At 31.5% G+C, this 64,416-nt stretch overlaps 4 protein-coding genes across 6 annotated transcripts; 2 read left to right on the plus strand and 2 right to left on the minus strand.

Moving 5' to 3' along the window:
* Positions 1-3,059: 3,059 nt before the first annotated feature.
* On the minus strand, positions 3,060-4,568 carry LOC11428090 (gibberellin-regulated protein 1). The gene is made up of 3 exons (XM_003589441.3): positions 4,391-4,568; positions 4,240-4,279; positions 3,060-3,533 (listed from the first exon to the last, which is right to left on the minus strand). The coding sequence occupies exons 1-3, from the start codon at positions 4,469-4,471 to the stop codon at positions 3,352-3,354; spliced, it is 303 nt and encodes a 100-aa protein (XP_003589489.1). The 5' UTR covers positions 4,472-4,568; the 3' UTR covers positions 3,060-3,351.
* Positions 4,569-23,692: 19,124 nt separating this feature from the next.
* Positions 23,693-25,668, plus strand: LOC11414292 (uncharacterized). Its single transcript, XM_003589443.4, has 4 exons — positions 23,693-24,250; positions 24,540-24,602; positions 24,699-24,773; positions 24,941-25,668. Exons 1-4 carry the CDS (start codon positions 23,936-23,938, stop codon positions 25,415-25,417), a joined length of 930 nt encoding a protein of 309 aa, XP_003589491.1. The 5' UTR covers positions 23,693-23,935; the 3' UTR covers positions 25,418-25,668.
* A 12,275-nt stretch (positions 25,669-37,943) lies between these two features.
* Positions 37,944-43,471, minus strand: LOC11415311 (uncharacterized). 2 transcript variants are annotated; one of them, XM_003589446.4, is made up of 4 exons: positions 43,224-43,471; positions 42,252-42,469; positions 42,022-42,095; positions 37,944-38,291 (listed from the first exon to the last, which is right to left on the minus strand). In XM_003589446.4, exons 2-4 carry the CDS (start codon positions 42,465-42,467, stop codon positions 38,201-38,203), a joined length of 381 nt encoding a protein of 126 aa, XP_003589494.2. In that variant the 5' UTR covers positions 42,468-42,469; positions 43,224-43,471; the 3' UTR covers positions 37,944-38,200. The 2 variants fall into 2 exon arrangements, with proteins under 2 accessions (XP_003589494.2, XP_024639054.1); XM_024783286.2 differs by having other exon boundaries at positions 43,097-43,224.
* A 4,545-nt stretch (positions 43,472-48,016) lies between these two features.
* Positions 48,017-53,881, plus strand: LOC11414589 (protein PSK SIMULATOR 2). 2 transcript variants are annotated; one of them, XM_024775441.2, is made up of 13 exons: positions 48,017-48,174; positions 48,374-48,636; positions 49,735-50,048; positions 50,129-50,221; positions 50,346-50,436; positions 50,750-50,843; positions 51,575-51,672; positions 51,838-51,907; positions 51,997-52,097; positions 52,380-52,496; positions 52,679-52,755; positions 53,064-53,108; positions 53,316-53,881. In XM_024775441.2, exons 2-13 carry the CDS (start codon positions 48,394-48,396, stop codon positions 53,758-53,760), a joined length of 1,788 nt encoding a protein of 595 aa, XP_024631209.1. In that variant the 5' UTR covers positions 48,017-48,174; positions 48,374-48,393; the 3' UTR covers positions 53,761-53,881. The 2 variants fall into 2 exon arrangements, with proteins under 2 accessions (XP_024631209.1, XP_039689301.1); XM_039833367.1 differs by having other exon boundaries at positions 52,000-52,097.
* The last annotated feature ends 10,535 nt before the right edge of the window (positions 53,882-64,416 follow it).

The raw sequence follows: 64,416 nt of genomic DNA on the forward strand, positions 1-64,416 counted from the left end.
GCTTGTATTTGAGTTTTGAGGAAAGGGCATAATAGTTAGTTTTTTTTTTTAAGAAGCTAAAATGAAATTTATTTAAAACACAAAAAATCCTAGCAAGCACAAGGAATGCTAAGCTAGAAGACTTAAAGAACACCATATAAAGGAAAAGTGTATGTATATATGCGGAACACCCAAACAAACACTCATGCATCAAATATAAACTTTTACGAGCAGACCAAAAACACCCTTCAAACCGTTAAAAACCTCTCCAAATAAATAACCATCAAACCTACCAAAAACCCATGTAACCACACCTTAAACAGACCACACCAGCTAACATGCGTGTGTATGAAAACTAAGAAAACACACAAAAAGCATAATCACCACAAGCACCACCACCAAAACTACCATTAACCACCAAAAAACCACCAGTAATCCTCACCAAAAACCAGCATCAGCCACCACGAAAACCAATAAACCCCACTGACCCTCTCATCAGCCACCACCGCACACCTCTAGCCAAACGAAAACAACAACGAAAACAACTACGACGTTTTCGATGCTCTCTATCACCACTTCATCACCACCAACACAACATATCCACCACCACACCACAGATCCACCACTACAAGTCATACTCTTCTCTCCATCGATCCACCAAAACATCATCTTCGACACCATTGCAAAACCACCGCGTCATCACCACCTTCACCTTCTATCATCGCCAAAACCTTGCCCCACTCCACAACACACCACCAGAAAATAAAACATGGAACAATTCAAAATGAAAAAAGTCTCCTCCGTTTCGAAGAGGAACTAAAACAACCAAACACACACAAGACCATCGAAGAACAGTAACCTTAACGTCGGCGCCGACATATCTAGCGTTTAGAGGTGGTGCGGAGGACTGGTGTCACTTGTCACACCACCACCCTGACCGGCTACAATTGAGGGTTTGGATTGGGGTGGAAGAAGGTGTAAGCGGCAGCTGGTATAATAGTTAGTTGTTTGGTGAGAATGAAATTCATTTATCGCAAATTTTAGATAAGTGAAGACTTTTGCTTGGTGGTGGTTTAAATCGAAGAAGAAAATTTTCCAATGTGATTTGAATCTTTGGCTAATCATCTTTGTTGTCTTGAAATTTTAGCCACTTGATGCTTGGTAGCATTTTATGTATGTTTTTGAGTTTCCTTTGGATGTAATTTGACTCTTGGTGTGAGAGCTATTTTGTGCACACGTTGTGCTAGAATAGTTTGTTTTTATCTTCTTTTTTTTTTATAAAATAATCATAGCCTTACAAAAAAAACAATTTGATAATATGGAAAATAAAGAATAAATGTAAAGAAATTTTTGAAAAATTTGATAATGAAATGAAACTTCAATCTTGAAGTTTTGAACCCCCAAAGCTTGAGGCTTTCGATACTAATTAGTGTTGTAATTTTAATTGTTATTATTATATTTCAAAATTTAATTAAAATTTAGCCCACCAAAAATATGTTTTACATGCTTAATTACTTGTTTATTTGGTCAAAGATCTATATTTAGGAGGTGTCATTCCTTTATTACTTAAAATTAGAAACTACCACCACTCAATAATTTTTGATATATAATGTTCCTTATTTTTCTCTTAAAGAAAAAAGAGTATTGGCTATATATGCTTTGCTGTCAGATACACGTACAATCCTCTTGAAAAATCCTTTTGTACAAACTTACTTACTAGGTCAAGGCTTAGGCTTATTTGTAGGAACAATTGTTCTACACGTTTATTCAATTCCCTTCCTTCATTCTGATCAAAATAAATAGTGCCCACAATAAGCCAAAAGAATGATCTTCTTCTCAATCAATATTTTAATCCTGTGTTGAATCTCATGTGTTTATTAGATTCAAGTTGTTCTGTCACTTCATATAGATCTTTAAGAACAATGACTTTGTCACGTTTATTATTTTGCAAGTTACATATAAGTTGTTGGTGAAGATATTGACAGAGTTATGTCAGTACTCTAGCTATATAAAATTATTAAGGACATATAAGTTTATCGATCCTTCTCTTTTATTTATATTCAATTGATGTTTATATGTATATGTTAATTTTTATTTGAGAATAATTTTACGTTTAATTTTACTACAGTTAGAACTTTATCAAAGGATGATCTCACACACATATTTATAAAATGATCAACTAACTTCTACGAAAGTATCAACTATTTAAAGTGGCATGTGCTATATACATCAATTAACTATTTGTGCACAAAAATTGTTCTTGTCCCTTTCGTTTTTGCTCATTTTCTTAATTCAGCGTGAGTTAACTCACGCTCGACATTTTTCAGCGTGAATTAACCTACACTAGCATTTTTAAGATCGGTTCAATCAATTTTTAAGTTGGTTCAACCGAATCTTAAAAGTTTTAGCGTGAGTTAATTCACACTGAAAAAATGCCGATCTTAAATGCTGAGTTAAGTTGGTTCAATTTTTTAAAAGGAAGAATAATTTTCTCTATGCGTACCTAGTGGACTCGGCTCAAATACATTTACACAGTCCAATACACATCATAATCTCAATAAATAACTCTAACAAAAACAACATTTAATTTGGAAAATTTAACAATGCACAATTGAAACAAGTTTTGCATCATACATAAGCTAGTTTTCAACATTAAATCAATAAATCTGACCTTTAAATGTTTAAATGAGATATAATTTATTGATACAATAATAAAAAAATAAAGTCATTTGTTTGCACGGCTATTTTACTTGTACATATTAGACAAAGCCACTTTGATTTACAATTCAACGGAAAAAAAGGTAAGAATTTTTTATTATTGGATCTTTGATTTGAGTCGTATCTCTTCTATGACGTCTTATTCTCTATTTAGTTGAACTCCTTTTTGAAGTAGTTAGATTATTCGATCAAAACAAAATTTGTTATTGTTCATAAATTTAAGAGTTTGATTAAAACTATTGACCGATGAGAAGTAATGATACTTTACGGATTCGATTTGTTATTAATTTGTACAATTTTTCATTGTGTTTCATCATCAACAAATTAAAAGCAAAATAACATTGAATACTCCTATTTAAAAATAACAACGTCAAACAATAATTTCTCGTTAATACAAATGATAGGTGGTACAAAAATAAAGTAAATACAACAGACAACAATTGAAAGAGATCACACAAATAAGATTATTAACTTTTTAAATTCACATTCGATAATTCAACGGGTATTGAAAGGGCACTTGGGAACCAAAGGATTTTTTGTTTTGTTTTGACAATGACCAAGGAATATTTATTTATTGTCATGCATGCATGGTAACGGTTTGGATATTTATGGTCGATGTGGAAGTCCAAATTCCAATTAAGGTAGTTTTTGTTTCTAAGGGCACTTGGGTTTGCCACCACGGGTAGTCTGGCTGGCATAACAAGGACACTTTTCTTGGTTGCCAGCAGTGCCAGGTGGCACACAGTTACATCTTCTGCAACAAGTCCCGCAAGCTCTATGGCACAATTTTGGTCGCGATGATAAACGACACCTTGCAACGCATGCTCCATTGCAATCTGGAAAAACATGTTGAAATTAATCAATTCATCATGCTACATGTAAATGTACATTTTTTATGTATATAATAGGAAAAGTATACTATTTCATTCAACAAAACATAAGAAATACTAGAGCCAATCGACTTAAAAGTGTGGTGACTATAATTGAAATCAAACTAATTGGATATTTATAATTGATGTGGGAATATAATTTTGACACCCTAACTAGCTTATGGACGACAATAATTGATTGCCTCTTACAAAATTATCCTAAAGTTTAAAAATATGACCAAATTTAGTTTGATTTATGCTAGTGCATTACTCACTCAACCATTTTACACCTATTAAAAAAATGATAAAAATAATATTGATTTTAGTAAATTACTTTATTAACTTCTATCTATTTTTATTATTATAAAGGCAAAGTAAGAAAATATTGTAATAACTTAGCACTTAATAGTGATGCAATCAGTATAAATTAGATAGATGGAACAATAAGGAAAAAAAAAATCAATTAAACTACATTGAAAACTGAAAATAACGCTCTTTGTAGAACATTTTTTTTTTTTTTACATTTGTGACTGCTGTTAATTGTTATGGAACAGAAAGAGTGTATATTTTACTATGTACTTAATTTTATCATAGCTCAAAATTTCAAGTTTCAAATAAAATTAAAAGAATGATATATGAATTTGTGTGTGTATATTGTATAATTTAGTAGTACCTATTTTCCGAAGAAGAGAACCCTGTGAATATGCCTGCGCCTGTATAATTAATTGATTAAAAGAAAACAAAGAAAATAACACTAATTAACTCTGTTACGTTCATGTATGCAAACCATGAATTAATAATTAAAGTTTAAATTAAATACATACTGATTGATCTGTTGCATCAACAAGATGAAGAAGGAGGAGTGATGCAAGAAGGGAAGCAGCTAGAAACTTAGAGAAAGCCATGATTAGCTATATATATGCAAGGAAGGAATATATATGAACTAAGTTTTTATATTTTTGAGAAGAGCTGTGAAATGAGAAATAAGATGAGCTGGTATTTATAGCTGATATGATATGATATGATGAGATTAGCTTTATGAAATGCTAGCTAGCTAGCCAATGACTAAGTTTTGTTTAGACTCAATCCAAGTATTCATTAAATTTCTGTTTGGTAAGACCAAATTTTTTAGATTATATTTTTTTTAGGAAGCTGTCTATTATGGCTTTGGTTAAAGGTGAATCATTCTATTTTTAGTAAATTTAAATAAAATATTAGTTTCGTTCTTTATTTTTTATTATTATAAAATTTATTTATTTTTAAATGGTAAAAATCCACCATTAGACCATTTATTAGAGGTTTATATTAGATGTTTTTATTACCAGCTAGTTTATTTAGAGGTTCATATTAGATTTTTTTTTAATGGCTAGTTTATATTGCTTTTTATAAGCTACATCAACTAGCTTATAGTTTATTATTTTCTTCTTTATTTTAACCCTTAATTAAAAAATTAAACATATTAATTTTATGGGTTTTGTTAACGAGTGCTCCCGGACACTGTTTAAGCATCCTAAATTTAATAATTATTCTTTTAAAAAGTCGACTGTTACAGTTTCTAAATACACAATTTTTCATATAAAATTTACCATTTAAAGTATTTAAAAAGTACCTCGAAAGCACTCTTTAACATTTTCTTATTTTATTTCATCTCACTTATAAGTTACTTCAACCGATAATTTTACCACACACTACAAGTTAAATAAACTTTATTTTACCTGCGCTGAACTATCAATTAACTGTTATAAGTTTATCCAATATAAACTTGATTATCATACAACTATTTTTTTTCTACCAAACTGAGGCTAATTATGGGTCCATTATCATATATAAGTGGGACATATGTGAGTAAGTAATTTGTAATGGCGCTGGCATTGATTGAAGAATATTAATTCAGCAGCTAGCTAGCGCACAGTTTTCTCTCTATTTTTGTCATAATATGATTGTCACACTCTCATAACCCCACGACTCTTGTCTAATCTAGCTACTCTCATACTGAAAACTCATACGTTATTGGTCATATCATGAGTCAAATTTTTAACAAAAAACCATGTTCAGTTTGATTAGCATAATATGCTTCATATTACCGACGTCCTACAATTAAATTAAATTAAAGGCATATGTTTGGTGGTCCATCGAATCAAGACATATCTCAAATGTGTTTGTGTTATTGTTGTATCTGGTGTCCGTCTCTTTTATATCGGTGTACCACCGTATCAAACCTAGTTCACCAAAGTTGAAGAACAAATATAGGGAAGGGTCGGTGAATACACGTACGTAGGGGTTAATATTTTACATGCAGACAGAAAACTACGTGAAGTTTGGCTTTGATAGATTGTGATATATGGGAATTGGATGCAAGAAGGATGTAGAAAAGGAAGGAACCATTAGTGGAAAGCAAGAAAGGGATTGTTGAAGCCAACGTTACAGCTGTTTGTGGCGGCACCCCAGCTGTATTATGCTAATAAAGGATATACTCTACCACTATAAATCAAAAACTTGTAAGCATAAAAGGGAAAGGAAAAAAAAATTGTGGTTTAAAATATAAAGGTTTAGGTGCACTTTTTATTTCATATTTTTGTTCTTTCTCGATTTTAAATCTGAAAATATAGTCTCCTTATTTTTAAATTTATTTTAAAAATTCCACTATTTTTGTTGATATGTCATGTTAGATAATAAACTGACAAGTCACTAAGTGATGTGAGAATGTATAAATTTTGGGAAATTGGATTATTTAGGATTTTACATTTTTTTTATTGTTAAATTTTTTTAATTAAAGAAGAATTTGATGATATGGAAAATAAAATAATAAAATTTAATCTATATATCTATTGTCACACCACCTTCTAACTTGTAATTAACTTATAATTCAACATGACACATCACCAAATACAAGCCTAAAACTTTTGGCAGGAAAAATTTCTAAACTTTAGAAAAAATATTGAGTATTATGTTTTCAAATTTTAAAATGGGTGGCTAAAATTGTGAAAATATAAAATTATGAGGACTAAAAATGTATTAAAGCCAAATTTAAATAAGTCTCAGCTAATTCTATATTAAATCTAATGACATTAATCATAAATTCATTTCAATTAATTTATATTTATATTTTATAAATTAGGGTCTTGCTAACAAGTATCCGCATCTACAATGGTAGGGAACTAATAAAGACTCCTTCAATGGACCTCGTGTATATTTATTTATAGTTTTTTAATAAAAGTATCCATTAAGGATCTAATGACTCCAATGATAATACACTAGTCGAGACTCCAATGAAAAGTACTTGAATAATTTTCATTAACTTTACATTATTATATAAAAGTAGTGTTAATAACAATATTACTTCTTTTGAAGGTTGAGACCCAACTTATACATATTTTATTACTTCTTTTGATCGTGAGACTCGTTGATTGTTGAGGAGAAAGTGTCTTTATATAGTTATCTGTTAACTAATATGTACCCATTTTTTCTTCCTCCAATGGGAGTCATTAACATGGTGATGTCCTTGTTAAGTAATGGATTCATCCCCCTTTGGAGATGTTCTCGGGACATTTGTTAAGGAACTAAAAGTAGTAGTTTTGCATTGGAAATTATAACTTTTAAAAAATTAAATTCAACATTTTTTAACACATTATTTTTATTTTTGTTCTTTTGATCAATGTCCTAATAGCACTATTTAGCATTTTCATATAAAATAAGTTCTCTTGAACGAGGTGTTACACGATAGAGAGGGTACTTATTTTTGTTATGAGCATTTTGAAACCTCCACTAATCTTTTCTTTACATGTGTTCTTTCTCACATAAAGTATGGAGCAAAGTATTTGAGTGGTTAGGGTGGAGGGGACTTATCACTACTATTGAGGGGTTTCAATCTCTTTTTAATTACATTTTGTGTAACACCCATACTAAACGTATCTAGAAAGTTTAGTATGTGCATTATCTTTAGTACTGGATACATTAAAATTTACAACATGAATATTTCGAATGAATATTTTATACAACAATACGCATTCTACAATCAACAATACAATGTTATTCGTCCAAAGCATAGAAAATACATTTTTAAAGACCATAACATCCTACAGCGAGTACGAACGAACACTTGCTGAAATATCCATCCGGCCACAAGCTTACGAAATCCTGCTACATCAATCTGCTAAACTGAAACAAAATAGGATTGGGATGAGACATAATGTCTCAGTGAGTTCTACCTAATCCTAGACTATAGGTAACCTCGGGGAAAACCTATGGTCACCACGTGTCTACAATACAACCTGACGGTTGATTATACGTGTGTGGATCATGCTTGTCTAGACGGTCGTGCATACTAGATTTTTTTTGAATGGTTTTTTAGAGTTTCATGTATAGTTATCAAATTGACTATATTATTAGAAACATTTAATAAAATACAATAGTATTTTAAAAAAACTAAATCGATTCATTAATTGAATGTATGATGAATATATTCCATAAAAAAAAATAAAGAATAGAAATGAAATGAGACATATATATTGCTTAAAGAAATGTTATAAGTGGCCATCTTAAAATAATGATTAATATCAATTAATGGAAATAAAATTAAATCAAAAAAATTGTTAGTGGTATAGTGGTCAAAATGTTGAGGAGAAGCGCTATTGGTCTCGGGTTTAATTCTCGGAAGAGATTTTTTTCATAAAGATTTTTTAAGTTAATAAAAAAAGGTGGGATTAGGATTAATCAGAGCTACTTGCTGTCTAACATTTATATATATAAAGATAAAATGTTCATAATCAATCATTGAAGGAATTCCTTTTTCAAAAAAAATCATTGATTGAATTCTTCGAACAACTGGAGAAGTCTGATTTATGGTAAGGTACTACTAAAATATCTATTATAAAATTAGCATAAGCTTATAGATTAATTACTTTGAGATATAATAACGTACTTTTTCGCTTCAAATTATAACTTTACAGATTGTTCAATAAAATTAATAATAACAAAACTGCTACTTGCATTCAAAAACATTATCTATGTGGATTAGAGCAGGGGAATCAAACTCCAACTACTTTCATGTTTGTGTAAATTATAAAAGGAATTGATGACATCAATGCTTTGTTAGTAGGTGAAAATTGGACCGAATATTATGTGTAAAAAAACAAAAAAATGAGTTGTATTTTTGTGCACAGTACAAGAAATTCTACTTGAAGAGAATTAGACACCAATTGGAAGGTCAAACATGCTAGCTTGGCTAACATTGACGCACCAACATTGACCTTACGCATGACGAGAAAGCAAGCCTAAAGGACATTCCAAAATTACTTTTAAGTCATCATAGTATTAAAGTGATAAATTAATTTATACTTTTTAATAACTATAAAATGCAAGGAATAATCAAGTTTGCAAGTGATACAAGAGAGGGTTTTTTGGACTTAGAAACATATACAAGTCCTAAATCAAAATCTTTTGAATAACGTACTAAGGTCTATCCAAATCATCCAGAGACGATTGATGAATTGATTCTTGCGGTATAAAAAATAAGTATTTAGAGTTACCGTATCCACAAAGAATCGTGTGATATCAAATTCTTTCAACGACAAATATTATTTTTAAGTGTAGAAGGATGAATTGTTTGTACATGATTTGGTCTATGCAATGAAATAAGGAAACAAAAACAAAGAGATAATATTACCGGAATAAAGTTTCGTTAACTAAATCATCTAATGTTTTTCCTTGATCGATTATATACTCCTCTTATTTTAATTATATATTCATTTGTCGCTCCTCGTATGTTTCTATGTCTAACAAAGGCTGTGAGATCTATTATTTCTATTAACTTCCTATGTCCAGCTCAGTTATATATAAATACATTGACATTAAGATCCAATAATGTATGTGATTATAAATCTAGTCGGATATCTCACAACTAGCATTCAAAAATATAATGCTCCCACCAATGTCGTAATTTACGGAGAAAGTCTATGCATGTCTAGTACTTTCTAAGTCAAAATATCATTTTTGAATTGCATGTCGGAAAAATCATTAAGTGCATCATTATTCTAAACATGGATCATTTAAAATTTAACTATACATCATCATCATTCTAAACAAGCAGACGTCGTTATTAATTGAAGAGTCCAATTCGTACTGAATTCACATATGAAATAAGTAGTTATCAAGTTCGAGGGGGATTCTGAGATGTTACTCCCTCCGTCCCTTAATACATGACACAGTTGACTCCATTACGCATTCCAATGCATATTTTTGAGCTTAAATATCTTGAATAATATGTTAGAAAAAATCATGAAAATTTGATATTTTGAAAATACTCATCGAGACGAATCTAACGATATCTTATATGATATTATTTATCTATGTATATTAGTAGAAAAATATGGTCAAAATAAGCTAGGTCAAAATTGCAAATTTTCAAATAGGTCATCTATTGCAGGACGGAGGGAGTAATATGGATTGGAAGTAATTTGGAACGGTCAATATCATGATTAATCATTAAGACACTTTATAATCAAAAACAATCGAAATTTAGTAATACAAGCCCTAAAAATAGGTTATGCTCTCCATGAATCGAGTCAACTACTAACAATTAACTGTGGTAGATCTTGCTTAAAATATTTGAAAAACAGTAAATATTAATTAAAATATTATAATTAAAATTCATAAAAGTCATAAACAATTTTATAAAAAAAATATAACCCTAACAACTCCAACATAAAACTAAAGCTTCAAGTATTCTCTATACCATTACTCAAAAAAAGTATATTGTTGGTTATAGCTTATTCAACTAAACTAGCCTACGAAAATACTTGCATGTGTGAATGGAGGGGTACGACTATATATGTAAAATAATATTGTATCAAGAGTATTTTAATAATTTCTTATATAAAAAAAAATTTGGAGTACCGTGGCACCCATTAACATAACTCGAGTCATGCAATGCAGAAGGTCTCTTAGAACTCTGGTTTTTTATGCATTTTTTTGTCTATAGGGGGTTCATGAGTTGGGTCAGCCCAAAAAAACCCGTCAAATCCACCCAAAAAAATGGGTTAGGTTGGGTGATTGGGTGGATATCGTTTTAAAAAATGATAAACCCATAAAAAATAACGGGTTTTGAGTAAAGCCAGACCCAGACCCAATAAACCCACTTATCCAATAATGTTCATTTTCATTTTCCTTTTCTTCCTTCTTTTTATCTCATTATATCGTCAAGATTACCAACAAGTTCCTCCTCTTCTTTCTCTAGCATTCAAACCACCTTTTTCCTCTCCTCTACCCTCTCACGATCTCTCTCTAACCTTCCCTCTTTCTCTATAAATTTTATTCTTCTTGTACTAAGCCTCTCATTCCATTTATAGTGAGGTGCGTGAATTCTTTCTTTTGTTGGTTCCGTAGACGAAATGGTAAAGACCACTAAAACTCAAAACAGCGCAAGGTCTTGAGTTCGACTTCAGGTGAAGGCATTCGACCTAAGAATTTCAACATTGTCAATTGAGCTATGTTTTACGGACGGTGGACGTGAATTCTATTCTATCCTCAAAGATATTTCTAATGACCAATTATTTTTACCACTAAATGGATTACCGTTGTTGTTGTTGTTGAGAAGTGTTACGAATACTCTCATTTTAGTACTCTCTAATACTCATTTTTCTATATGATGAAATTCATTTGGGTCTCACCACTTTATATCGGATCCATGTCTCATGTGTGGTATCCATATTGATTTCACCTAATAAGAGAGTGAATGTTCGAAAAAATGTGTGCATAGCACTCCTCTAATATTATTATTACTACTAGCGAAAAATAGACACTCAAGCATGTAAATTATGAACGGCATATTATATGAAATTTTGATTTTAATTAAAATTATAAGTACAAATATTTGTAACTTTTAAATTGTAACAAACCCAAAAAATCATGTTTATCTTTTTCAATAGCAACAAAAATTGTAAAAATATAATATAAATCCTTTTTTTTTTTTAATACCACCAACAATATAACATTAATAAAGGAATTATAAAAAATTCAACCTAAAATCTCTATCCCCTTCATATATAATATTGACTAATAAGCATTCATTCACTTCAATCCATCAACTCTTAAAAAAATACCATCCATAAGTCTTAGCTCAACCGACAAAAATGTCGAAATTGTTAGGCCGAATGTTATGACCGGGGTTCAAATTCCGGTACCTCTACTTATGTATATGAGTTTATAATAACTTTGTCATTTCATCTATAAAAAAAAAATCCTAAGCGGATCATACTAATAACTTTACATCGGTACATTTCAAAAACAACTAATATGTTTGCGCAACATTTTCTTTTAAGTAGGAGGAAAGTATTGAATAGAGTATGCATTATGCTATGGGGCCATAATTAAGAGAGTGTGTGTTTGAGAGAGAGAGAGTGTTTGTATAAGTCTTGTATCTAAACAACATTACTTCTTATTTCTTCTCCAGCAGGGGTATTTAATAAGCTCTACAAGCTATTAGGCAAAACACCTTCTACTGGAAATGCTCTAATACTCCTAAATTTCCTATTCAAAATTATCCACTAAGTTGATTTGTAAGACTTATTTTCAGTCAAAAAAAAAATTGTGATAATTTGAGTGACTCTAAGACAAAAATAAGCAAAGCCACTCACTCAAGGACATGTGAAGACAAGAGTTGTGCTTGTGGCAACAAAGTTGGTAATTTGTGTGATGCATTTTTTAATGGCTTAAACTCATTTTTTACTTCCTAAATTTGCAAAAGTTGTAATTTTGGTCCCCTTTAAAAAAATGGCAAAAGCTACCCCCCATGTCTACCTTCTTTTACAAAACGTCGATTTTGACCGAGTCAACCATATGCGGCATGCCACATGTGTAAATTTTTAATTAAAAAATATTAAAATTGTCACGTGTGTATCTTTTGAATTAAAAAAAAAATCAAAAAAGAAAGAAAAAATGGAGAGGCACGTGAGTGAGAGAGTCTCTATGCTCTCTTTTCTTTCTTTTCCTCCCAATTCTTTCTTCCTCTTCCTTCTTTCCTAATTGCCGCCTCCCTCTTCCCTTTTTCCGGCCACCCAACGTGGTGCTTCCAACCATCATTTGTCAAACAAAATACATAATATTCATTCACCCTTCCTTCTCTATCTCATCATAAATTTATTTTTGGATAGGAGATATTTTTTGAGTTTTCAAACCACCACCTTCATTGTTAGATCAAGACCACCACAAAACATTTTTCAACAAATTGCCACAATAAAAGTGCTCTCCTTCGTATTCCTACAAAACCCACAAAAAAAATAATGTTTGGATGACATTTCTCCGACGACCACTGCACCGGAAAACTTCACCACCGCGCCGGAATTTAAATCTATTGTTTTCAGTTTGTTTTCCAGAAGCTACACTTCTTATGACAGTTGCCGATGATGAACTACTACCTTTTTTCATGGATTGCTTCTCAGTGTTGATGATTTTAATAATTTGCAAGTCTTGGTTAGGAAAGAAGGAAGAGGAAGAAAGAATTGGGAGAATTTTTTTTGCAAAATGCCTTTTTTCCAACATTATGGACAAAAGAAACAACAATGGTGTTATGTTCATTCACTCACGTGCCCTCTCTTCTTAATTTTAATTTTTGATTTTTTTTTATTTCTTTAATTATACATGTGGAATTTACAGATTAAAAAAAATAAAAAATAAAAAAAAATACTCAGGTGGTATGACACCTATGGTTAACTTAGTCAAAATTAACGTTTTACAAAAGGGGTAGACATGGGTCACTTTTGCCATTTTTTTATAGAGGGGTCAAAATTGCAACTTTTACAAATTTAGAGGTAAAAAGTGAATTTAAGCCTTTTTTAATCTCTCATTCGGATTCTCTCTTCTTTGTTTAGGATGCAACCATTTAGCCTCCCTCTTTTAATTTATTTCTACAATTCTCTTATTTGTCTTAGATATTTCCCTATTTATAATTCCTTCTAGTTGAACATATTAGACTTTATTTTATGCTTTTATTTGTTGATAGTTAATCAAAAATAAAGTCTAGTATATTCAACTATTAAATTGGTGGTTCCATTGTCAGTAATCTAAACTATAAACCACTCTCATAAAATATAATCCAAAATGGAATACCTCATAATCTTCTGAATTTGTGAAGACAAATTTTGGGGAACAATCATAAAAATCGCCATAGGATAAACGTGGTATGATTAATCATTTTTTTGAGGGATTTGTATGATTAATCATAGAACGCTGATTTGTGTAGGATGTTTAATACTTTTCCACTCATAATGTACTCTCAGCCATAAAATATGGTTGAAAGAAGATTTTTTAAGGGGTGTTTTGATATTTTTCTTTTTTTAATAATGAACTTCGTTGTTTTTTAGGAACCTCAAATTTTAGGCTCCATTTTTTTTTTTAAATAGATTAAATATAAATTTTTAGACATTGTAAAATGTTTTTTCTTTTTGAGGGAAGACATCGTAAAATGTTAAAAAGTTAACTTTCAGATGTTAAATTACCCCACGACATGCATCAATAAGTTCTTGAAATAAACTTTTAGATAAAGACATTCTGAGAAGGAAAAATTGAAAACACATATATCAATTGGATAAGATAGTAAACTAAATAATCTCTTCCGGCTTAACTAGATATCATGAATTTGAATCCAATTTTAAGAATGCAGCGCAGTTAAATTTCTTGATGGAGAGATTTTTCATCTATTGCAATCATATCCAAGATTATAAATTAATCTCTACAATTATGCGTAGAAGATATTCATGTCACATAAATAAATAAATACATGAAAACGAGGGTGCTAATATCACCACGATATGATGTTTCTTATGCGTGGTCAACATACATGTACTAAGGAGGAACTAAGCCCACAGGCCCAAAGCCACAATACGATATTAGCACCCACTTTTACTCGAAAATTGCTCATTTCACTTCAACAGTTGCTCTTTAACACCTCAAAAATATCAAAATAGCTTCATCGACAGTAATTGTTGTTTGTTAAAATTCCAACAGCAACTAACTGCCGTTACATTCCCAACCCGAGGAACAAAAAAATGAAAAGAAAAATCTTTGACGAAAATTAAGTGTCGTTGGAGTCCGTTAAAGTGGTGAGAAATGCCAGAGAAATGGATCACTTGTTATTGAGGTAGTAATTTGGTGGATTTTCTTAACAGACTCCAACTCCAACGACATTTAATTGTCGTTGGAGGTACTTTGGTATTTTCGGAATGTTAAAAGAACAATTTGCATATATTTGTTTATTAGTTCACATTTCACAACAAAATATATTTCTTTATTTAGAAAGTTTTTGCAGAAAATTAATTTAAAGATTGTTTATTTATTTATTCTTAGGATCGAACATATTATACAGGTAACCAACCAGTTTCACTGTAATAAATAAATAACATTTTTTTAATAAAAAACGTGCTCCACCACAACTTCATCTCTTTCTTTGGTTCTTTCGTGAAACAAAAACTCCGTATCTTTTTCCACCTGCTAGCCATCTTCACAACCCCATTGGGAGTTTTCAAGTTTTTCAAATTTTTGGGTATTTGAGGCTTTCCATTTTTGCTCGTTGCTGACTTTAAGTTTTGCTCATTGCTGCCATTGGGAATTAATTCAGTTTAATTCATTTGTAAATTACACTCAATTTTTCATATTAATTCAACTTTCCATTTCACTCCATGTTCATATTGGTCACTTGAATTCACCTTTTTACATCCTTTTAATTGATATGTAGTAGTGGTTTTTGTTTGTTTTCTAGATTAAGGTTTATTATTATCATATTTTGCACCTTTAATGGTAAAGCTTAATTTTTTTTCATCTTCAAACCACTTTCACATTCTCATCTCCTAAATCTGAACATAAAGAGCAAAGAACAAATCTTGACCTTCGAATTTGCAAGAAATCAACGAACAACTTAGGGTTGAGAGAATAGTGTGAAAGAAAAAAATATAGGGTTGAGATTCTATGTCAATATTTTGAGTCTTATATGATCCAATGATAAATAATTAACTTGGTCATGGCGGAAAAGTTTATCACTTCCTCATGCTAAATGCAACCTAAACTTGGAGGGAATTGCTAAATCACAAAAGAAAACATAAGGACCAATATCACAATATTTGTGAGGTCATAAGTGAAATTAAGCAAAAAATAATTAATTTAGTAAAAAAATGCGTTTATTTTATGCATTTTTTATATAATGACTTTTTCAATTGAAAAGAAAATCTAAAATTTTTAAAATTATACAACTATCAAACATCCATGTTATTCGTCCATAAGGTGTCGATCATTGGAAAGAGTCTGACTTGAGAAAATCTAGAGAGAAAGTTCCAATCTCATTGAAAACAATTTCAATTATTTTTTATTGTGTGTCCACGATATTCCTTGTCGAAAGCCCGAGACTAATTTCTTGACAAGGTACAAAGTTACATTTAAGATTGACCTCTCTCAACATGTGTGCATTCATTTATTTTATTTTTTTTTTTTTTTTTTGGTACAAGAGAGGGCCGAAGCCCAAAAGAGAACACTAAACAATTACACGAACATTTCTAGGCATACAAGCACCAGAGATGTCATCAAAGAGGAGACTATTGAGCTCACTAGGAGGGGTCTCCAAAATAGTAAAATTCCATGAATCCATGGTAAGGCTGAAGTTGGCAAGCCAATCAGCACTTCTGTTGCCTTCTCGCAAAGTGTGATGAACCTGAATCCGCCAATTACGATTCAAAATATTTTGAATACGCCGAATGAGCACAGGGATTGTCCCATTCATCTTGCAATTATTTGTTATCATGTCAATAAGCAATTTTGAATCACTTTCAACGCAAAGCTGAGAAATACCGTCCCTCCAAGCCAACTCTAGACCAAGGTACATACCCCACATCTCTGCATGAAGAGCATCACACGCGCCAATCTTGCGGACAAAACCTTTGATCCATCTACCATTAGCATCCCGAAGTAAACCTCCACAACCCGAGCGATCTCCATTCTCTTTGCAAGCTCCATCACAATTGAGTTTGATCCATCCCTCTTGAGGATATTTCCAGCCAATATAAATTGTTTCAGTGTGACGAAGATCCATTTGAAAATGATTAAGTGTACAATCTTCAATATCACTAGTAAACTTTTGGATGATACTTGTGGGATTCTCTGGTCTCTGGAAATTTTCCTCGAAGACTGTCTTGTTCCGCCATTTCCAAATATACCAGCAAGTAGACATGAAAGTTGTCTTCCACTTAGAGTTGAGATCTCTGTTTTGACGCTTATTGAGGTTTGTAAAAACCCAATCCCTGCAATCAAAGGAAAAAAAGTCAATTATACAATTTGAAGGTACAAGTCTGATCCATACCTCGGTTGCATAAGTGCAGTCTCTGAGTACATGAAGAGTAGTCTCATCCTCACTCCCACAAGAAGGACAAATTGGGGATATGCCAACACCCCATCTACTTCGACGGTAATTAGTTAAAATGCGATCATGAGCAACCAACCAAATGAAGGTTTGAATTCGTTGCGGACCCTTCCAATTCCACAAACTTTTCCAATCCCCTCCGGTATTAGCATGATTTCCGTCTTTCATGTCGTAAGCACTTTTGACTGAGAATTGTCGCGTACTCGTGCCTCCCCAACCAATAATGTCAAGACCATCACCACTAGAAGGTGCAGGGAGAGCTAACACCTTTTCAACTATGTTGTTAGGCAAGTTATCAAAAAGGAAATTTTGATCCCAATTACCAGAAGAACTCATCACATCCCTAACTAGAAGAGTGGTATCCACATACGAATTTGTCGCTAGAGAAATGAGGGAATTGTTGTTTGGACCCCACTTATCCAACCAGAAATTGACACTATTACCATCTCCTATTTGCCAGATGATGTTTCTTTGAAAATCATCCCACACCCTAGTAAGAGCTTTCCATAAAGGAGAATCATAAGGTTGAGAGTTTATAGTTATCTTCAAATCATTATTTCTCCCATACTTACTATACAACACCCTGCACCAAAGGTCATTAGGCTTGTTAATAAGGTTCCATAGGATTTTCATGAGGAAAGCCTCATTCATCAAAAGAGGCCTTTTAAATCCAAGACCCCCCTCCTTCTTGGGTAAACAACAGGTATCCCAACTAATCAAATGAGCTTTGCGGGTATGTTCTGTATCCCCCCAAACAAAACCTCTTTGGATTTTTTCCATCTCACTGCAAAGAGTTTTAGGTAGCTTAGCATACTGCATATGATAATAAGGAATAGAACTAAGGACAGACTTGGAAAGAGTAATTCTGCCCGCAAGACTTAAACATTGTTGCTTCCATCCACTAAGTCTATTCTGAATTTTGTTGATGATGTGGCTGAAATTTCCCCTAGAAGTTCTTCCTGGAGCTATGTTAGCTCCAAGATACCTGCCTAAACTATTAGCTTGAGTGAAACCTGTGTGTTGCAAAATATCCTGACGGAGCTGGTTGTCCACATTTTTTGAGAAAAAAATTTGAGTCTTTTGGCCATTAATACGCTGCCCAGAAGCTTGACAAAACATATCCAAACAATGCATCACACAATGTGCCTGCTCAATAGAAGCCTCTGCAAAAAGAAGAAGATCGTCAGCAAAAAGAAGGTGAGAAATTTGAGGGCCATACCTACCTGCCCGCATTGGTTTCCAATACTGAGCTTCCACCCGGTCGGAAATGATATGAGATAATCTCTCCATGCAAATAACAAAAAGGTAAGGGGAGAGAGGATCTCCTTGACGAATTCCTCTAGTTGGAGTGAACGTGTCAGTTTTATCCCCATTCCACAAAATTTTGTAACTAGGCGAAGATATGCAAACACGTATAATTTGAATGAGATTAGGAGGGAATTTACAATCCTCCAAGCAATTCTCCACAAAATTCCAATTGATGCGATCATAAGCTTTTTCTAGGTCAATTTTGATGGACATGAACATCTTGTTGCCTTTCATTCTGGCCATGGAATGTACCATCTCCTGAGCCACAATAATATTATGGTGGATACTTCTACCTGGAATAAAACTGGACTGATATGGAGAAATAATACCATCAAGCAATGGCTTGATTCTGTTGACAATAACCTTAGAAATTATCTTATAAATAACATTACATAAAGCAATAGGTCTAAATTGAGAGACAAATTCAGGTTTATCAATCTTAGGGATCATCACAATGAGAGTATTATTAATAGAAGATATAAGAGAAGGGGTAACCCAAACCTGGTTCACAAACTGGTATATAGAATCAGCAACTGTGTCCCAACATTTTTGAAAAAATATAGCGGGGTACCCATCCTCTCCCGGCGCCTTGTGAGGATTCATGTCAAAAAGAGCTCTTTTACATTCATTAATTTGAACATGTGCACTCAAACTATCATGATGTTCCTCAAGTGTCGGATAAGTATTCCAAGAAATGATCGGATCTCTGATAGGATTTTCTTCCTTGAACAAATTAACATAGTAATCACGCACAATGTTTTTTAGATGATCGGGGTCATCAACCCAACCCCCTTCATTGTCTCGAAGAGTCAAAATTTTGTTTTTCCTTCTTCTAACAATGGTTTGAGAGTGGTAGTACTTCGTATTACGATCTCCATCAGCTATCCATTGACTGCGCGACTTCTGAAACCACAAGCACTCCTCTTGATACAAAGTAGTCGCAAGTTGGTTTTGTAAATCTTTCTCCAAAGAATCAAGGAAATTGCTGTAGCCATATCTAGGACTATTCTGGATACCATTCAATCTAGATAATAACTCCCTTTTCCTTTTGAAAATGTTGCCAAAAACCTCTTGGTTCCATTCCTTTAAGTTAGGAGTCAAATCATGCAGAAGGTTTAGAAAATCTCTACCTCTAATCCACTTGTTATTTAAAAAAGTATGAAAGCTTATGTGAGTTAACCAGGCAGCCTCAAACCTGAAAGGACGATTACCCCCATTGTGCGGACTACCATCCATAAGCACCAAGATAGGATGATGATCAGATTGAACTCTAGGGAGTACTTTAGCAAAGCCTTCGTGAAATTTTAATCTCCAAGCCACATTACAGAGGACCCGATCAAGCTTTTTAAAAACTCTATCATGCCCATTCCACTTTGGACCCCTCCAAGTAAATTTAGTACCAGTTGTATTGACATCCATTAAGTTACACTCATTAATCCAATTATTGAAATGAACGCATCTTCTCAAATCAACTGGGGCCCCTCCTTTTTTTTCATTCGGACTAGCAATCTCATTGTAATCACCCATCATTAACCAAGGATCTTGAATATTTCCACTAAGCATCTTTAGTTGATTCCATGTATCTTCTCTCTCATTTTCACGAGGGCTAGCATAAACCACAGTAAGGAGCCAAGGTTCAACATCTCTCTCTTTAACTCGAACATGAAGAAAATGAAAGTTCTTAATTAAAAGCTCGACTTGAATATCCATCCTGTTCCAAAGTAGCCAAATACCACCAGAGAAACCCCTTGCTTCAGAAACCAAATAATTCTTGAAGCCCAAATTTTTTATAGCTTTGCGAGCAACATCACCACTATTTTTTTATTAATGCATTTTCAAAACAAGAGCGAATGCAAATTTTTTTTTTGGTGGAAAAAGAGGGCTAAAAGCCCCAAGGGAAAAAAAAACTACATAGTTATATATGAATATTCCTAGGCATACATAGGGGTGTACATGGGTTGGGTAAACCCAAAAAACCCGTCAAACCCACCCAAAAAACCCAAAAAAGTGGGTTGAGTTGGGTGATTGGGTGAATATGGTTTTAAAAAATGAAAAACCCATAAAAAATAATGGGTTTTGGGTAAAACAGGACCCATACTCAATAAACCAACTTACCTAATAATTTCCAAATTTTAATTTCATTTTCATAGGGAGGAAGAAGAATAACAAATATTTTGATCATAAATTTAATTTAATTTCTAAAATTGACACAACACATCCTCTATATTGAAAATAAAAAGAAAATATTAGAGTTACAAATTATGATGTTGCAATTTATAGTTACTTTAATGCTAAAGCAATTTTACGTCATTCAACTTTAATTTATTTCAAGTATTCGATGATTAAATTTTTTATTTAATATTAAAATTTATTATTTTATGATGCTAAAATATAGTGAAAATAGGTTACATAATTATTTTAAGAAAATAAAAAGTTGAGAAATTTTTATGAAAAAATACAAGGACTCGTCGTTTAGTCATTTCATATTAACAAAAAAAAAAATTGGGTAACCCACTACCCAACCCAAATCAAACCGGAAATTAGTGGGTTTGCCCAAACCCACCCATTAATTTAACGGGTGGATATTTTACCTAACCCAAACCGGAGTACCCTATATGGTTTGGGTCTTGGGTTTGGCCAAACCCAACCCAAATCGACCCACTCACACCCCTAGGCATACAAGCCCTGGAAATATCATCAAAAAGGAGACTCGAAACCTCATTAGGAGGAGTCTCCATGACATGAATGTGAAAAGAATCTAAAGAAAAGCTAAAATTAGCAAGCCAATCAGCACTTCTATTTCCCTCGCGCCAGGTATGGTTGAATTGCACCTGCCAGTTTAACTTTAAAAGCTCTTGAATACGGCACACCAAGGTAGGTGCTTTGCCATTAATTTTGACGTTCCCTTTGACCATGTCAACCAAAGTTTTTGAATCACTTTCTACTTGAAGGTGATGAAATTCTTGTCTCCAAGCAAACTGTATTTCCAATAGCATTCTCCACATTTCAACAGTGAGAGCATCACAAGTGCCTATTTTGCAACATTACCCTTTAAGCCATCTACTATTTGAATTCCTTAAGAGACCACCACAACCGGCTAGACCCAAAGTATCTTTGTAGGATCTGTCACAATTAAGTTTAATCCACCCCTCTCCAGGCCTTGTCCATCCAATGAAAATGGTGTCGTAATTGCGAAGGTTCGAAGGGTGGTTGGTGTAGTTGTCTATATCTTCCACCATCTTGAGAATAGTGAAGGTAGGATTTATCGGACGTTGAAAATCATCTTCAAAAATAGCTTTGTTCCTCCACATCCACATGTACTAGCACGTGACCATAAAAATTGAAGTCCACTTCTTACTTTGAGCGCCAAATAGTTTGTGATTAATATTCTTGAAGATCCAGTCCCTGCAAATTTACCAAATCGAAAATTTATAAAATAGATTAAAAACATGTGAAATACATGAGTCACATACCAATTTTTTTTTTTTTGAGTTCGCATAGCCGTTTCACTTGTTAGTAAAATTATGCCAGATAAAATACATAATTATCAAATTTTTAATATTTATTTATTTATTATTGTAATGTTAAATTACTTTTCCAAATTAAAAAACTTAGACAAATTTTGTTTATTTTGTAAACTGAATTTTCTATTATTAATAAAATTTTTTGACAAACTTTATATTTTAGATATATTAATCACTATATAAGTTAACTAATTTCAAGACAATAGTGAAATGCTCCGTATGTTACCAAAATTTATCAGTTTGTAAGATCTTAATTCATATATTTTATAGAGACATGGGTTCAAATTTGACTATTTGATTTTGAGGTATTTGTTGTAAAGAAAAGTCTTAGGAATATTCTCTTTCAAACATTTTCTTTAATTTTAATCTTTAATTAAATGAAACTTATGTGGGTCTTATATTTTAAAATAGAGTAAATTACACTCCCCTCCCTTAAAGATGCTTGAATTACACTCTCCTCCTCTCTTATGTTAAAATATACACTCCCCTTCCCTCTTATTCAAAACATATTAGAAAACTTTTCACTCCCCTCCCGTAAGAGAAGCTTGAATTACATTTCCCTCCATTCTTATGTTAAAATCTACACTTTACTCCCTCAATATATTTTTTTTTATTTCTAATAATCTAGCAAAAAATATAAAATTAACACACTTTGAAAAAAAAATAGTATTGCGGGTCTATTTTAATATAATAAAAATTTGAATACATATTTTTCACTATTTTATATTCACAATTTCATTAACATGTAGTTTTAAACCCTATTATAAAATATGAAACATCCCAAAATAAAATTAAAATATGTGAAAAATTACTAAAGACAATAAAGCATGGTTATATAAAAGTTAATTTTATACTCTAAATTATAAAATCAATAGCAAAATATTTAAATTTAATTATCATTGACATTTAAATTATAAAGAAATGAATTAATTTTCTTAAATGGTGGTTCAAAATTAATATATATCATAAAAATATTTATTTATGTTAAAGTATATTAAAGTGTAGTACATATTTAATTATTAAATAGGTAGATGTAATTCAAGCATCTTATAAGGGAGGGGAATATAAATTCTATTTTTCAATGGAAGGGAGTGTTTATTTAAACATAAGAGTGGAAGGGAATATAATTCAAGCATATTTGAGGAGAGGAGAGTGTAATTTACTTTTTAAAATATCTCACATGAAGTTGTAAGATCTACATAAAATTTGAAGGTATGTTAAAAGAGCAATATAAAAAGGGTGTTCATTCGTAAAAAAAAGTAAAAGAAAAAGAGTGTTCAAATCATAAAAAATATAAACTAAGGCTTCCGTTTGTATTGAGCTTATTTTGAGTTATGAAAAATAGGTTATGTAAATAAATAAATTTTTATTTTAATTTATAAGCTCTCACAAATGAAAATTGTATCTTCATAAATTATTTTTTTTCTTCATAAAATACCTTAACAAACTTATAAATAATACCTAAAAACTTTTTTATTGTCTAAACCATTTTGTATAAGCTTTATAATAAGCTAATCCAAGCGGACCCTAAATCTATTTTGTAATTTTAAAAAATGTACTAAACTATAAGCTAAACTTTTTAATTAATTAATGAATTTGTTTAACATGTGCAATATTGAACATGTTAAGGTAACTAAAAGTAGTAACTTTTCATTGAAAATCAACAATTATTGATTAAAAACTATATATTTAATATAAAAAACATAAATTTCAAATTAAAGTTACTACTTTAAACTTTTTAACATGTGCAAATTTGCACAAAAACGCTTAATTAATTTATTAAAAAAAAGTAGAAAAAAGTGATATATATTAGCCAATTCCACGTGGCCTTATGAGGGCAATGGGATCACCGCACTATCCTCCAATAACAAAATTGCATAAACTCCTCTTGTGTGCCATAAACCCTAGAAGAGAGGCACACAAACATGATTTTTCTAATTGACACGTGTCACTACCTAGAGACCTAAGCCTTTTGTTGTGCAAACAAATAAGAAGAAAGAATTTCATTCCATTTCCCAAATCTTCTTCTTCTTCTTCTTCCGTTTTTTCAGAGCAAACAAAAACACTCTTATCCTCATTCTTCTTCTTACTCATTTTTCATCACTGTTTCATCAACAAAACAAAAAAACAGAGATACTATGAAGCTAAAACAGAGACAAAGAAATTACGATGTTTTGGATTGGTCAGAAAGGGAAGTTGAAACTGCTGAAATTCTTGCTTTATTATATCATCGTTTCTCTTTGTTGAGTAGTGTAACATACTCATGGGGGTGTAAAAAGCAGAGATCTGCAATTCAAAACAACCCTTCTTCTTATGGCGGCGCCGCCGTTCTTCCTCCTTCTTCTGATGCCGGAAAAGCTCAAGCTTCAAGTCCTGCTACCCCTCTTTCATTTCCAGCCACTGAATCAGATGACAAAACTAAACCTTTCAAAAACAAAGTTTCTCTCAAAAGGGTAATTTTTCTTTGCTTTTTTCCTCTGTTTTGAATTTTGTTGTTGATTGTTTTGTTTTTTACTTTCTTATTGTTCTATGACAATAATGTCTTTCTGGGTGTTTTTTATTTTACTTTTATTTTTGTGAATTATTTTGGGTTGATCCACGATGTGGAAAAATACACAAGTTTTTCGGTATATCAGTTACGGCAAATACCCTGTATTTTTTTATTTTTATTTACTTCATTAACATATTTTAAAATTATTTATTTCTTATCTGATTTTTGGTTTATGGGTTTTGTGTCAACAGAAGAGAGAACACTATCTTAATATGATTGAAGATTTGACCAAAAACAAAGACTCGATCAATCAAGTAAGTTCATAGGATTTTGTTCATAATTGTTTAAACCCAAATTGTTTTTTTGTTTTGTTTTTTCTGATTTTTTTTTTTTATTTGAAATGAAATTAGGAGATTGAAAATGTGAAGCGTCACTATGAACAATTGAAGGAGTACAATTTCAAGTTGAAAGCAAAGCAAAAAGAGGTAAATTTTCATGTACTTTGGTTTTATGGGTTTCTAGGATTGATTGGCTTATCCTTAGTTTATTTTTCAATGAGATCCATATTTGTTTGTTTTACATGTGTTGTGTTGAATAATCCATGGTGGGTCCAATTTAGTTTTTTGATTTATGGAATTTGCTATTTTTACAGCTAAGTATTAATGGTCCCAAAGGTGAATACAAAAACCTCAATTTGGTAATTAATCAACCAATTCAAGTCTCAGTCAACTCTTCAAATTTCACCGTTGAAAATGAAGAGAAAATGAAGCAACAAATAATGGAAATACCCAATCATCATAATCATAGTAATTTTGGGCTTGTTCAATTTCAATGTGCATCATCTTCTAGCAATCCAACGTTGCAAGTTGGATCTTCATCATTGGGTCGTAACAGTAGTAACATGGGCCCATTAGCCATTCCTGATCTGAACTTATCCATTGAAGAGTCGGTCCACGTGGACACATGTCAACCGTTGGATGAAGCTACATCAAATAATAATAATAATAATATGGATTTGAGTAAAGTTATGGCAGCTCAAGCAAGACAGAGAAGGATTCAGATTTTCAGGCTCAAGAAACCCGTGGTGGGTAATAATAATACCAAACAACGCCAACCTTCTTATAGATAGTTATTTATTTATAGTCACATTTTATTTTTATGTATTATTCCTTTTTGGTTACTCTATTTTTAGAAAAATTATATATGGGATATTCATTATGAGTACGAGTATTACTTGTTGACAAACAAATTTTGTGAGGTTGGATTGTAGTGTAAAATTGGTGAATCTTGGTCAACAAAATATTTTTGGGAAATGGTGTAATCTTTTTGTAGTAATGTTGGAGATTCTAAGTTATGTGAGAACTCGATTTTGGTTTGGAAGCAATTGCGCATAATGGGAAGAAAAAGTTACTTTAAGAGAATCTAAATAGTACAAATATTCTGTCAAAAAATCACTAAAATATTTTCGTAACAATTTATGCATATATTTAATAAAGTTTTTTAACTACCATTTTTTTTATTTTTGAAATTCGGTATTTGACTCAAAAATCAACTAATTCAGAAAATCAATCACATTGTCTATTAACAAAGATTAATTGAAACCAAAGTATCTTAACTGAAGAGCTAGAAATGAGCGAGCCTTAGATCACATGTCTAAACCACTCTTAAGTTTAAATATGTTATGGTAACTTTCTCCATTGACGATTATGGTTAAAATTATGTTCTTATATTATTTTGTGACTAGAAGGATCCGAGTCTCCTACGCACTATGAAGCAGAAACGGCTCCCTTATCCGCAGGGGTAGATCCAGACTTTAGATATATGTGGGGTTAAAATAAAAAAAAACCAATAATACAAACTATATTAAAAATAAGAAATTACATTGTTTGATACAATACATTACAATGAAAATCGTCTCCTATCCATTGGTTGAGAATGAGCGAAAATGACATCATTGCTAATTGTTAAAAGAACATCTCTTTTTATATAAGTTATAAGACGGTCATTTAACCAATGATCATCCATTTTATTACATAGGTTACTCTTCACAAGTTTCATAGCTGAAAAAACACGTTTAACAATTGCAGTTGCTACCAGCAAGAGCAAAGCCAACTTCAAAAGTTTATAAACCATAACAAATGTGTTGCATTTATTTAAGCTTATTTTATCTCCATAATCTAGATCCGTCCCTGCTTATCCGTGTTGAAATCATTTATTCAGTATGATAAAAAAGTTCTATGGATGAACCTCATTCCAACGACAAAGGTTTTCATGATGATGAAGCCAAAGTTATGGTTCGGTTAACCGTTTTCTTACTTATGAACCGAACCGAACCAAAATCAATATTTTGAACTGAAATGTATTTTTTTTTATCCTTTTGTGAATTTAATTGTGTTTTTTTTTATCCAAAAGGCAAAAAAAAAAATTTTATTTACTTTTTTTTAAGAATATAATTTTTTTTATTAATATTATTATTACAAAAATTATAGTATGAAAATTATTATCGATTATTTTTTGAAAGATATGAAGTAATAATAATATAGATTAAATTAATGTAATATATAAGATTAAACACGGTAAAAAAATATGTATTAATATTTACTTCGCGGTTAGTTTGCTTCGGATTTGAAACAATTTACTACGATCTCTTTTTAAAAATAGCTTACTCAAAACCGCTTATTTTATGCAAAACACCTTATTTTAAAAAATAGCTTATTCAAAACAACTTATTTTATGAAAATACCTTATTTTAAAAAAAAAATAGCTTATTCAAAACAACTTATTTGATAAACAACTTATTTTCTGAAAAACAACTTATTTTCAAAACAACTTATTCAAAACAGCTTATTTTATGCAAAACAACTTATTTTATGAAAAACAACTTATTTTTGAAAACAATTTTTTTTATGAAAAACTGCTTATTCAAAAAAGCTTATTTTATTAAAAATAGCTTGTTACGATCTCTTTTTAAAAACAATTTAATCAAAACAACTTATTTTATGCAAAAGAACTTATTCAAAACAGCTTATTTTATGCAAAACAACTTATTTTATACAAAACACCTTATTTTTAAAAACAGCTTATTCAAAACAACTTATTTTATTTAAAACAACTTATTTTGAAAATAAGTTGTTTTGAATAAGCTGTTTTTAAAATAAGGTGTTTTTCATAAAATAAGTTGTTTTTTTTTTAAAATAAGTTTTTTTTCAAATAAGCTATTTTGCATAAAATTAGCTGTTTTGTTTAAATAAGTTGTTTTTCATAAAATAAACTGTTTTGAATAAGTTGTTTTTTAAAATAAGGTGTTTTGCATCAAATAAGCTGTTTTGAATAAGTTTTTTTTTAATAAGCTATTTTGCATAAAATAAGCTGTTTTTTTAAAATAAGTTGTTTTTTTCATAAAATAAGCTGTTTTTAAAATAAGGTGTTTTTCATAAAAAAAAACTTTTTAAAATAAGCTATTTTAAATAAGTTGTTTTTTTGGAAAAATCCAACAAAGAGTTCAAGTGATTTCCTTAAAAAAAAAAAAGCAGTTCAAGCTGTTTGGGTCGATCAAACGGTTCGGTTCGGTTCAAGATGGTTCGGTTATGGTTCAAGAACTGTTAATAAATTAACGGTTCGGTTCGTGAACCATTATAATGGTTCGGTTATTTTTAGTTCGGTTCGTTCATGGTTCTTTTTGCCCACCCCTAATGATGACCGTCACCAAAGCTAAGAGACATGTCATGTCACACAATCGGGCACACAACGGCTTCTCATGGAACACGGAGGAACATCCATCATAACCACAACAAACAATAACAATAAGAAACTAGTTTATCTAATTCCACATTGGCAGCCAAAAAAACCACTAGAGTTGAGGACTATAACGATGAAAGAATTTTTCCTTGTCGATTACTACACTCTCTTTTTCTTGCAAAATAATTTTGATCCATCCAAACAAACCATAAAACAAAATCTTTGTACAACCATCAAAAGCTAAGCTACCTTCGAAACCAGCCGATAAAATGGTTCCTCAGCGCAAACATTGCAGAAGGATTCACAAACCAAGGCCCACTTTTTACAAGGTTAGAGAGAAAATTTCATCAAATATTTTTGATATGATTAAGCAAAATTTACCATAGCAGAAATTTTGATACGATCCAAGTTATAACCATATGAATCAACCCCCCCACTCATGTCAATAACATCACTTCTCAACCTGAAAGTAATAATGTATAGTTTAACATTTTTGAAATTCTTGACCCTCTTCATGTGGCTTTCCCGATATATAAATTCAAGAATGAAATCACAACAAAAACAAACATTAGTTTTTAGATGGTTTAGTGCATTTACATAAATACAATTCATATCGTATAATGCATCCGTCAAGTAGATTTTCTATTATTTTTAATTGTGTATTAGTTTGACATATTTTATTGTACTGTTGTTCGGATCAATTGAATGTAGTTGAAAGTAAAGTGATAATTTATCTCTAATAAAGGGTAAATATACAAGAAGAAAATATAAGAAAAAAAATGTTAAACCAAAATATAAGTAATAAATATAAGAAACTTACATATTTTTAAGATATAAATATATATTGTGACAAAAATAATTACAATTAAAGTTGTAGTTAAGCAGTTTGTTTGTTTCTATGTTGCTCCCAAAACTATGGTTTGATTCTTGCATAACAATATTTTCATTGCATTTTTTGATTAAAAAAATACCAAAAATACGAGTCAAAGCTAAAAATGAACAAAGAAAGAATCAAACACATGACCTAACACTAAAGGTGAGGTGCTTAACCGTTTTGCTGGAGTGTAAAGACATAATTTGTGATGCAGACGTTAATATATATAACATAACATTCAGTAAACCACCACCGTATTTTAAATATTTGTGGTTTACCGAAGAAAGTTGAGGTTGATGTTAATGTCTCCTTTCTGCTTGTTAAAGTTGAGGCTTCGAGTCTTGATCATAAGCGCAAACGTTCAAACAAGAAAGTTTCTTTCAAAAGGGTATTAAATTATTTTCCTTTCTTGCTCAATTTTCTTTCTCATTTTTCTGTCGTGTTATTTCATTTGGCTTCTTTTTTCATGTATTCGTTGATTCACATAATTTTAGTTTTAGTTTTTTTTTCCTTTACACTTCTTAATTATTTTTTAATGATTTTTAAAACCCAAAGAGGCTACAGATAAAATGAACCAACACTATGCTATCCTGAAAATTTGCAATTCGATCTTAAAAAAATGGAAGCATGAGGTAATACTAAATTAACGTTCCTCCGTTTTTAGTACTTGTTTGTTTGTTTTGTGCAAAGAAAATATCTTTGCAATATCTTCTTAGAACCGATATCTTGATCGAGTATGACCGTGATGGATGACAAAAGTCTCTCTCAAGAAGTGTCACGTTTTTAGAATTAGATTCGAACAACTGATTAAACTAGAAGAATCATTTATCATCTCGTCCGATTGTTTTTAGTGTTTTCTTTGTTGGCTTATGAAAATTGTCATTTATTTCCAGCTATTAGAAAGGGGATTAAAAATTGGAAAGAAAGTACAATTGGGTCAATTCAGTAGTCAACCGTTCAAAATCAACAATTAAAAATGAAGAGTACAAGAAGAAACAACATCAACAATCCTTAAAAAAAAATAAAAAATCAACAAGTACAAATTCAAATGCAAATGTTTGCCAATCATCAAAATCAAAATTATGGGTCTTCGTCTTCTTATGTTGAATTAGGTCACAATATCAACGGTGAAACTAATGGTATAGTAGCTCTTCCTGGTCCAGGGGCGGATCTACTCAAAGACTATGTGGGGCTAAAGCCCCACATCCAACTTCTTTATTTTTTTTATATTATAAATAAGGTATTACTTATTTTAATCCATGAATGTGTAACGAATAATCACAATAGTTTTCAATGTATTAAAATTCTAAAATAGTTCATGATTTTGCACTTTGTTAGTCAAAAAGTTCCTTAAATGATAATAAGTAAGTATATTGATGGATTAATATGACAATATTAACAAAATATTTTAATATTAAGGATTATTTTGACTAACGAAATGTACAATTTAAAATTTTGATACATTGAAAGACTATATTAACCCTACATGTATCAAATGTTTAGATCCGACCCTGCTCCTGATCTAAACTTAACAACCGAAGAGTCGATCCACATGTCATCTTTTCAACCGTTGGATCAAAATACACAAAATAGAGCTATTGGCCTATTGCAGCAGCTCAAGCTAGGCAAAGAAGGCTTCAGAAATTCAGGCTCAAAAAACCTTTTGGAAACAAGAGTAAACAACATTCATTTTGATGTTTATTTTATTTCCTTTTTAGTTTCCTCTCTTTTAGAAATTCAGATATGAATATTGAATATTTTGTTTCCTTTTTAGTGATGGATAGTTAAAGAAAAAAATGGATATGGATTATTGGTTAATACTAATTAATAGTATTGCTTGGTGCCAAAGAAATTCTATTTTGACGTAATTTAAAAAAGGTTATTTTTACTTTTGGTTTATATAATAGGAGCAAATTTGTACCCAAAAAAATAGTAATTGTACCAAAAAAATATAATAGGAGCAAATTTGAGTTTTAGTCCCTAAACAAAAATTGTCTCAATTTACATTTGTAAAACTAGAACTCATTAGTTTTAATCCTACCTCAACTATATCAGCAATTTAAGCCATGACTCGACATCAATTTAGAGATATGGCTTGATCCACGTGGGCCAGCAGAATAGATGATTAGGACATTACTGGATAAAAAAAGAGGAAAAGATAAACAATCAAAAATCAAAACAAGAACTATTATCAAAACAAAAATGTAAAATTGCTTTTTCCCATCTTTTTCTTTTGTTGTTTCTTCTTCTTCTTCTCTAGAACTCAATACTCCTCCTATTGTCCAAATCCAACAAATTGCAAAAACCCCAACACTGTTTTTCCTCTTACCAATGAAGAAAATAGATCCATCAGATTGATGATTACTTTAAAAGATGTCTTATTGAACATCACATTATAATTACTATCACACAGTTGACTTATATGTTCATATGATTATGTTTGAGTCTATCTACTAATAATATATTAGTAATGGATGGGAAATATAAGTTACTAATAGTTCTTGATCCAATGATCTTACCTCGTTTGGTTGCCTCCAAAATCCACAATGTCCTCTCTGCTTTAGTGTTAGGTTTTGAAACATATATGTCTTTCGCCTGTCATGTTCCCTGAACAACTACTAGAAGTTGGAAAAAAATTGGCGAAGGTTTTATGATGTGGTTCGGTCCGGTTCGCATATAATTTGATCTTCAAATTAAATGAGTTTTTGTCTGAAGATCAATCAAATCCACAAGACGAACACCCCTAACTAATAGTCGATAACAAATGACTCAATTTTAATAGCTTATAGTTAAATATCTAGGTGTTTCATGTAAATAACTACAAAGAAGGTAGATTTTTCATTGTTTGATAGAAATTCTAACTTAATTTAGTGCGATAGAACTCAAATTTTGATTGATAGAAATTGTAATTGATTTAAAAAGACAAAGATGATATGAAATTTCTATCATAATTGCAGAGTTGTTTCTCTAGTGTTTCTTTAGAAGGGACTCAATTGTCAATATCCTTCGAAGAGACTCACTTTTATTTGCATGGAATTTGTGATTTTGTTTGCAATACAACATTTTTTTGGTCACAACAACAATAACAATAAAATAATTTTCTATTTAGGTGGTATCATACTCGAAAATACAATTTGGTAAAATTATTGATATATTTTTTTTTTAATATTGTTGGATTTTTGATGGTACATTTATTGTATTTTTTATGATCAAAACTAATATAAAAAAAGAGCAAGTAAGCAAAACCCTCATAAAGTAACCTCCACAACATACAAAAGGTAGGAAATCACCACTACATCATAACCTACAAACACCCACCCTGAACTACATAACATAACAATGACTTGACAAAGTATGTTTTCTAACACCATCTCAATAAGAACATAGATGAGCCAAAATATACCATATGTTATAGTGCCACAAGCAGCCCACTAAAAATCACCAGAGCACTATCACACAACGCCATCATAAAACCTCTTAATTAACAATGCCCTTCTTATCAACGACACCAAATTGTAATGCTAACACAAAATCCACAACACCAACCACCAAATTTCCGTCTAAAGGAAAAATTTAAATAGTTTGAAGATAAGTAAGTGGGCTAGACCAGTACCGGTCCAAATATACTAAATTCTTTGCTAATGAACCAAAACCAACTATTATCCGATCAACGACCTCCCTAACAGTAACATACTTTTTTAGTAACAATTGTCAAAAAAACAAAAAAAATTGATTTTTTTTATTTTAAATATTGGTGCGTATTCTATTTTCTCAATATAATGTAGAAGTAATATATTTAAACTAAATCTTTTTGTTTCTTAAAAAAAAACTAAATCTTTTAAAAAAAATAATTTAAACTAAATATCAATAAACCCTAATAATGATACGTGTCAAGAGCCAAGGGAATGTGGATTTAGAAATAAATTCCTTGGATTGATTTGAAGCAGCTAGCGACACACAAATTAATTTTTCTCTCTATCGTCTCTATAAATCTTCACATTCAACTCTCTCTCACACACACACACTTCCAACAAATTCAGATCTTAACCTTTTTCATTCAACAGAAAGATGAAAAGACACAGCAGAGATGAAAGAACAAAGAAAACACAAACTACTTCTTCTTCGGAGTGGTCAAAGAGTGAAAAGGAAGTCGCCGAAATCATTCTTGATTTTCACTGTCATGTTGGTTTGTTGAATAGTATACCATTCAGTTGGCGTTGCAAAAGAAAGAGAACCGAGGTTAAAAACAACCCTTCTACTTCTCCGGCAATTCAAAACAACCCTGATGTTAATGCCGCCGCGGGTTATGTTGTCAAAGTTGAGGCTACCAGTTCTGAAACTGAATCAGACGATCAACTCAAGCGACATTCAAAGAAGAAAACTTCTTTAAAGAAGGTATGAACTTACTTATTTTTCTTTCTTGCTCAATTTTCTTTATCAGTTTTCTGTTATTTGTGATTTCTGATTTCTAGGGTTTGTTTCTTGTGTCAAAAGAAAAAAGAATCGCCTCTTGAAATTATACAAGACTTGACAGAGACCAAAGATTCAATCAGACAAGTATGTTTTTTTTGTTTCTTTCTTTGTTTTTGGTTTTTTATTTTTTTTTTTATTTATGAATTTGTTGAGTTGTTAAATTTAGTTTTTCTCATGGTTTTTTTAATCTTCAAAATCCAAACAGGAGATAGAAAAAGTGAAGCAATACTATAATAACATGAAGAATTACAATTTGAACTTGAAGAAAAAGAAGCAAGAGGTAATACTAATACTAAAACTAATCAATTTTCCTAGGTTTTTAGGATTTTTGTTTTTTGTGTTTTATGTTTTGGTTTCTGAAAATTGCTATCTTTTGCAGTTACTATATAGTACTAATGGCCCAAAATCTGCATTAAAAAACCCTAATCTGGAAATTGGTCAGAAAGTACAATTAGGTCAATCTAATGGTTCAGTCAACCCCTCAAAGTCAAATACTACTGAAGATGAAGAGTACAATAAGAACCAAAACCAACAACAATTTCAAATGCAACTGCAAATGTTTCCAAATCATCAGAACCATAATTATGGACCGTCCTCTTCTTCTGTTACATTGGGCATCAACATCAACAACAATGATAATAATGGCCTAATAGCTCTTCCTGATCTGAACTCAACAGCAGAAGAGTTGATCGACGCGGCCTCGTATCAACAGTTCGATGAAACTACAACAAATAGAGTTTTGGCAGCAGCTCAAGCTAGGAAGACAAGGCTTCAAATTTTCAGGCTCAAGAAACCTTTTGGAAACAATAGCAAACAATATTTAATTTGATGTATATTTTATTTCCTTCTTAGTTTCCTCTCTCTTTTAGAAATTCAAATGTACTGAAAAGGAAGTTTTGTAAAGATATTTGATTTTTTTAATGCATGATTTTTTTGTGTGATTTAAACATGGTATTTTATGGCATGAAGTTATTGCACCGTGAAATGTCATATGAAATTGAAACATCTGGTTTGTGAGGTTTGATTTGCTGAGGGCTTGAACAAAGTTTAATTTGACTTTTGATAGAATATATACTGTTTTAAAACTAGGTACATTTATTAATTTGTGTGAAAATTGCACGGTGACTTATAGTTTGAGATATATATGAATTCATGAGTGAGAGATATATGATTCAAAGCAGCATTGCATGAGTGAGATTAAAAGAGATGATGAACGAAAAAACTTTTTTTAAGGAGACTGAAAAGAAGATTGCACAAGTCATTTAATATGACTTGTATCGTTCATCTTTGAGTAGTATACCATTCACTTGTATACACAAAAGAAAGAGATTGGTTCCTTCTCCTCATCATGGTGCTACCATTTTTCCTCCTTCAACAATTGTCAAGGCTAAGATCGATATTGATTTAATAAATTTTGACCGGATACTCTCTAATATGTAGAATTATATTTGAAAAAAAATTCAATTACGTAAAATTGAAAATTTGAATTTTCTATTATGTATGATTTTTATTTTTATTTTTTTTGTGTAGATTAAAACAACTCAAAACATATCATAATTTATTTTCAGTTTTGTAATATGTAAAACGCGAATACTAATTTTTTTTATTATGTCTGAATTTTAGTCTAATTTGTCATATATATAAAATGAAAAATGACACATGTTTCTAATTTTTATTACGTAAAATGAAAAATATTATTACTAACTATATTTCTATTTAAAACATACCCGTAACATGTATGAATTTTAGCATTTGTAAAAAAAAAAAAAAAAGGTATGAATTTTAGCTACATGATTTGTTTGGTTATGAATAAGGGAGAGTTAAAAACAATAATTTAGGTAGCAAACCAATGGAGTTTTCCTTACAATATAGAAATGATTATATGTACATTCACTTATCATATGGATCATATGTGTATAAATTTTATGAGATGGAGAAATAATCAATGCTCTTTAGAATTTTAAGGTGACGTGTGTACTCTAAAAATCAAAGAAGACATTTGTTTAATATAAAGATGAATGAAAACAAAACTAAAGATATTCACAAACAATGTAAAGTAATTCTAATCCTTCCTAATTTTGATGTTCTAGATTTTAACTAATCCTCGATCATCATTGTTTACACCGTCAAAAGAACACAATCGCTTAGCAGGAGTCACATCAATCAAATTCTTTGTCTAATCAACCTTTTTAATGGCATCTTCGTCTTCAGGTTCTTTTATCACAAAATTTATTGAACATATCCTGCCATTATACAATAATTAATTAATTAGAGTAATTTTTTTTTAAGGGTAATTAGAGTAATCATTAATATATATATATATATATATATATATATATATATATATATATATATATATATATATATATAATGCAAGTTGAAATATATTAGTTTGAGTTTCTTAATAACACTAATCAATATATATAATTATTATCAATTATTAACTTTTTATACACGTGTGTGCACATATATATTATGAAATGAATTTTTGAACAACAAATATATTAGACCGTCTAAGAAAAAGACAAATATATTAGACTATTAGGAAACCTTATATATTACTTAATTCACAATAACATTATTTTCATTCATATCTAAAAAGAACCCTCAACCAAAATAAACTCCTACAAAAATAAGAAAAGAAGCAATAAATTTTTAAATAAAGAAAATATTATCAATCTTGTAACAAATAAAAATAAAAATGTTTATAAACAACATGAACAAAATTTATTAATAATTGACATAAACAATTTTAAAAATACAATTATTAATAAATCTTGTTTCTATTAAAAATACAAGTAATAAAAAAATATAAATTGTTTCTATTAAAATTATCTAAATTATGCAAGTTATTTTTCCTCTAAAAAACTAATTAATTAATTTGCATGTCTTCATCCGGTAGTTTTTTCTCTTTTCTTTTTGTCATATGCTCTCTATATATTAAAGATAATCTTATTTTAAATGCATATAACACAATATTTCTTTCGACAATTGAGCATTGAATTGGTTTGTGATATTGTGTGTGTCTAACTGTTTTCACCAACCACTCATGTATCAAACAAGTCTTTTGAATTTTATACACCTGTAGAAATGCATTAGCTTATATATGTTTCATCTTTTGATAATTGAACATTGGTTTTGTGGCGCTGTGAGAGTCTAGCTCTCTAAATGAAGTAATCTTAGTGAGGATATTGTCTAATGTTGAATGTGAACATTACTATTACTTTTAATCCGAACTCAATTGTTGATTCGTCATATTGTGGAAGACTAACTCTTTTCGTTAGTTGTAGAAGACAGTCAATATTAATACTTTTAATAGACATATAGATACCAACAATTGTGCACTTTCTACTTAAGTTGCAATCAATTTTTTATAATATAAAAATTTAAAACAAATAATCCTATTAATTTCTAAGTAATTTAATAAACTGTCTATTAAAAAAATTAAATTTTATTCAAATAATTAGCCAGTTGCACTGCACGCATATTATACGGGAACAAGTTTATGGAAGAAAGAAAATCAACAAAAGTATTGTAATTGAATCACATTTCATTCAAATGTACTATAATGGGACATTCCTTGTGATCTAATTATGATTCTCGAGTAAAGATCATATCCATTTATAAAATAAATGAAAGATGCCATAAATTATTAACAACGAATCCTGAACATCTACAGCGAATCTTGAATAACACAAAATTACTAATAATGAAATAACCATTTTGATCTTGATTGCCATTAACACATCAACTATAAAATTTTAATCTTTAGTGAAAGGTACGTTCTCAATTCTAGTTAAAATACCTAGACTCTCATAAAACCCTCACTAACTTAAGTATTAGAGTCGTAGTATGTACACTCCCCTTTTAAGAGTAGAAGAAGCCCTCCTCTAATGTATCTAATCAATTTCGGCAGTCGTATTCAAGTACACCATGGATCAACATTTTTAATTAATAAAAGTATATAAGGATCTGCTAAAACTTAAAAAATTGATATCACAACTCCATTAATTTTGTTGTTGTTAAATAGTTTAGTGACTAGAAATTCACCTTGTGTTAAGTAGCATATTGACTAAAAATGCATTTCTTAAAGACAAATAAGTGAGGTCTCTAGGTTGAAACTCCGACCCATACATATATTATGCAATATTCCTAAGCCAAGTTGGTGGGGTTTGATATCATTTTTTTTTTGTTGAGGGTTGATATCATATTTTGATTACCTAACTTAAATTATATTGAATAAATATGTGTATCATGTGTAGCAAATATGAAATGATAATGGTAAGAGTAAGTATGAGAAGAAAAGCATGGCCTAAAACAAACAAAGGAAAGGAATGGGTCCATAGTAGGAAGAAGGCGGCACCAGAATTTCATCACACCATTTTCACGTTTTTTTGTTTCATTTACTTAGTCCAAGTCGTCGTCGTTTCCTTTAATTTACATTGTCGTTTTGGTAGTCTAGTCAATTAACACAACTTCGTCGTGCTTCTTGCCACAAAACTTCTATCTATACCCTTCAATTCCATTTGCGCATCTCTTTTTTAATTTCATGCTTACTTTTATAATTATATTTTGATTTCAAATTTGGGTCTTATGGGGACTAATTAGTCTCCCAGTTGTTAATTTATCTTTCAATGAAGACAAAATTGTTAATTCCTAAGCGAAAAACATACAATCCAACAATCGGATTGCTTAAGGAAGAAGGAAGTAAAGCATTACTACCAAATAATCTATACCATCAAATGGCTAACAATCAAAAGCAAGACCTACATTATGGGTGGCTCTGCCTGTCAACTAACATCTGGTGCTTTATCACAAACAACATAATCAGTTTGTGCCATTCTCTCCACCAGTATTTTCCTGATTTGGTTTACCACTACAACAGTAGAAATGTGGAAGCCTGACACGACCACAACCCCTGCAGAAGAAGCGAAGTTATTAGTCACATGAAGTTCTGAGCTAGAAAAATACATGAATTTAATTTGCCAATCTTTTAGAAACAGTATATAGACTTCTCTCATAGAATACTTAGTAAACTAGTCAATGTGTGTAGTGTAAACAATAGACACGCCTTTTGAATTTGTCCGTGCAATCCAGTCATGAATCCTTCCCAGGAAGGTAATCCAATCTCATAGATCACCAGGGAAATACACTACACAGTTTTAACCTTTAAGTCCCAATTCATTTTCTATCTGATCAACAAGCTAGGAAGATAAAGATCGATTAAATTTCAATCCCGTATGCCTTTGTCGTCCAAGAATTATGCACGTAGATGACATTAAAAAACCTAATAGATAAATCATTTTCAGCCCCAACAAAGTATGACTATGAATAGAAGTACAGTTAAGCTTTCAAAATTTCAGAACAAAGCCCACTTAAGACAAAAGACAAATAGCACAACTAAAATTGTTAAAGAAAAAGGGAAAGCCATAAATAAATGTGTAGTGTTTTAACCCATTTGGGGTTGGCCTAGTGGTTGGCTTGGGATCTTGGAGTTTGCTCCTCCAGAGGTCTCAGGTTCGATTCTCTCTGGTGCCAATTTCGGTGGGCTAAGTCCATACAGAGCTTGCTCTGGCTTTAAACAGGGCCCCCGCAAGTGGGCGGTGGGATTGGTCCCCTCGATTAATCGATTATTGGATCGGAGACCGAGTTAAAAAAAAAAAAAAAAAAAAAGTGTAGTGTTTTAAAGAAAAGCAACATTGAGTCAAGCATAACCTACAATGAACGTGTTAATGGACTGAGTCCAATAAATGCGCACTTTTTATAATAAAAATTGAGTATAACCATTAAAATGAATACACACACATAATAACGTTTTTCTTTTGATGGCCCGTCAAAGTCATGTAGAAAAATAAACCCATTTGCATTGCTCTCTAATGGCATCTCTATTTGCTTAAACACAAGTTATTTTGATCAAACAAAAAACAGAGAAAAACGTTTGATCTAATAGACTCATACAGTTAAAAAAAACAAAATGAGATTTATATCAGCATAATTGCGACTTTATAGATTATTTCCTTATGATGTGGCACCATAATGTACTATGTAACCCAGCTAGTGAGATTTGAGGACGAGAGCACATGACTAAGCAAGAAACCAGCAACAATTGTTTGGGGATATGAGGACAGGCAACTCGTAGGCCCTCCGCTGAGGCTCTTCCTCTGGATATTACCATACATAAACTTTTTCTTTTCTATTTTTTGGTATCAAAACTTTTTTCTTTTCTCTACAGTGGGTTTAACTAATGACGGAAGAATTGCATGAAAATTAGTGGGATGGTAATAATCTATACAGCCCTGACACTGACAACGGACACGACACCACTAATAATTTGAGAAATTACTGTTTGAACATAATCACATGCGCCTGTGTCAGACACCAGCCACGTCTTTGATCAAAGGTGTTGGTGCTACAGAGGTAATAATAACAAGCAATGAAGCATTACTTGGTCAAGTTTAATAGAGACCAAACGATTTTGGTTTCACTTCAAACTTCGGGACTGTTTCGATTTAGCAGAAGCACTTAGGGGTGGGCAGAATTTAGTTAACCGACCAAAAAGCGAGGAAACCGGGAAAAAAAATGTTATTTCGGGCGGTTTGGGTCGAGCCACGGTTCCTGGAATGCATATTCTCCTGTTTAGAACGATTACTGGCGGTCAAATTCGGTTGAGAAAATTAAATCCAACGAAACCCGTGTGAGACCGAAATAAGCTAACTAGACAGTCTAGACACCTGATGATGTTAATACATTTTGTTTTATGGCCCCGTTTGGATAAACAGCTTATATAGATGCTTATAGCATTAGAGCTTATAACATTAGAGCTTACATCATAAGCTCTTATACTTGATAAACTATTTATGTTTGGATATGTACACTAAAAAGTACTTACATAAGTTGAAGTGTTTGGATGTGACATTACATAAGCAATTATCGAAATTTTAAATATTTTTAATTTAACAAAAAAATTAAAGAATCGAACCACAATTATCAAGATTTTTTTGATAAAATTAATCAAGATGTAAAAAATAATATTATAATATATTAATTATAATTATATATATAGTATAATCAATATTTGTCCTTAAAAAATTAAAAATATTCATATAAGATAAAATTAACATTCGAGGTGTAAATAAATAGTCTAAACATCATCATACACAAGTATAATAATATATGATAAGCTTTCTTTTTAAAAAAAGTATAATAATATAAATGTAAACTTGAGAAATTATGATTGTAAACTTACCATATATATAGATAATAATGTACAGTTTGTTACCAAAAAAGATAAGTTAAATTTGTTTTTTTTATTCAGTTTTATTTTGTTATGTAACAAAGAAATAATAAAAATCTTCCTTAAAAAAAATCTTAGTTATGTGTGTTACTTTAGTAAGATAAGTATATAGCAATTTTATTACTCATGTACAACCAAAGATAACTAACATTATAATTAAAATATATTTTTTTTTTCTAAAAACAAAAAAATAAAATTAAAATATATGTTTTGAAAAAGTGGATTAAGAGAGAATCAAAGGAGATTACATAAATTCATAAACTCCTTGTTAAGCCAGAGGGTAAGCTGAAAACTTAGGCTTATTAAAATATGGCATAAGTAGCTTATGAAACTATGATAAGCTATTTTTATTTATTTACCCAAACACCTTTAAAAAGGCTTATGAGAGTAGATAAGCCCACATAAGCTCAAAATAAGCCAATCCAAACGGGACCTATACAGGAGTATATTAGTATTTTTGTACAGACTGCTACATCTCGTATTGTCACATCTACTCTTGGGCTCAAAAAAAACAATAATCAAGGCAATAACTTTTTCTAACCCTCTAGACTTTTCCAACACAAACTAGTAAATAAAGCAGACCACCTATTTTCAATGGAGTTGGTGGCATAAGTTTTGGTCTCTTTGTCTTCTACTTCTCTCTTCATTATTAACTTTTTTTGCGGCATTTTCAAGTAAAGATGTAGTTCCGATTTCAAGTCTCAACCTTGCATCATTATTTTCTTGCGCCATTTTTTCTGCCTCTCAATATAAAATGACAAGCAAATTTTTTCTTCATCACTAATCATGTCAATAGTATCGCATGATTATGCTCATCAATCCTGATATGTTATGTTATTCCGGCCTCCACCACGCCTCTCATGAGTCATGCCAACCACCATCGCTCTACAAAATCTAGATTCCAAATTAACCGACCCGTCTAAACCATGTTTCGCACAACCCGTCACACGTGCAGCCCGCACACTTAAACGGTCGACAGTGGGTTCATATTTACCTTCCTCGGTTGTCTTTCGGTTTGGGGTTATTTGGACCGAACCCGACCGTAACCGACCGATGCTCTACCCTAGGAGCACTGAGAGAAGCGTATTTCACCCTAGTCCCCCTATGAAAAAAGAAACTCCACCCGTCCCGGACGAATCGCTATTTTCTCCAACAAATATATAACTATCATGGTTGGTTAAATAAAAAAAGGATACAGAACAATCAAACTATTTTATAATGGAAAAAAATTTCACTCATGTCTTATGTTCAACGACTCTACTACTATTTAATAAAAAGAAATCAACCAATATTTGCAGAACATATAAAAAAAACTGCAAGTATTAACAGTAAACAGAAACACTAAACAACTTACTTGCACAGAACTAGCACAGGAACAGGTTTCAAAGCTTTTGGCCCATTTCTTATTCCTCTTTTATGAGGAGAAGTCTACATGACAAACAAAACCATCACAAAAGTTATAGAATGTGAAATTAAAAAAATAACACAGTGCAAATCATTGCACTCACATCATTTATCTTGAAGCATCAGTCAGTAAAATTCAACATCTGTCCAAAACGACGAGAAGTTATGAAGATTCCTTACCTTCCTTTTTGGCACAGCCATGAGCTCCATAGAGCCACCAAAAGAGAACGTTGGAGAACAAAATTCAGGCAAAACGGGTTTCAACGACTGAATCCCATGGTCAATGCTCCCAGCTAAAGGAGGAGATTGAGGCACGGAATGAATCAACCTATTGAATCCTAAAGCACCACCCAATTTCCTTCTAGTGTCCCTTAGAATTGCGATTCTCATTGTCATTACTGTAGTTAAACAACATGATCAAGTATCCATTGAAGATGGTAAGAGAGATAGAGACGTACCAGATTATACACAGAGATGCATGATAAGAATACACGATCAATGAACAACATATGAGCATTTTTGTTTACCAAGAATTGAAGGCCATGTTTTATTTTATTGTTTCAGGCAGAACATCTATATTGAAATATGGTATTGCATTATAAGAATTCACTATATCTAATTAAATAAATAATCAGAATTTCGATCCTCTAAAGTGAGAAAACCAAGGGTCGCGATTGTAAAAAACTCATGATGGCTATGATGTACCTGCATTAATGGTTGATATTACTCACTATAGAGGATGTGAATACAAATAATCAAAAGACTAAAGGAAAAGCAAAGCACACTAAAACATTTGAATGAAAGGTCAATAAAAATTAGCATAATTGGCTTTTCGACAGAATTCGAATTCTATAGTTTCCAGGGTACAAAGATTTTCGGCATGTTTGGATAAACAACTTATCTGCAGCTTATAGATTAAGTGATTATCATGATAAGATAAGAGCTTATGGATAAGCTTGCATAAAAGATAAAATAAAGTTAAATTGTTTTTGTATATCCAAGGTTTCAAAAAAAAGGACCGGTACCGGGATTACGGCCGTTACAAAACGGCAGCCACCGTGAGCGTTTTTGGACCTTTTCATGCCGAGAACAAAAATCACAGGAGAAAAGGAATCGAATCTCATATTAAAAAACAGGAAATCAATTTCTTACTTCTCTTCCTGCTTGCGATTTGCGATTTGCGATTTTCTTGTGTTTTTGAGTTTCACTCTTCATTCAATAATTATAGATTTGCTATGATGTGTTGGTGGTGCAACTTCATAGCGTGTTACTCTATGATCTAATCCATTGCGAATTCAGCTTGAGGTTGGTTTCGAATAAATATTAATATTATAAATCTCAAACAAGTAAATCAAATATAGTGTCTGAGCTCAATTGATTAAGGACACATTTTTCAAAAGAAGTCAAATTCAAATCATAACTGAATGCTTATAGAGTAGACTTTAATTATGTTTTTTTTTTAAAAAACTAAAATGAATTATATTACCAATAACATCGTAATTGTTATAGCATAAGGTGTGCTAAAACAATCACAAAAAACAACAACAACTAGTAAAATTACAACAAGGTCACAAAAAAAAAAAAAAAACTTGTGTAAATATGACTTGTTTAATTATGTTAAGTTCAAATTTGTGATCACTATGACGCATTTTCTTTAGGAACCAGACAAAATTATTATAAATTAATTAAAATACAATGAAAACGCATGTATAACAAATATTTTTAAGGTATTGTTTAAATATTCAACATTAAACTATTATTACATAGAAACTTGTGTAAGTAACAAAAAAAAAATAGAAACTTGCGTAAATATGACTTGTTTAAATATTCAAAATAAAATGTTCTTTGTGAATTCTTTATACAAATAGCTTAACTTGACCCTAAAACCATCATACTTTACACGTAAGTGAGGTCTTTCCACTAATATGAGATAAAAATTGATGTTGACACATATGAGAAGGCGGAGAAATACCAGTAAAAGATGTAAATACCTCCGCGACAGTTAATTGTTGAGGAAAGGAACCGGCTTCAGTTAATTGCCGAAGAAAACTTCGATAATTAACTGTCAAGAAATAATAATGGTGATTTTCTATTATCTTCTTCCCCTAAACCTGGTGCTTATTAACTAAAATACATCTTTGTAGCTCAATCATTCTCGTATTGTTTGATTTGAGATATCAGTGGTAACTGAACCATATCCGGCAAATTGATATACGAGCTAGACATTGAAGATTTGAATAGAGGAATAAGTTTGGAATTAAACCAGTGAGATGTGAAAGTTTCTAAAAACTTCATTTAGTAAAATGCTAAGAAAAGTACCGGCGTTTGTAATTCTTGATTTCATATATATGTCGATGTGTTTGTATATGTTTCATTTGAATTGAAAATACAATTTCATTAAGAGAAATTTTACAAATTTGCTTATTTATTTATTGGATATTGTGTTGAAGTTTTGGGGAAGAAGATAATTGGAAAAACTAGTATTATTCCTCGTAGTTAACTGCAATCGGTTCCTTTCCTCAACAATTATTTGCCGTAAGGTATATATGTCTCTTACTCGTGTTTCTCAACCCTCTCATATGTATCAACATCAATTTTCATATAAGATAGTGCAAATGTTGGTGGCATCATTGGTTAGGCAATTGCAACACCTATGTCATAGACTCATAGTGTTATGGTCCACCTCAATCACCTCACAAACTAATTTGGATCTTGACATTGAACTATAAATTAAAGACGTGTATTGTTTGGTAAATATAATTTTGTAGCCAATTTACTCAACTTTGAATCTTGACATTACGTCTATTTGTTCAGCACTTTCATTTTTTAACCTAATTAATACACTTTACTTGGTCTACCTTCGATCAACATATAGCATCCTCATTTTCTGTTGTAAAGGTAAGTTACAATATAGATTCTGTCCAAATATTATTTGGAACTTTAGTTTTTTTAAGAAAAAACCAAACTGTTATTATGGATATAAAAATCACTTAACTAAAAGAGAAAATAATTATTAGAAAAAACGAAAAAAACATGAGTGAGAGGAAAGCGTGGTCCAGAGAGAGAGACGGTTCTCATTGGTTCCACCGTGGGTAGAGAGAGGTGTAAGTGGTTCGGACATAACCAACGAAATCGAAAGTCCAAACTAAATCAAACCGAAAAAAATATCCGACCTTGTTTGGTTTGGTTTGAAACCAATCCGAACCAATCGAAACCGATCTAGTTTGGTTTGGTTCATGGTTTTTCATTTCAAGATCCGTGAAACTGATGAATCAATCCGATGATAACCACACTCCTTATTTTACTAATCCATTTATCCTACCTCACACAAACTCATGGTTAGGCACAAAATTAAACATAAAATAATTTTTAATCTATTCACTTTCTCTCATCTTCATCTCATTAGTCAGACTCTTCCATTTCTATTAAAAAAGAAACCCTAGCCGTCAACCACACCAAAACACCAATTGTTCTTCGCCACCGGTCACCGCTGAGATCGTTCATCTAGTTAGTTTTATCAGGTTTATGCCATTGATTTATACTCATTATATTTTATTGTTTTCCATGTTCATTTTCTATGCCATTGATTTATACATATGTGATGTCAATGATGCCATTGTTTTCCATGTTCATCTCTTGTATGTTCATCTCTTGGTTAGTGAGTGAAGATTAGAATTTGCGATTTGCATAAAATTTTGATCGCGTGTGATTTTAACTGCATTGATTAATAATTTTTTTTGAAGAATGATGGATGAATGAATCTTGGATCATATGCATGAAATATTGAGTAAGGTTAATTATAAATAGTTGTTTGAAAAATAGAGAACATGAAAAAACAAAATATGAATACAATTATACAAAATTCTATGAAATATTTTGTGAAAATATGAATTTTTTTTAATTGTATTTTTAAATAAACTGATCAACCGAACCAATCCAAACCGAACTCAACCGATTAGCTTGGTTCAGTTTCTTTTTTGAAAAACAGTGAAAATCGAACCAATACAAACCAATGAAGGTTTCATCAGTTCAGACATTTTGTTTTTGACTGAAAACCAATCCAAACCGAACCGTTACACCCCTAACCGTGGGCAACCGCGCCGGTATTCACCATCACCAAGGCGAGGTACTATAGGGGGAATGGGGTCCAAGCAGGGTGCCACCACATGGGGGGTTAGGGGAGAGGTGTCTGGTGCGAGACAGCGAAGGGGGAAAGCGTCTGAACAAGTGGATGGAAAGCGGGACAGGCTTCGGGAGGATCAGCGGCGCGAGGAGCAGCAGCGACGACGGTCTAGGGTTAGGGTTAGGTATGGTTCCGAATTGAGCTACAGGGATTACGAGGATGAGCTGGATTTTTTTGAATCGGAGGTATCGAACGATGGACGTGTTATTCTGCAGTACGCACGTCCAGGTCGTTCTACGGTCAATCATCACCATCGTGAGGAAGTAGCTCCATGGCAGCGTTATGCTTCACGTCCTGGCCATTTCTCATCACGTCCGAAACAGCAGAAGGAAATCGCTTTCTATTCTGGTGAAGCTGCGCGACCTTTTCTTGATGTGCAAAGGCCTAAAACGCATCAACATGAGGAGGTCTCTCTTGATAGAATTTTGTGTCTTTTTATTTTACAAAAATGGTTTGTGTTTTATAACCTTTCATATCAAAGTAACCTCCTCTTCTTATGTAATGTTGTTAGTCTAGTCATATGAACTCTCATACCTCTTCTTATCATAGCAAACATGAAATGATAATGGTAAGAGTAAGTACGAGAAGAAAAGCATGGCCTAAAACAAACAAACAAAGGAAAGGAATGGGTCCATAGTAGGAAGAAGGCGGCACCAGAATTTCATCACACCATTTTCACGTTTTTTTGTTTCATTTACTTAGTCCAAGTCGTCGTCGTTTCCTTTAATTTACATTGTCGTTTTGGTAGTCTAGTCAATTAACACAACTTCGTCGTGCTTCTTGCCACGAAACTTCTATCTATACCCTTCAATTCCATTTGCGCGTCTCTTTTTTAATTTCATGCTTACTTTTATAAATGTTTTCTAAAATATAAATATGACAAATACCTTTTTATTTCATTAAAGTGATCTTTAATTTATATATTTTGTGAAACAAAAGTACCGGTAAATTCAAAATTATGAGTGTACCATAGAAGTTCCCCTTTTATAATTATATTTTGATTTCAAATTTGGGTCTTATGGGGACTAATTAGTCTCCCAGTTGTTAATTTATTTTTAATGAAGACAAAATTGCTCTGCAGAAAATTGTGAATTTGATTAAATTAAATTTTTACCCTAAATTTAAAAATCTTCCATCAATATTATGATCCTTGAAACCAGTGGCGGAGCTCTTCATAGGCTAAGGTGGGTCACGGTCCACCCGAAAAAATTAAAAAATCAACGACTATAGATCTATTTTGCTAGATTTTATGCAATTTTATGTAGGTTTTATGTTTTGGTTGATCCAAATTCCTGCAAAGTGGTGTAGTGGCCCACCCGAAAATTTAAATAATTCAATTATAGGTCTATTTTGCGAGATTTTATACAATTTTATGTCGGTTTTAGGTTTCGGTTGATCCAAATTCCCGCAAATTGGTGTAGTGGCCCACACGAAAAATTTAAATAATTCAATTATAAGTTTAATTTGCGAGACTTTAAACAATTTTTTAATGGTTAATTTTAATGGCCCACCCTGACATTTTTTTCTGGCTCTGCCACTGCTTGAAACGCTAGTGAGTTCATGATCCTCCAACTCATCTAAACTTGATACCACTCTCTATAAATGGATTCTCTATTTTATTAATATTTTCTCCATATACAAGAGTAAAAAATTTGACCACTTGAACAAATTCATGAATTATTATTTTTTCAATAATAAGTTAATATATTTCAAATATTCAACCAAGCGAATATCCTTGGTATGCTTGTCATTCCCATTTAGTCAAACTCATTCGTAATTTCCCAGCCCTTTCTTTTATTTATTTATGTCGTCCAATTAATGTGACTCCTATTTGAAATATAATCCTCGTGTTCAATAATTCTTAACTGAATTTCCGTTTTGGACTTTGATACTACTCTCTTCTAAATAAACACTAAGCAGGTACAAACATACATACATGCTCCAAACTCCTTCAACATTTTTGGTCTCAATTCATATCATATCATAAGATAAGATATGCATGTCATCAACGTGTTATTTCTTTCATTTCAACCAAATTCAGTTGGTCTTTATTTTTTCTTCTTAGACTTAAAATTGTTATAAAGTTACTCTATAGTATATATTATACGAATTTGTGCAGGTTTTGAATTTTTTTACAAAATGGGATCGGTTTGTTCAGCTGGTAAGGCAGAGAAAAATAAAAATAATGATGAGATGGAAGTGTCTGTGGGGAAACTTAACAAGTTTAAGAGCTTTGTAAACAAAAATGGAAATTGTTATTCAAACTCAAAGGTTAGTACGGATCGTCGTAAAAACCAGAAGAAGCGAAATTCTGGATTATTTTCAAGGGAGTTCAAACTAGTCGAGGATACCACCAATCTCAATGTAACAGGGAAAAAACAGGTAATTCCCTTTCATTAAGATGTTGAACCATATACATATACTTTGTTTGACTTTTTTTACTTATATTCGAGGACGGAAGGAGTATATGCAAATTATTCTCCTAAAATGAAATACACAATAAGGATTTATTTACTATATGTCATGTTTGTGGTCTAATGAACAAGGTATACAATAAAAGTGATTGAATATAATCATATGTGTTAGTGGCGTGTCGGTGTTGGACTTCAACACCGACGATGCCTTTAATATGAAGTATAAGTGCTATATAGGTTTAAAGAAGTTCTAGTAATATCATACTTGACTTGACATGATAGTTAAATATGATTGGAACTTGGAAGCTTGTGTAGAAAGTATATAGATGGTGTATGCTTACTTTTTTCCTTTGGAAGTGGTATAATAATGTTGCATTAAGAATGAAATTCTGAGGTAATCAGAAACAATCTTGTAATGGATAAATGGTTGCTTTAAAATTTAATGATTTTGTCTCTATAACTCTATTCTGATACACCAAAAAGTCTTACAATATTTGAGAATCGAAACTAAGGACGATTAACAAACACGTACTCTCCTCAACTCACTGAAGTGTCTTTCAATTAAGTACAAATCTACGAGGGCTCACACAAGATTCAAAATGAATAATACTTCAGAAATGCGGTGCAGCTGACTTGAGGTCCGAATGTCGGCTCTGTCTGAGAAGGAGGGTCCAAGCCACATACGAGAGCTAACAAACCCTTTAGTTCCTTAGCCTTGACTAGTGACAACTCTTCCATTACACCAAAAAGTGACACATAGCTTCATAATTTAGGCTAAGGATGGTTTATAACCACCTACGAGACGCCTTTTAACAAAGGACAAAGCCATGAGAGTTTACGCTAGATGCTTTACCCAAAGCGGACAATACCTCGTGAAAAAAAGAAGTTGCAGCGGACTAATGATTACCCTGCATCTGCAGTTTATATCTACTGCAAACTGTATAGTTAAAGTCAATCAGTTGCTTCTTTAATCTTTTATTCGAGTTCCTTACACGACCTCTCACATTCTGTAACTGGAATTTTCGCAATGTTTCACATTTTGATTTATGGTGGCTTTCTTTTATAGGCCTTCCAAAGAGCATCTTTTCTGGGAAGAGCTAGTGAGAAAGCAGTGGAAGTTCTGGACACACTAGGAAGTAGCATCCCTAAATTAAGCATCAGTGATGGTTTTATCACTGGCATGGTTCCTAGCAAGAATAAAATATCTATGCTGGCATTTGAAGTAGCGAACACAATTACTAGAGGTTCAATTTTGTTTCATTCATTGTCTGAAGAAAACATTCAGTTACTTAAAAATGAGATTTTACAATCAGAAGGGGTGAAAAATCTGGTTTCCACTGATACAAAGGAGTTGATAAGTTTTGTTGAGGCTGATAAAAGGTTCTCCCTTGTTCATAGCATCATAAGCTTGTTTTTAAAAATCCTAAGGATGTATATTTTATTTTTGGTTAAATTTGCAGGGAAGAATTTAATGCTTTCTCCCGAGAAGTAGCTAGATTTGGAAATATTTGTAAAGATCCTCAGTGGCATAACCTTGATCGATATTTCTCACGGTGAGTTTGGTTGATTTTACATGCCAGCATAGGACAAGACTATATAGCATATCATTCTGAAAGAAATAAAAAAATTATCATAAACATTTTGGATTATATTTTTATATCACATAAACAATTTCAGATTAGATTTCGATGCCTTGAGCAACAAACAACCTAGGGTAGAGGCAGAAAAGACAGTGCAGGACTTGTCCTCTCTAGCTCAGAACACTGCTGTAAGCAAATTGTAATTTTAAATAAAGTTTTGCTTCTGTGGTTTATCTCTTTGGTGAATTGATTCTAAGGAAAGAGCAAAAACATCATGTCAATATTTCGGTTATGTACTTATCTTGCATTGCTTCTGTAAAAATATTCATTTTTGTAGCATACCAGAACAAATTTATTCATATTTGGCAAGAGTTTTTATGCTATTATCAATGTTGTTTAGATTACTAATGTTTCCTACTTCTGATGGGGTTAAAGTTCTGCTTTTTCCTGTTAATTTTTTTAGTTCCTTTTTAAATAAGTATTGTTATTTCCTCCATGTAGGAATTATACCATGAGTTGAATGCATTGGACCGATTCCAACAAGATTATAACCAAAAGGTCAAGGAGTTGGAGTTCTTAAATCTTCCTCTCAACGGTTAGAAACTTCTACACAGTAGTTTCACCTAAAAAAAAGTAGTAACTGAGTATCAATGTGATAGGAACTGATATCAAAATATAAACTAATAGTAAGATTACAATATAATCCCAAGAAATTCGAGAGTCTTGGTTCTCTCCCCTCCAAGTATTCGAGAGCTTGGTCTCTCCCTACCAATCCTTTATCCCAATCCCTGAATACCTTTCTTTTCTTCTGCATCTTATTTATAATACTAAGTCCTATAGCTGTTACATAGAAGTTTAGTAGACAGCAATTACTACACACAAGTAACAGTTACTTATTTATAATATTATTAAATAAACTACTATTATTCTATAACTGCTGCCCTTAGGAGTCCTATTACTAACAATAAAACTAGTTGATAGAAATCAACTGATATAGAAGAATAAAATAGGGAAAATCCCTTTGATTACAGAATAATATTGCAGAACTTCGAGGGTCTGCACCTCCCTATTGCCAAAATGGCCCCTTCCCAGTCAAATCCTCAGATGCCCCTCAATCTTCCCATCCCTCCCCTATTTATTCTTAAAACTTAACCTCCCACTACTGACTTAATTAATTATTAATCATAATATAATAATAAACCATAACTGCATAATTAACTACTATAATTATAATAAAACTGACACAATTCTAATAAGATATCCAACACAATGATTAATGGAGTTTTTCTGAATTTGCTGAAATTTTCAGTTTTCTTATTATTGTAGGGGAAGGACTCGCAGCTTTTCATAGCGAGCTTAAGCATCAAAGAAAGCTTGTGAAGAGCTTACAAAGGAAGTCCCTTTGGTCAAAACATTTGGAGGAGGTATATCAATAGGATTAAGGATTTTAATATAACAAATTTAAAAGTTTCCATGAAGGAAAAGTTCCTCATTTGAATATATCATTGTTGAATAAGTGTTCTATAGAATTTCAGTATTGTGGCATATTTTACAATAGTGTACTTATTCTGCATATGTACCTGCTACAGATCGTTGAAAAGCTTGTTGAAGTTGCCACACATACACATCAAGCAATTTTTGAGTTCCTTGGAAAAAATGGTATGGAAACATATCATACATGAATTCTAGAAAATAGATGATTCTGATTATTAATCTACAAAAAAAATGATGTAATTGTGGACTTTTAGCAGGTAAAATCGCAGTAAAAAATCGTAATGGACCTGAAAGACTAGGCGAAGCTGGTCTTGCACTGCACTATGCTAACATTATCAATCAGATAAATGTGATAGTAAGTTTGTAATTTGTAATATGCTAATTTATTTAGTAGAGGTTACAAAGTAAGGTTTTAAAAAACAATCACATTGCAGTCACGTGCGTGTGTGATATTTAATGTTGCAGAAAATTGCGATAAAATGTGATTATATAAGCATAAAAGTATTGATGTTACGGTCTAGATCGCAATCCCAAACTTTTTTAAAATTCTAGTGCAGAGTTGTGACTTTGTAGGTAGTACTTTATCTCTATTTATTTCTTTGTATAAATAAAATGTTGGTTTCTGACTTTATATCAGGCATCACGCCCGACCATTCTTCCTCCAAATATGAGGGACACACTTTATAAAGGTTTGCCCAATAATATTAAGAATGCCCTTCCTTCGCGGCTGCAAAATGATGATGTCATGAAAGAGGTAAATATCACTTCTCACCGTGTTAACTATTAGAAAAAGTTGAAATAACAACCGAACTTAACAGATAGAACAAAGCGAAATTCATCTCTAATTTTATCGCTAAGTGTTAAAGATGCTAAATTTAGCGACCAATTTGATATTTTAGTATTACTTGGAATATGCTAATTGGAAATTTTATGTAGCTCTCCATTGCTCAAGTCAAAGTTGAAATGGATAAGATTCTTCCGTGGCTTACTCCATTTGCTACAAATACGACCAAGTAAGATAATGTTATTTTTCTTGGCCCATGCTAGCCCTGTTGCCATGTTTTGTTATTTGAATTGAAAATTAGGAATTTGACTTTTCTCTAAACGAGGTCGGTGTCTATTTGCAAAATATATATCATCTAAGTTATATGTTACTCAATATATTAACTTTTTCATCCGATATAAGACTTCTAAACTCACACTTGATCACCGACAAAATGACACGCTCATTTTATTTTGTAAGAGGAACTGCCCTCCTTTCTCTTCTAAGATTATACTCATAAGTTGCTTATTTGACTTTTCTTATCTATATATGTTGCAGAGCACACCAAGGTTTTGGATGGGTTGGCGAATGGGCAAACGCAAGGTAGGTTGGTTAGTTTAGTGCATCTTTAAATTGATGGTGCGTTTGGCAAAATTACAATAGCACCGTAATTCTAATGAAACTTTAAAATGTAGTGATCCAGTAGAATTCATTGTCAGTCCAAACATGCACTCGTCGTACTTGTTTTATATGAGAATTACACTTGGCATTTAGTTTGACTATTACTAACTTTTGATGTGGGTGTTGCAGTAATGAGTTTGGAGAAATGACATCAGGCAAAGAAAGCAACCATATTCGTCTTCACACACTTCATTATGCCGAAAAACAAAAGATAGATTTTCACATCCTCGAACTATTGGTTCGGCTTCACCAGTTGGTTACCTTTGTAAGATACAGACCCAATGCCACAAGACCAATGTCGAGTACACGAACTTCGTCTCCAAACAAGGGACTTCATTTTCAGTCAAAGATGTTGCAATTCATATCATTGAGTAAGTTGTCTGAAGAAGATAGAAGGTTGTTGGAAGAGGTAACTACAAGGAAATGGATTCCAGGAATTAGCAAAAGTGAAAATCTGGCTGGGACAAACAAAAAGGAAACCATGGTGTGGCATTTTAGCAACAGTGTTGGGAGTTCACCAGCTAAGTGGTTCTTTGCTACAAAATTGAGCTTGGATGTTATGGATGGCCTATAACATACTTCAAATAAAGGCTTAATACATCTCCCGGTCCCTTAACTTATTTTATTTTCTCAGTGTAGTCCCTTAACTATTAAGTGTATCAATTTGGTTCCATAAATCTTCCTCCGTTTACTGATTTGGTCCTTTCCGTTAGTATTTAACCTTAAATATCTAAGGTGAACCAACTTTATAGGTGGTCCACCATAGACCTTATTAAATTGTTATGTGTCTGATATATCTGTGACATATGCAACCCCCTTAGGGCTCTAGAAAATAGGTGATTCTGTTGGAAATTTAAGTCATAATACATATTCAACAATCGTAAATCAATAGCAGAAGCAAATAAAACATTGAACATGATTATGATCGGATCTATGACATGTTTGATTTATCAAGGATATTAAGAATTTGGGTATGAGGAATACCTGGATAAAGCTTTTGTAGCAGTCCTCTCATCAACAACGATAACCAAAGAGATGAGATGATCTGAAACAAACAACTAGGTTAGCGGCGGCTGATTTGGTTCTTCCTCAACCGGTACCTTTATGCCTCAAGTTCTCTTCAGATGGGGAGAAAAGAGAGTTTGCCGTGTTCGGTATATTGGGGACCATAGCCTCTTTTATATTTGATGATCGTTAGGGTTTCCCATTATTCCGTTAATGGGTCATCCGGACATCCACTCATTGAGTCCATATCAACTAATTAAACATTTAATTAATTATCCAATTAGAAATCTAATAGCCTTATTACTTAATTTGATTATTAATCAACTAAGACTCACAATTGATAAATAACTAATATAATTATTGTTACGGCATTTGCCCGGATAATGATATTGGAATATAATTAAATAATAAAATATTCCAACAGATTCTGATTACTAATCTAAAAAAAAAATGCTACAATTGTAGATTTTTAGCATATACAATCGCAGTAAAAAATGGTAATGGACCTGAAAGACTAGGCGAAGCTGGTCTTGCACTTGACTATGCTAACATTATCAATCAGATAAATATGATAGTAAGTTTGTAATTTGTAATATGCTAATCTATTTAGTAGAGACTACAAAGTAAGGTTTTAAATGAGAATCGCATTTCAGTCGCGTGCGTGATATTTAATGTTGCATCTTTATTATTTTAACAAAGGTATTTTTTTATCCATCCGGTTTTCAGTTTCAATTCAATAATCAATGAGATGAGTTGTATGTAGTATTTTAAGTATCTTTATCTTTCATTGTAATGAATTTCGCAGGTAATCACAGTTACATAATTGGCATAAATTAATTTTCTGATTTAACTAAAGAAGAGTCATCTGTATCATGTTTCATAGAGGACGAAGACGACAAAAAATATTTTCAATGAAATAAGATCGTCGCATAGCATGTTCCTGATCTACAAAATAAACTCAAAACAATGATTCATTGATTTTGCTTTGTTATGGAAAAAATAATTAATTCCTTTTATTTATTTTTGTGTTTCTTGTTTACTTATGCTTTGGTATGGACGATGCATAATATATGCAAGGTGCGGGGTTTAAACCCCGGCCACCATAATTTTTTTTATTTTTTATGCATTGCATATATTTTGCTTTGCCGGTTATGGATGGTTACCGAAAAAAATATGGATGGTGTATTAGTTTTTTTTTTTTTTTTACAATTAAGCTTTAGATCTTTAAAATACAGTAATCTCCAAGAAAAAAAATTAAGATCAATCATCTTTTGAACTGTTGATAGAATTTGGCTCCTCACCTTTGTGGTGTTGGTGTCACCAATATTAGGGGAGACATTTCCACCACTAAAATCAACACAAAGAGGCGACCGACTATGGGAAGAGCTTGAAACACCAATTGTTAACAATGACAAGAGATTAAAGAGGTGTATACGCCAAAAAAAAAAAATATATTTATTAGCCAAAAATGTAGAGCATTCAAATTAATGTTTTGAACGAATGAGGGTCAGTCGTATCAAAGACAAACTTACGAGATAAGAGAATCTTTCTTGAGTCCACTAAAGTTCACGCAGATAGTGGGAATGTCAAAAGCACATGGAACTTGCCTAAAAAAAATTGGGATTGCGATCTTGACCGTACGTTTATGCCTATATAATCACAATTTTGGTCACATCAGTTGCATTATATCGCAATTTTCTGCAACATTAAATATCACACACACGCGCGACTGCAATGTGATTAGCATAGTTTAGTGCAAGACCAGCATCGCCTAGTTTTTGAGGTCCATTACAACTTTTAACTGCGATTAAATAATTTTTTTTTTGTAGATTACTAACCAGAATCGCCTATTTTCTATCCCACAAATATATCAGACACGCAACAATTTATTTTGAATTCATGTATGATATGTTTCCATACAATTTTTTCCAAGGAAGTAAAAAATCGCTTGATGTATATGTGTAGCAGGTACATATACATAATAAGTCCACTATTGTAAAATACGCCAAAATAGTGAAATACTATAGAGAAATTATTCAACCATGATGATATATTACACTGACAGAGAGCATGAGAGAGAGCGATTTTGAGAGAGAGAGGTGTCTGGTCGCGGTATCACCACGAACAGCCACGCCGGCGCTCCTTTTAGCTGGAGGTGAGGTCACATTGGGGGGAAAGGGGTCCAAGCAAGGTGCCACAAAGGGGTGGGAATGGGGATGATTGGTTTGATGTGAGTCCGCGACGTAGGAAAGCGTTGTGACAGGGTGATTGAGCACAGGATAAACAACGGGAGAACAAGCGGCACAAGGATTGGGATGATTTTGACAATCGACAGTCTAGGTTTAGGGATCAACGGGAGGAGCTCAGTGACTGCGACAACCGGTTTTACTCGAATAGTTATCAGGATCGGGATTGAGATGTTTCTGTTGGACAGGCTCGACGATTTGTGGATTATCGCCGCGGTTTAGAGATGGTGCGGCGTGGAGCAAGAGGTTCATGCAAGGTAGTTCGCCACACTGCTATTTGTGTTCGGAAAATTGATAATCTGCAACATCAGAATGCAGATACAATAGATGCCGCATTGCACAACCAGATTCGGATGTTTTGTCAAGCAAAGAGAAATCCACCGGTTCCAAATTCAAACGGTTCGTAACTTTTTACTTTACAAATTTTCCGGCTCAGTTATCAAATTTTTATTTGTGGAAGGGTTTTGAAGTGTGTAGTATGTTAGAGGATGTGGTCGTTCCTAGTAAGCGTAATATTTATGGGAAACTTTATGGTTTTGTTCGATACTCTAATGTTAAAGATGTGAGTAAATTATTGAAAGCGGTGAATGCGGTGTGTTTTGGAAATTTCGGTGATTGCAAAGCTTGCGAGATTTGATAGGTCTGCTAATAAGGTGTTGGTGAGGGATGGTGAGTGGCGGTTGAGGGGAAGGGGAAGAAGGGTGTCAGCGAGGGAGACAAAGAAAACTACCCATTTCAGCATTTTTGGGTTGGATTTTTCTTTCCAAAAATACCCTAAATTTTCAATACAAATAACACATGTAACAAATAGATAAAACTAAATTTAAATATTAAAACAAATGTAACAAACACGATATGATTGTATATTTTTTTGTTTTTTTTTTCGTTTATCATTTAAAAAGTGTAACAACGACTGAGACAAAGAAAAATACCCTCTCTTTCGTTTATACTTACTTTTTTTCATCATTCAAATTATATAATAAAATTATACCCTTAAACAACTTTTTATATAATAAAATTGTTGTTGGTGTCATTAAAAAAAAGAATTTAGATTATATTTTTTTTGTTATATTATTTGTGTCATTATAATAAGATAATTATGATTAGTTTGGTTTGCTATAACTTGATAGCAACAAACATATATAATTATATTTTTAGTCTTAATCAAAATTTTATAAAATAAACACAGTTCATAATTTTCAAACTTTAACATAATAAAAAGATAGCAAAAATATATATAAGTAGACGAGAATTACTAAAAAAAAAAAAAAGTAGGTGAAAAATTAAAAAAGAGACGCTCGTGGAAAGAAGCGACAACTGTTGACTCATTGAGAGGCAATAAAAGGGAACTTCTACGGTACACCTAACAAAATGAGGTGTACAAGTATTTTTGCTTCATAAATTGATAAATTAACAATTATTTTATGAAATAAAAATCTATTTATCAATGTTTATATTTTAGAAAACATCATCTCATAATAAGAAACATCATTCCATTGTTTATAAAAATAATATTAAATTTTTAACATTTCTTTTAAAAAATAATCAATATTCTTTGTTATAAGTAATAAAAATTCAGAAAAATTATATTTTATTTTGTCGACGCTTTTGGTAAATAATATTTAATTTTGATAATTGTCAATTACAAAAAATAATTACTTTTCTTCAAAAATCAACTCATTTAATTATTATTTTAACAAATTGATGTATTGGTACACTCAAATTTTTGGATGTACCATAAAATTTGCCGCAATAAAACTATAAAAGAGAAAAAAAGAGTGAAACGACGACTGTTTAATGTCGTTGTCTTGGAGTAACAAGTAAACGAAAGAGAATAGATGAGAAAAAAACTTTGAAAATTGTGGACCCGTTCGTTTGTTTATTTTAGGCTATGCTTTTCTTCTTATCTTATATACTACTCTTACCATCAATTTAAAGATTACCACCACTCTTCTGTAAATACATTAAGAAATTTTATCTAACGTGTGAAATTTAAAGATTACTACCTTTTTGATTTCCAGCTCCTCCTCCATTCATGTTCATATTCACATTTATAAACACGACTTTTTGGTTTTAACTTTTTGCACTTCAATGGCAATTTTAAACTGATTTTTAGACTAATTAATTGATATGGTTCAATTTTAGGCAACTATTATATCCTATTAACTTTTTGCTGAATATTGATATGGTTCAATTTTGACTATTATAATGGTATGCCTTAAAATATTCATCTAATGTAATTGTCTACCATGTGAATGGTTGATTTAAGGCCTATGTTAGGCTATCACATCTTATCACAACACTTTTAAAAAGATAAAACTATCCTATGGAGACATGCAAATTAGTTAAATATTTTCAATCGATCGATTATTAAAATCTGGGCAAGCCAACAACAACACATGTCACGCCTGCTTTCTTTAATAACAATTTAAAATGATGTGTGAAATTTTGAAAAGCGAAATTAGTCACTTTAGTCTCTGAATGAGAAATTAGTAGCCACTTTAGTTTCTAAATGCAGAGAAATTGCAAAACAGTCTCTAAATATAGACTATGTTGGTCAATTTTAAGGACTAAAATGACTAACAGAGTCTACATTCAGGAACTAAATTGACTAATGGAGTATGTATTCAAGGACTAAATTGACTAACAGAATCTATATTCATGGACTATTTTGTGATTTATCTGCATTCAGGGACTAAAGTGAAAACTCATTTCCTATTTAGGGACTAAAGTGAAAACTCATTTCCTATTCAGAGACTAAAGACTAAAGTAACTAATCTCTTATTTTTAAAATGCTAAAATAAAACTTCATATTTTTGTGTTTTATTTTTTTATTTGACTCTTAGAGATAGAATTTATTGTTTTTAATCAAATCTGGGTACGCTAAGCTTTAAAATAAACTAAACACTATTACAAATTTTAATTTTCTTTTCAATAATAAATGTTAGTATGTTAATTGTTATGTTATTAATTTTTCTCATGTCAAAATTCAAACTCTCGATATTTAATTTCTTTAATCCTTTAACTCAATGATAGTATGCAACCGATCCCCAACAATTGTTACAATTTGTTTAAAATATGAATAAATTAAATCTAAAAACTACTGAATAAGAATAAATCTAAAACTACATCAAATGTGATATGATCAGTGAAATTCAATAGTTAGATGGCGGAAAAAATTACCGCAAGAAAAAGAAGAAAGAAATAGATTTGAAGAATTGAAACAAAACTCTTATTTGTGAACATAGTCGTCAGAATCTTGAGTGTGCCCTGTGACTCTTTCTCGTATGTCTTAGTGGGGATATTGTTGTCCTCTTTTGTCATTGCACTCTTCCAAATAACGCAATTGTTTTCAAACATATCGAGAAACTCCCTTTTCTCAAACGGTAATAATCATAGACGATTGCTCTTTAGACAAGTAACAATTGCTCACAAATACCTATTGAAAGACACTTAATTACCCTTTACTTGATATAAAAAATAAATAAAAAAATATTCAAACGCATAATATAAAGAAAAAAATAGTCACAGTTTGTCGTGTTTGATTTGGATTTCTTAAAATGCCAACTAAGGTTATATAATGACCACAAAGTGGAAATTTGACTGACTATTACAAAGTCACTAAAAAATAAGAGTGACATCATTTTGTCAATATCCATTTTTTAGATTCTTTAAGAAGATTAATCTCTTACTTTTACGTGATAATTCAATTAATTGGAATGATGTAAGCAACAAATTGAGGTTATTTGGAATGGTCCACACAAAATCAAATATTTATTACAGCATCAATTTAACTAGCCAAGAATGGTAAAAATACTTTTTCTCAAAACACGCTTATGATGGGAAACTATTGCTATTATAAATGTATTAATAATGTACCCACATGCAAGTGAGAGTGACTAGCTTCATATATATGTAAAGGTTAATAGGTTATGCGTACAAGAATCTTTTCGTTGACTATTGTAAAAAGGAATTTATAATGTATGTATAATATTGATCATAATTAAAAAAGAACTTATTTCTCATTTCTCATATTTTTTTTAAAAGAACTTAAGCATTCAAAATTTATAGCAAAATGTGAGACATTTTAACCACTAATGAAAGAAAAATAAAATCAAGAGTGGAACTAATTTCAGTATAATTTTGGTCTATAAAAGGGGTATTAATGTAATCTATATAAGCTAGAAAAATAGAAGAATTTTACGTGTAATCTATATAACCCTTGTATAGTTTAAGCTGCAAAAGGGAAAATACACTAGTTGCAAATTACGAAGAACCAAAATTTTAAAAAGTTTTGTGCTTATCTTAATTTATGGTGCTATTAATATTTATTTTGGTGCTACTTATGAAAAATATCAAAATAATCACATATTGATTGAATTGAGTGTTGAATTCAATATAGTGATTCTTTTAAAGTAAAGGGTAAAAATGAAAAAAACAATTATAACTCATTTTGTTCCGTCTATTTTCTAAACAATGGAGTGGGAAATTAGTTTCATTCCGTTGTTTAATATCCAAACAATGGAATGAAATCTTTGTTCCACTCCGTTCCGTTCCGCTGCGTTAATCTTATGTTATCCAAATAGAGCCTAACTAAAAAAACGTCGTTGTGTTGGGCTAGGTTTAATGTGGTTGTTGTCTATAAAAGGGGTATTATTATTATTCCATTTTTTCAGAAAAACATAACATTAATTCTTCTCATCTCTCTCTACTTGATATATCAACATGAAGATTACAGTAGTCTTCGTTTTCATGCTTTGCCATTTTTATCACTTGAGCTTCACATATTCTTGAAGAAGCAATTCCACCACCACCGTTTTCAGAAACATACGTGGATCAAGCTTTTGCTGAGTGGATGTTGCTCCACCAAAAAAACTACTCAAGCGCACTCGAGTTTACTAAATGCAGAAACTTGTTCAAAAAGAAGTTGGAGCATATCCATGAGTTTAACAAAGGAGTATGAAGATTACAGTAGGTTATGAGTGTCTAATACTCATGTCATATTTTCTTCCACGCTTAAATCAGAAAACTGATTTAGTCCTATGGTGTAACTCTTTTTACCTGTGAAATTTCAGAGAGAATTATATTTCAAAGAGCTTAACTATAACTATATATAAAAAATTAATATAACTAACAATAAGCACAATGAAAATCAAAAACCAAGGAAAATAAGTGAATAAAACTTAAATGTTCGTACAATTCGACCAAAAGCATATCGTGCCATTTAGCATATGCCAAAAAAGTTACTAAGAATGGTTTTCAAGTTACAAAATAAGTTAATAAAATAAGTGAATTCCTCAAAAAAAAAGTTAATAAAATAAGTGAATAAAAATTTAAGCAATATGTTTATGTATTGAGAAGAAAGTGTGAAAAAAATAAATGAATTTGACATATATATATAACCTTTGTTAAACTCATGGATATGCTCCAACTTCTTTTTGAACAAATTTCTACGTTTAGTAAACTCGAGTGCGCTTGAGTAGTTTTTTTGGTGGAGCAACATCCACTCAGCAAAAGCTTGATCCACGTATGTTTCTGAAAACGGTGGTGGTGGAATTGCTTCTTCAAGAATATGTGAAGCTCAAGTGATAAAAATGGCAAAGCTGCAAAGCATGAAAACGAAGACTACTGTAATCTTCATGTTGATATATCAAGTAGAGAGAGATGAGAAGAATTAATGTTATGTTTTTCTGAAAAAATGAGAATAATAATACCCCTTTTATAGACAAGGATATTAAACCTAGTCCAAGACAAGGACATTAAACGGTCGTCGTTTCCTTTTATTTACATTGTCGTTTCACTCTTTTTTTTTTCTTTTTTTTTTTCCTTCTTGCCACGAAGCTTCCATCCTGCGTCTCTTTTTTAATTTTTCGCCAAAATCATTTATAAAACAAATATTCATTTATTGAATAAAACAAATAATGTATGTATGTAGTTTAAGGAGTATATATTTATTGTTCTTTTCCTTTTATAGATTAGCACTTACTTGGTGCAAGCACCAACCAAGGTGACTTTAATTAAGCGGGGTATGTTTGCATGTGCACTTTTACATATTTCTGGCACCTCAACTCCATAGACACTAGCTAGCTTCTCACCATCTTTCAATGTTGCTTTTCCATGAAACACATAAGAACAACGAGTTCCAGTGCTTCTTATTCTTCAAATGTTTTGATTCAAAGTCCTGCTGGCTAATAACATGTCCATAAGTTTTAACATATATGTATATTAATAATGTACACAAAAAATATGGGAAAATAAGATTTTACAAGCCATTAAAATTGTAGTTTACACATAACACCTAAAAGCATGACCAACAACAACCAAACCTTATTATTGTAAAAAAAAAAAAAAAAAAAAACCTTATTCCATTAAGTGGGGTCGGACCTAGAAGCATGCCCATATAAATAAAAATAAAAACTTAACCATTACTTAAGTTACTTGTAGATGCGCACCTTTTCAACCTAACTAGAGTCGGCCGAAGACTATATGAAGCCTAAAGCGAACTCTAAAATGAGACTTTTTTAATTAAAACAATTAATATTAATAATATTATGTTCTTATTTTGTTTAAATTTTATTTTTTGAGCCTTTTGAGATGTAAAATGATTTATTAAATTATCATCATCAATCCATTTTGCATTTTTCTAACGATAATAAAGACAATTCATTTAATCTCTGTTGAGTTACTCATGTTTCAAAGCATCACTTCCGTGAAGTTAATGGTGCCTCTATTATGCATCCTTCAACTGTAAGCTCAAAGTGATCCAGAAACATCATTAACAACTCGATGTTTTTTTAGTTAGGCTCTGTTTGGATAATATAAAACTAACGGAGCGGAACGAAACGGAGTGGAACAAAGATTTCATTCCATTGTTTGAATATTAAACGATGGAATAAAACTAATTTCCCACTCCATTGTTTAGAAAACGGACAGAACAGTATTTTTTTCTCTTCCATTTTTACCCTTTACTTTAAAAGAATCACTATGTTGAATTCATAACTCAATTCAATCAATATATAATTATTTTGATATTTTTCATAAGTAGCACCAGAATAAATATTAATAGCACCACAAATTAAGATAAGCACAAAACTTTTTAAAATTTTGATTCTTCGTAATTTGCAACTAGTGTATTTTCCCTTTTGCAGCTTAAACCAAACGATAATAATATAGAAGGATTATATATAGGCAATTTTTACGGTAGACTCAAAAAAATTGAGTGTACCGGTATACTCATATATTAACTGAATAGTTTAATGAATATTTTTTTCTTAGAAAAAATATTTGATACTCTGATAAATATTTGATTCTGTGTGACCATTCCAAATAACCTCAATTTGTTGCTTATATCATTCCAATTAATTGAATTATCACGTAAAAGTAAGAGATTAATCTTCTTAAACAATCTAAAAAATAAATATTGACAAAATCCTATGAACGTGTTTTCCTTTTATAGATTAGCATTTACTTAGTGCAAGCACCAACCAAACGCCCGTTCTCGAGTAGATAAGCAGGAAAGGGTGCTTGACAGCTACTTATAGTGACTTTAACAGGGGTATGTTTGGATCTTCACTTTTACATTTGTGGCACCTCAAGTCCTGAACTCCATAGACAGAAGCTTGTCATCATCTTTCAATGTTGCTTTTCCATGAAAATATGGGAAAATAAGATTTTACAAGCCATGAAAATTGTAGTTTGCACATAACACCTAGAAGCATGGTCAACAACAACCAAACCTTATCCCATTAAGTGGGATCCGACCTAGAAACATGCCCATAAAAATTAAAATAAAAACTTAACCATGACTTAAGTTACTTGTAGATGTGCACCTTTTCAGCCTAACCAAAGCCGGCCGAACACTAGAAGAGGCCTAAAGCGAACTCTAAAAAGAGGTTTTTCTACTTAAAAAAATTAATATTAATAATATTGTGTTCTTATTTTGTTTAAATTTGTTTTTTGAGCCTTTTGAGATGTAAAAT

This window comes from Medicago truncatula, chromosome 1 (assembly GCF_003473485.1).
Source record: "Medicago truncatula cultivar Jemalong A17 chromosome 1, MtrunA17r5.0-ANR, whole genome shotgun sequence".
Classification (NCBI taxonomy): domain Eukaryota; kingdom Viridiplantae; phylum Streptophyta; class Magnoliopsida; order Fabales; family Fabaceae; genus Medicago; species Medicago truncatula.

Bases quoted from the DNA above. Each gene is read 5' to 3' on its own strand.
- LOC11428090 (XM_003589441.3), bottom strand. From the start codon at position 4,471: ATGGCTTTCTCTAAGTTTCTAGCTGCTTCCCTTCTTGCATCACTCCTC. The intron at 4,280-4,390 runs GTATGTATTTAA...TTAATTATACAG, and splicing joins TTGATGCAACAGATCAATCA to GCGCAGGCATATTCACAGGG. The intron at 3,534-4,239 runs GTACTACTAAAT...ATGTTTTTCCAG, and splicing joins TTCTCTTCTTCGGAAAATAG to ATTGCAATGGAGCATGCGTT.
- LOC11414292 (XM_003589443.4), top strand. From the start codon at position 23,936: ATGAAGCTAAAACAGAGACAAAGAAATTACGATGTTTTGGATTGGTCA. The intron at 24,251-24,539 runs GTAATTTTTCTT...TTGTGTCAACAG, and splicing joins ACAAAGTTTCTCTCAAAAGG to AAGAGAGAACACTATCTTAA. The intron at 24,774-24,940 runs GTAAATTTTCAT...CTATTTTTACAG, and splicing joins TGAAAGCAAAGCAAAAAGAG to CTAAGTATTAATGGTCCCAA.
- LOC11415311 (XM_003589446.4), bottom strand. From the start codon at position 42,467: ATGACAATGAGAATCGCAATTCTAAGGGACACTAGAAGGAAATTGGGT. The intron at 42,096-42,251 runs GTAAGGAATCTT...TTTGTCATGTAG, and splicing joins TGGCTGTGCCAAAAAGGAAG to ACTTCTCCTCATAAAAGAGG. The intron at 38,292-42,021 runs GTAAGTTGTTTA...CTTCTTCTGCAG, and splicing joins CCTGTGCTAGTTCTGTGCAA to GGGTTGTGGTCGTGTCAGGC.
- LOC11414589 (XM_024775441.2), top strand. From the start codon at position 48,394: ATGGGATCGGTTTGTTCAGCTGGTAAGGCAGAGAAAAATAAAAATAAT. The intron at 50,437-50,749 runs GTAAGCAAATTG...TCCTCCATGTAG, and splicing joins CTCTAGCTCAGAACACTGCT to GAATTATACCATGAGTTGAA. The intron at 52,756-53,063 runs GTAAGATAATGT...TATATGTTGCAG, and splicing joins TTTGCTACAAATACGACCAA to AGCACACCAAGGTTTTGGAT.